Source organism: Cibotium barometz, chromosome 31 (assembly GCF_041138505.1).
Source record: "Cibotium barometz isolate CiBa-2024 chromosome 31, ASM4113850v1, whole genome shotgun sequence".
Lineage (NCBI taxonomy): Eukaryota > Viridiplantae > Streptophyta > Polypodiopsida > Cyatheales > Cibotiaceae > Cibotium > Cibotium barometz.
The window spans coordinates 25,931,861-26,003,949 of NC_141076.1; the positions used below are offsets into that span (position 1 = coordinate 25,931,861).

Consider the following 72,089-nt stretch of genomic DNA (forward strand, 5'->3'; position numbering starts at 1 on the left):
CTTTGGCTCCTAGATTCTTAAGAGTCTTATGCTCATAAAGTGAGCAAACAAATTGTGATTCGTGATCTGATTGAAGCGTTGAGTTCTCTACAATGTGGGCTATGAGAAGGTTGATAGAATGGCTCCTCCACGAAGATGCCAAAATACCATCTCAAGAAGCGTGCATAACAACGAACCTAGTGGGAATACTCTCCCCACAATCTTCTTGTACATAGTGGGATCCTCCAACACATAACATGCATCCGCACTAAGCTTGCCATTTTGATCTAATGGCACCGAGATTGGCTTACAATCAGCCATCCCATACTTATACAACATGTCCAATACATACTGTCTCTATGATAGCCAAATACCCTCAGGTGTGTGAATGACCTCAATTCCCAGAAAGTGGCACTGATCTCCCAAATCCTTCATCTCAAACTTGCTTTTAAGAAGACTTTTCACATGCTCAATCTCTTATTGTCACCCCCTAACAATAAGATCATCTACATAAATGGTGATGATCACAATACCCTTATTACTCTTGCGCACATACAAAGAGTGATCTGCATCATCTGCCATATGAAAACCAATAGTGACAAGATACTCAGCAATCTTGTCATGCCATGCTTGTGGAGCTTGCTCCATACAAGGCCTTACGAAGCTTACATTTGAGTCGATACATCCACTTTAATGAAGGTATCCAACACATGAATAAACTTCTTCATCTTCATTAAACCCTTCCTCATACATGGATAACTTTAGAAATCTTTTTATATACCCCCTTACTACCATGCCCTTTTGAGAAATCAGCACCAAAGGTGAAATAAAGATCAAATTCATCTCTCTTTTCAAATCATCCCACGAGCGTGGTACATTCCCATGCTTAACCATATATATCTGCCACCATTGGTGAGCATAATCTTCCAAGTGTAACAAGGAAAATTGTACTTTATCTTGCTCACCCTTAGGGTAGAGCTAGAAATCAGTGTCTAGCTTGGTTATCGACTACTCCAACTCATGCAAAGTGAAACCTTCACCTGTGAACTTGGAAAGGGACACCTTGCCCTTGATAGCTGTGGAAGCATTGGAAGTAGGATTCTCATGATGTGGCTTGACCTTTTGTGATTTTATATAAGAATTGGCAAATTGAGCAAAGTCTTTACACTCCTTTTTAATAAAAGAAGGAAATTCCATCGAACTATCATGTGCTCCCAATCATGATTACCCCCATCCTTATCCCAAAGCATCTCCTCATCTAACATGGACTGATTTGCTTTTGAATAAGATAGTATCCTCTTGGCATCTCCATATCATGAATACATAGGCTTGAATGAATCTTATGGTGGTTTTCTATTCACTTGAGAATTACCAAGCTGAAATGAAGAAGACGTCAAATCCTTTATGAGAGGTTTCCTAGCATCCATCATAAATCCAAATGAAGGAGCCTTCATAGAAGCCTCTTTCATAGCTTGTTTACCTCCCTTGTGACCACAATAAACAACTTCATGCAAAGGTTGCTTACCCTCATGATTCCCACCAATTCTATCCACATTGGCTTCTTCATGGTGTTGATTCATAGATTGATCTAATTTGATCTTCAATGGCTCCCATTTTGGTAGTCATAGACTCAAAAATTGAATTCCAGGTTTGGTCAATGATATCCAATCTATCCATGAGTGGCTAAAAATCAAGTTTATTCACAAGAACTTCCGAGAGAGTATCATTTGAAATGGCTTGCAAACTTTGAGAGGTGTGCTTATGAGCACTTCCCAATCAGCATCCACTTCAACTCCCTTAGTCTAAGTTTGACCTATGGATTGAGAGACATTTTTATTAGTACTTCCCCCAACCATTTTCTCTTCAATCTCTTCCATTGTGTCCATAGTGCAGTGTTTCATCAATTCCTCCCCTCCCATATCATCCCTTACCAAAGATAGCTTTCTAGGTCTACCTCCTCGACTTACCGCCATAGTAGGACTGTTTTGGTAAGTTTGCAATAGAATGATATATGAGTTTCATATCTGGGTGTTCTAGGGCTCTATAGGAAGTTATTAGGATAAGGAGTAAGCCTATGATGACACTTTTGGTTCAGTCAACTCTCTATATGCCTCTGTTTTAACTTTTTCTGGCAAGTCAAATAGTGATAGCTTGGTCCACCGCTTGGACTTGAATTCTCCAAATAAGTTGAAACTGGTTGGTTAAGGTATTTGGAAAGTGGAGAACAAAATGGTGAAGCTAAATTTATGATCCGAGACTTGGTTCAAATTCTATCCAAACAGCGTCGGTAGAGAAATGGGTGTAGCTCCTTAACCACCCAGAAACCAAACGGAGTGATTGAGGGCTCTATAGGAAGCCCTAATGATATGGAATAACCCCCAATATTCAATTTAGGTTTAGTTCAAAACCCTTTGGACTCAATCACACTTTTTTAAAAATTATAGATTATGTCAAATTGTCAACTACAAGCAACCAACTTGAAAATCAATGTATGTTTGCATCCCGACATATCCAAAGCATCAATATGAATCCAATTAGCATCCAGTAAAGGGAATTCGACTAGATTTTAGCATGACCTTGGTGCATTTATGAACCAATCTCAATCACTATATCAATACCAATGTGCCTAATAATGCCAACTATGCATTCTTATAAAATCCCATTGATTGTCAATTGCATTTCAAAACACATGTATGTTTAAACCATTGCCCATTTGATTCAATGTAGCAAGTCGATGGAGATATTTTACTTGCCGATCTCTCGACCAAGCCTTCTCACCCCCCTCACGTCACCCTCTTACTAAAGTTTGAAATCTAATGGTAAGAGTTGAGGCCATGTCTAGAACACCATGTCCCTAATCCCCCTCCTTTTCTCTTTTCCAAAAGCACTCACAATAAGGAGAGTTCAAGCCATGCTCCACGTTGGCCTCTCCACCAATGCCAAGGGTACCCTCTCACATGCTAGATTCTAGTACTTGATTGAATTGAACTTGTACAATTTGATTGAGAATCTAATAATGTAAAGAGAGTAAAGTGTTTGATGGCTTACAATTCCAAACATGTACTCATGCTCATCAACATTACAACTTTAACATTTGATCATGCTTGCATTATGATGTACTCATGCTCATGAGCATTACAACTTTAGCATGTGATCATGCATGCATTATTCTCCTTGTACACTTTCTTCCTCAAAATCCTTTGCTCCAAGGCTTGCAATAGTCATCCAATCAAAGAGAAACCAACAATTCCCTCACCATGGCATAACAAATGCAATAAGCATTAATGATTGCATACTCTTCTTTTATTTCAATGCAATTGTTGACTTCTTTGCATGTATAAGGTAAAATGACTGAGAAAATATGTGGGAATGATAAAGAGCAAGTAGAGGTTCAAAGCAATGCAAGCTATATTCAAGGGAATGATAAAAATCCCATCATAAAAATCCCATAATATGAAAGAATTTTACACTAAATCCTATTTTCTCCCAAAACCCTAATGCCCTTGGCCAAATTAATCAAGTAGTGCTACATGACTATATAGAGAAGATCAAGGGAAGAAGGATTGTAGATTGAAAACTCAAGAAATCCCACCACAAACTGCAATCTTGAAGGCAATTTCCAAAACCCTATTTCTTGCGAGACCCTAAAATTGTGATCATTATTGAAAATTAATGATATGAAAGGGTAGAGGAGAGATAGGAGAAGAGAACTAACACCTTGGATCTCAAAAATTTTAAGTGGAAACCCTGATTTTCAAGAAAATCCCAAATCATTCAAGTGGGCCAAGAAACCCTAAATCTTGATTGAAATCAAACATTGAACACATGTATAGGTAGAGGAAGGTTGGGATGGTCTCATTATGCAAATATTTCATGAAAAAGTTGATCCCAAACTCTATTTTTTCTAAGAAAATGAAAATTCCCATGAAATCCCCTATTCATAGCCAAGCATGAAAAGGAGGATTGATGAAGAATTTTTTCCAAAATTTGATGAAGAACCCTAATTTTTTCATAAAATCCCTAATATGCGCAAGAGAAGAAGAAATTGAAGCATTGATGAGATTAGGGACTTCCTTACTCTTAGTATTTGCATTACCAAGCATTTTTTGCATTTGTTTGAGTCTCCATTTCTCAATCAAGAAAAAACGTGGATAGCTTCATGGTTTCTTCATGGACAAAATCGTGCAAGAAATAGCTCCCCACAGAGTTTCAAAGAGGGCTCCAACTATGCCGTAGTCATCCACCATAGCCAAGGCAAGTATTGACTAGGCATTTTGTGTTTGATGAGTCTCCAAAACACCATGAGAAAGGCTTCATCACATGGGAAGGAAGCCAAGAAAGAGCTTGTGATGAAGCCTTCAGGGTTTTGTCAATGAAATCCTCATCTGATTCCATCGGGAATCAAGATCTTGGCTAACTAAAACGCGGTCCTTGTTAGGGACTCTTCCCGGGGATGGTTGGTCAGCCCCTATATGGGCTGAGCAGCCAGCCTCTTTGGCCTGCAATTGAACTCAGCTAATAGGGGGGCATACCTGTTGGCTGGGATATGCCAATTAGATTTGTTGTTTTTAGCCTTGGACACATGTTTCCTCTGAGGCAGGACAAAGGCCTCCTCTTTGGTTGGGGTCTTATCATTGGAAGCTGGATGAACGAGATCAGGGCAATCTCTAATGAGATGTCCTTGTTTATTGCAATTAAAGCATGCGTTCGGGAGATTCTTGTAGGTCAAAATTTGCTCAAAGATAATCTGTCCTTCTCTGTTTTAGGGGAACTTTTTCTTTGAGGTGTCAACCTCAATGAGCATTTGATGAGCCCATTGAGGATTCACTACTTGAAAAGGTTTGGCCTAGGACCTTGCCTACGGCACCTCCTATCCTCTTAGCCCAATTTGGAAAATTTGGTGGGCAATTTCCAAAATCCTATTTCTCCAGCGAGACCCTAGAATTGTGATCATTATTGCAAATTAATGATTTGAGAGGGTACAGGAGAGATAAGAGAAGAGAACTAACACCTTGGATCTCAAAGTTTTTAAGTGGAAACCCTAATTTTCAATAAAATATCAAATCATTCAAGTGGGCCGCCAAGAAACCCTCAATCTTGATTGAAATCAAACATTGAACACATGTATAGGTAGAGGAAGGTTGGGATGGTCTCATTATGAAAATATTTCATGAAAAAGATGATCCCAAACCCTATTTTTTCTAAGAAAATGAAAATTTCCATGAAATCCCCTATTCATGCAGCAACTGAGCACATATATGAATGTAGCCAAGCATGAAAAGGAGGATTGATGAAGATTTTTTTCCAAAATTTGATGAAGAACCCTAATTTTTTCATGAAATCCCTAATATGCAAGAGAAGAAGAAATTGAAGCACTGATGAGATTAGGAACTTGCTTACTCTTAGTATTTGCATTACCAAGCATTTTTTACATTTGTTTGAGTCTCCATCTTCTCAATCAAGAAAAAACGTGGATAGGTTCATGGTTTCTTCATGGACAAAATCGTGCAAGAAATAGCTCCCCATAGAGTTTCAAAGAGGGCTCCAACTATGCCTTAGTCATCCACCATAGCCAAGGTAAGTATTGACTAGGCATTATGTGTTTGATGAGTCTTCCAAGTGTAACAAGGAAAATTGTACTTTATCTTGCTCACCCTTAGGGTAGAGCTAGAAATCAGTGTCTAGCTTGGTTATCGACTACTCCAACTCATGCAAAGTGAAACCTTCACCTGTGAACTTGGAAAGGGACACCTTGCCCTTGATAGCTGTGGAAGCATTGGAAGTAGGATTCTCATGATGTGGCTTGACCTTTTGTGATTTTATATAAGAATTGGCAAATTGAGCAAAGTCTTTACACTCCTTTTTAATAAAAGAAGGAAATTCCATCGAACTATCATGTGCTCCCAATCATGATTACCCCCATCCTTATCCCAAAGCATCTCCTCATCTAACATGGACTGATTTGCTTTTGAATAAGATAGTATCCTCTTGGCATCTCCATATCATGAATACATAGGCTTGAATGAATCTTATGGTGGTTTTCTATTCACTTGAGAATTACCAAGCTGAAATGAAGAAGACGTCAAATCCTTTATGAGAGGTTTCCTAGCATCCATCATAAATCCAAATGAAGGAGCCTTCATAGAAGCCTCTTTCATAGCTTGTTTACCTCCCTTGTGACCACAATAAACAACTTCATGCAAAGGTTGCTTACCCTCATGATTCCCACCAATTCTATCCACATTGGCTTCTTCATGGTGTTGATTCATAGATTGATCTAATTTGATCTTCAATGGCTCCCATTTTGGTAGTCATAGACTCAAAAATTGAATTCCAGGTTTGGTCAATGATATCCAATCTATCCATGAGTGGCTAAAAATCAAGTTTATTCACAAGAACTTCCGAGAGAGTATCATTTGAAATGGCTTGCAAACTTTGAGAGGTGTGCTTATGAGCACTTCGCAATCAGCATCCACTTCAACTCCCTTAGTCTAAGTTTGACCTATGGATTGAGAGACATTTTTATTAGTACTTCCCCCAACCATTTTCTCTTCAATCTCATCCATTGTGTCCATAGTGCAGTGTTTCATCAATTCCTCCCCTCCCATATCATCCCTTACCAAAGATAGCTTTCTAGGTCTACCTTCTCGACTTACCGCCATAGTAGGACTGTTTTGGTAAGTTTGCAATAGAATGATATATGAGTTTCATATCTGGGTGTTCTAGGGCTCTATAGGAAGTTATTAGGATAAGGAGTAAGCCTATGATGACACTTTTGGTTCAGTCAACTCTCTATATGCCTCTGTTTTAACTTTTTCTGGCAAGTCAAATAGTGATAGCTTGGTCCACCGCTTGGACTTGAATTCTCCAAATAAGTTGAAACTGGTTGGTTAAGGTATTTGGAAAGTGGAGAACAAAGTGGTGAAGCTAAATTTATGATCCGAGACTTGGTTCAAATTCTATCCAAACAGCGTCGGTAGAGAAATGGGTGTAGCTCCTTAACCACCCAAAAACCAAACGGAGTGATTGAGGGCTCTATAGGAAGCCCTAATGATATGGAATAACCCCCAATATTCAATTTAGGTTTAGTTCAACACCCTTTGGACTCAATCACACTTTTTTAAAAATTATAGATTATGTCAAATTGTCAACTACAAGCAACCAACTTGAAAATCAATGTATGTTTGCATCCCGACATATCCAAAGCATCAATATGAATCCAATTAGCATCCAATCAAGGGAATTCGACTAGATTTTAGCATGACCTTGGTGCATTTATGAACCAATCTCAATCACTATATCAATACCAATGTGCCTAATAATGCCAACTATGCATTCTTATAAAATCCCATTGATTGTCAATTGCATTTCAAAACACATGTATGTTTAAACCATTGCCCATTTGATTCAATGTAGCAAGTCGATGGAGATATTTTACTTGCCGATCTCTCGACCAAGCCTTCTCACCCCCCTCACGTCACCCTCTTACTAAAGTTTGAAATCTAATGGTAAGAGTTGAGGCCATGTCTAGAACACCATGTCCCTAATCCCCCTCCTTTTCTCTTTTCCAAAAGCACTCACAATAAGGAGAGTTCAAGCCATGCTCCACGTTGGCCTCTCCACCAATGCCAAGGGTACCCTCTCACATGCTAGATTCTAGTACTTGATTGAATTGAACTTGTACAATTTGATTGAGAATCTAATAATGTAAAGAGAGTAAAGTGTTTGATGGCTTACAATTCCAAACATGTACTCATGCTCATCAACATTACAACTTTAACATTTGATCATGCTTGCATTATGATGTACTCATGCTCATGAGCATTACAACTTTAGCATGTGATCATGCATGCATTATTCTCCTTGTACACTTTCTTCCTCAAAATCCTTTGCTCCAAGGCTTGCAATAGTCATCCAATCAAAGAGAAACCAACAATTCCCTCACCATGGCATAACAAATGCAATAAGCATTAATGATTGCATACTCTTCTTTTATTTCAATGCAATTGTTGACTTCTTTGCATGTATAAGGTAAAATGACTGAGAAAATATGTGGGAATGATAAAGAGCAAGTAGAGGTTCAAAGCAATGCAAGCTATATTCAAGGGAATGATAAAAATCCCATCATAAAAATCCCATAATATGAAAGAATTTTACACTAAATCCTATTTTCTCCCAAAACCCTAATGCCCTTGGCCAAATTAATCAAGTAGTGCTACATGACTATATAGAGAAGATCAAGGGAAGAAGGATTGTAGATTGAAAACTCAAGAAATCCCACCACAAACTGCAATCTTGAAGGCAATTTCCAAAACCCTATTTCTTGCGAGACCCTAAAATTGTGATCATTATTGAAAATTAATGATATGAAAGGGTAGAGGAGAGATAGGAGAAGAGAACTAACACCTTGGATCTCAAAAATTTTAAGTGGAAACCCTGATTTTCAAGAAAATCCCAAATCATTCAAGTGGGCCAAGAAACCCTAAATCTTGATTGAAATCAAACATTGAACACATGTATAGGTAGAGGAAGGTTGGGATGGTCTCATTATGCAAATATTTCATGAAAAAGTTGATCCCAAACTCTATTTTTTCTAAGAAAATGAAAATTCCCATGAAATCCCCTATTCATAGCCAAGCATGAAAAGGAGGATTGATGAAGAATTTTTTCCAAAATTTGATGAAGAACCCTAATTTTTTCATAAAATCCCTAATATGCGCAAGAGAAGAAGAAATTGAAGCATTGATGAGATTAGGGACTTCCTTACTCTTAGTATTTGCATTACCAAGCATTTTTTGCATTTGTTTGAGTCTCCATTTCTCAATCAAGAAAAAACGTGGATAGCTTCATGGTTTCTTCATGGACAAAATCGTGCAAGAAATAGCTCCCCACAGAGTTTCAAAGAGGGCTCCAACTATGCCGTAGTCATCCACCATAGCCAAGGCAAGTATTGACTAGGCATTTTGTGTTTGATGAGTCTCCAAAACACCATGAGAAAGGCTTCATCACATGGGAAGGAAGCCAAGAAAGAGCTTGTGATGAAGCCTTCAGGGTTTTGTCAATGAAATCCTCATCTGATTCCATCGGGAATCAAGATCTTGGCTAACTAAAACGCGGTCCTTGTTAGGGACTCTTCCCGGGGATGGTTGGTCAGCCCCTATATGGGCTGAGCAGCCAGCCTCTTTGGCCTGCAATTGAACTCAGCTAATAGGGGGGCATACCTGTTGGCTGGGATATGCCAATTAGATTTGTTGTTTTTAGCCTTGGACACATGTTTCCTCTGAGGCAGGACAAAGGCCTCCTCTTTGGTTGGGGTCTTATCATTGGAAGCTGGATGAACGAGATCAGGGCAATCTCTAATGAGATGTCCTTGTTTATTGCAATTAAAGCATGCGTTCGGGAGATTCTTGTAGGTCAAAATTTGCTCAAAGATAATCTGTCCTTCTCTGTTTTAGGGGAACTTTTTCTTTGAGGTGTCAACCTCAATGAGCATTTGATGAGCCCATTGAGGATTCACTACTTGAAAAGGTTTGGCCTAGGACCTTGCCTACGGCACCTCCTATCCTCTTAGCCCAATTTGGAAAATTTGGTGGGCAATTTCCAAAATCCTATTTCTCCAGCGAGACCCTAGAATTGTGATCATTATTGCAAATTAATGATTTGAGAGGGTACAGGAGAGATAAGAGAAGAGAACTAACACCTTGGATCTCAAAGTTTTTAAGTGGAAACCCTAATTTTCAATAAAATATCAAATCATTCAAGTGGGCCGCCAAGAAACCCTCAATCTTGATTGAAATCAAACATTGAACACATGTATAGGTAGAGGAAGGTTGGGATGGTCTCATTATGAAAATATTTCATGAAAAAGATGATCCCAAACCCTATTTTTTCTAAGAAAATGAAAATTTCCATGAAATCCCCTATTCATGCAGCAACTGAGCACATATATGAATGTAGCCAAGCATGAAAAGGAGGATTGATGAAGATTTTTTTCCAAAATTTGATGAAGAACCCTAATTTTTTCATGAAATCCCTAATATGCAAGAGAAGAAGAAATTGAAGCACTGATGAGATTAGGAACTTGCTTACTCTTAGTATTTGCATTACCAAGCATTTTTTACATTTGTTTGAGTCTCCATCTTCTCAATCAAGAAAAAACGTGGATAGGTTCATGGTTTCTTCATGGACAAAATCGTGCAAGAAATAGCTCCCCATAGAGTTTCAAAGAGGGCTCCAACTATGCCTTAGTCATCCACCATAGCCAAGGTAAGTATTGACTAGGCATTATGTGTTTGATGAGTCTTCCAAGTGTAACAAGGAAAATTGTACTTTATCTTGCTCACCCTTAGGGTAGAGCTAGAAATCAGTGTCTAGCTTGGTTATCGACTACTCCAACTCATGCAAAGTGAAACCTTCACCTGTGAACTTGGAAAGGGACACCTTGCCCTTGATAGCTGTGGAAGCATTGGAAGTAGGATTCTCATGATGTGGCTTGACCTTTTGTGATTTTATATAAGAATTGGCAAATTGAGCAAAGTCTTTACACTCCTTTTTAACAAAAGAAGGAAATTCCATCGAACTATCATGTGCTCCCAATCATGATTACCCCCATCCTTATCCCAAAGCATCTCCTCATCTAACATGGACTGATTTGCTTTTGAATAAGATAGTATCCTCTTGGCATCTCCATATCATGAATACATAGGCTTGAATGAATCTTATGGTGGTTTTCTATTCACTTGAGAATTACCAAGCTGAAATGAAGAAGACGTCAAATCCTTTATGAGAGGTTTCCTAGCATCCATCATAAATCCAAATGAAGGAGCCTTCATAGAAGCCTCTTTCATAGCTTGTTTACCTCCCTTGTGACCACAATAAACAACTTCATGCAAAGGTTGCTTACCCTCATGATTCCCACCAATTCTATCCACATTGGCTTCTTCATGGTGTTGATTCATAGATTGATCTAATTTGATCTTCAATGGCTCCCATTTTGGTAGTCATAGACTCAAAAATTGAATTCCAGGTTTGGTCAATGATATCCAATCTATCCATGAGTGGCTAAAAATCAAGTTTATTCACAAGAACTTCCGAGAGAGTATCATTTGAAATGGCTTGCAAACTTTGAGAGGTGTGCTTATGAGCACTTCCCAATCAGCATCCACTTCAACTCCCTTAGTCTAAGTTTGACCTATGGATTGAGAGACATTTTTATTAGTACTTCCCCCAACCATTTTCTCTTCAATCTCGTCCATTGTGTCCATAGTGCAGTGTTTCATCAATTCCTCCCCTCCCATATCATCCCTTACCAAAGATAGCTTTCTAGGTCTACCTCCTCGACTTACTGCCATAGTAGGACTGTTTTGGTAAGTTTGCAATAGAATGATATATGAGTTTCATATCTGGGTGTTCTAGGGCTCTATAGGAAGTTATTAGGATAAGGAGTAAGCCTATGATGACACTTTTGGTTCAGTCAACTCTCTATATGCCTCTGTTTTAACTTTTTCTGGCAAGTCAAATAGTGATAGCTTGGTCCACCGCTTGGACTTGAATTCTCCAAATAAGTTGAAACTGGTTGGTTAAGGTATTTGGAAAGTGGAGAACAAAATGGTGAAGCTAAATTTATGATCCGAGACTTGGTTCAAATTCTATCCAAACAGCGTCGGTAGAGAAATGGGTGTAGCTCCTTAACCACCCAGAAACCAAACGGAGTGATTGAGGGCTCTATAGGAAGCCCTAATGATATGGAATAACCCCCAATATTCAATTTAGGTTTAGTTCAAAACCCTTTGGACTCAATCACACTTTTTTAAAAATTATAGATTATGTCAAATTGTCAACTACAAGCAACCAACTTGAAAATCAATGTATGTTTGCATCCCGACATATCCAAAGCATCAATATGAATCCAATTAGCATCCAATCAAGGGAATTCGACTAGATTTTAGCATGACCTTGGTGCATTTATGAACCAATCTCAATCACTATATCAATACCAATGTGCCTAATAATGCCAACTATGCATTCTTATAAAATCCCATTGATTGTCAATTGCATTTCAAAACACATGTATGTTTAAACCATTGCCCATTTGATTCAATGTAGCAAGTCGATGGAGATATTTTACTTGCCGATCTCTCGACCAAGCCTTCTCACCCCCCTCACGTCACCCTCTTACTAAAGTTTGAAATCTAATGGTAAGAGTTGAGGCCATGTCTAGAACACCATGTCCCTAATCCCCCTCCTTTTCTCTTTTCCAAAAGCACTCACAATAAGGAGAGTTCAAGCCATGCTCCACGTTGGCCTCTCCACCAATGCCAAGGGTACCCTCTCACATGCTAGATTCTAGTACTTGATTGAATTGAACTTGTACAATTTGATTGAGAATCTAATAATGTAAAGAGAGTAAAGTGTTTGATGGCTTACAATTCCAAACATGTACTCATGCTCATCAACATTACAACTTTAACATTTGATCATGCTTGCATTATGATGTACTCATGCTCATGAGCATTACAACTTTAGCATGTGATCATGCATGCATTATTCTCCTTGTACACTTTCTTCCTCAAAATCCTTTGCTCCAAGGCTTGCAATAGTCATCCAATCAAAGAGAAACCAACAATTCCCTCACCATGGCATAACAAATGCAATAAGCATTAATGATTGCATACTCTTCTTTTATTTCAATGCAATTGTTGACTTCTTTGCATGTATAAGGTAAAATGACTGAGAAAATATGTGGGAATGATAAAGAGCAAGTAGAGGTTCAAAGCAATGCAAGCTATATTCAAGGGAATGATAAAAATCCCATCATAAAAATCCCATAATATGAAAGAATTTTACACTAAATCCTATTTTCTCCCAAAACCCTAATGCCCTTGGCCAAATTAATCAAGTAGTGCTACATGACTATATAGAGAAGATCAAGGGAAGAAGGATTGTAGATTGAAAACTCAAGAAATCCCACCACAAACTGCAATCTTGAAGGCAATTTCCAAAACCCTATTTCTTGCGAGACCCTAAAATTGTGATCATTATTGAAAATTAATGATATGAAAGGGTAGAGGAGAGATAGGAGAAGAGAACTAACACCTTGGATCTCAAAAATTTTAAGTGGAAACCCTGATTTTCAAGAAAATCCCAAATCATTCAAGTGGGCCAAGAAACCCTAAATCTTGATTGAAATCAAACATTGAACACATGTATAGGTAGAGGAAGGTTGGGATGGTCTCATTATGCAAATATTTCATGAAAAAGTTGATCCCAAACTCTATTTTTTCTAAGAAAATGAAAATTCCCATGAAATCCCCTATTCATAGCCAAGCATGAAAAGGAGGATTGATGAAGAATTTTTTCCAAAATTTGATGAAGAACCCTAATTTTTTCATAAAATCCCTAATATGCGCAAGAGAAGAAGAAATTGAAGCATTGATGAGATTAGGGACTTCCTTACTCTTAGTATTTGCATTACCAAGCATTTTTTGCATTTGTTTGAGTCTCCATTTCTCAATCAAGAAAAAACGTGGATAGCTTCATGGTTTCTTCATGGACAAAATCGTGCAAGAAATAGCTCCCCACAGAGTTTCAAAGAGGGCTCCAACTATGCCGTAGTCATCCACCATAGCCAAGGCAAGTATTGACTAGGCATTTTGTGTTTGATGAGTCTCCAAAACACCATGAGAAAGGCTTCATCACATGGGAAGGAAGCCAAGAAAGAGCTTGTGATGAAGCCTTCAGGGTTTTGTCAATGAAATCCTCATCTGATTCCATCGGGAATCAAGATCTTGGCTAACTAAAACGCGGTCCTTGTTAGGGACTCTTCCCGGGGATGGTTGGTCAGCCCCTATATGGGCTGAGCAGCCAGCCTCTTTGGCCTGCAATTGAACTCAGCTAATAGGGGGGCATACCTGTTGGCTGGGATATGCCAATTAGATTTGTTGTTTTTAGCCTTGGACACATGTTTCCTCTGAGGCAGGACAAAGGCCTCCTCTTTGGTTGGGGTCTTATCATTGGAAGCTGGATGAACGAGATCAGGGCAATCTCTAATGAGATGTCCTTGTTTATTGCAATTAAAGCATGCGTTCGGGAGGTTCTTGTAGGTCAAAATTTGCTCAAAGATAATCTGTCCTTCTCTGTTTTAGGGGAACTTTTTCTTTGAGGTGTCAACCTCAATGAGCATTTGATGAGCCCATTGAGGATTCACTACTTGAAAAGGTTTGGCCTAGGACCTTGCCTACGGCACCTCCTATCCTCTTAGCCCAATTTGGAAAATTTGGTGGGCAATTTCCAAAATCCTATTTCTCCAGCGAGACCCTAGAATTGTGATCATTATTGCAAATTAATGATTTGAGAGGGTACAGGAGAGATAAGAGAAGAGAACTAACACCTTGGATCTCAAAGTTTTTAAGTGGAAACCCTAATTTTCAATAAAATATCAAATCATTCAAGTGGGCCGCCAAGAAACCCTCAATCTTGATTGAAATCAAACATTGAACACATGTATAGGTAGAGGAAGGTTGGGATGGTCTCATTATGAAAATATTTCATGAAAAAGATGATCCCAAACCCTATTTTTTCTAAGAAAATGAAAATTTCCATGAAATCCCCTATTCATGCAGCAACTGAGCACATATATGAATGTAGCCAAGCATGAAAAGGAGGATTGATGAAGATTTTTTTCCAAAATTTGATGAAGAACCCTAATTTTTTCATGAAATCCCTAATATGCAAGAGAAGAAGAAATTGAAGCACTGATGAGATTAGGAACTTGCTTACTCTTAGTATTTGCATTACCAAGCATTTTTTACATTTGTTTGAGTCTCCATCTTCTCAATCAAGAAAAAACGTGGATAGGTTCATGGTTTCTTCATGGACAAAATCGTGCAAGAAATAGCTCCCCATAGAGTTTCAAAGAGGGCTCCAACTATGCCTTAGTCATCCACCATAGCCAAGGTAAGTATTGACTAGGCATTATGTGTTTGATGAGTCTTCCAAGTGTAACAAGGAAAATTGTACTTTATCTTGCTCACCCTTAGGGTAGAGCTAGAAATCAGTGTCTAGCTTGGTTATCGACTACTCCAACTCATGCAAAGTGAAACCTTCACCTGTGAACTTGGAAAGGGACACCTTGCCCTTGATAGCTGTGGAAGCACAGTAGGATTCTCATGATGTGGCTTGACCTTTTGTGATTTTATATAAGAATTGGCAAATTGAGCAAAGTCTTTACACTCCTTTTTAACAAAAGAAGGAAATTCCATCGAACTATCATGTGCTCCCAATCATGATTACCCCCATCCTTATCCCAAAGCATCTCCTCATCTAACATGGACTGATTTGCTTTTGAATAAGATAGTATCCTCTTGGCATCTCCATATCATGAATACATAGGCTTGAATGAATCTTATGGTGGTTTTCTATTCACTTGAGAATTACCAAGCTGAAATGAAGAAGACGTCAAATCCTTTATGAGAGGTTTCCTAGCATCCATCATAAATCCAAATGAAGGAGCCTTCATAGAAGCCTCTTTCATAGCTTGTTTACCTCCCTTGTGACCACAATAAACAACTTCATGCAAAGGTTGCTTACCCTCATGATTCCCACCAATTCTATCCACATTGGCTTCTTCATGGTGTTGATTCATAGATTGATCTAATTTGATCTTCAATGGCTCCCATTTTGGTAGTCATAGACTCAAAAATTGAATTCCAGGTTTGGTCAATGATATCCAATCTATCCATGAGTGGCTAAAAATCAAGTTTATTCACAAGAACTTCCGAGAGAGTATCATTTGAAATGGCTTGCAAACTTTGAGAGGTGTGCTTATGAGCACTTCCCAATCAGCATCCACTTCAACTCCCTTAGTCTAAGTTTGACCTATGGATTGAGAGACATTTTTATTAGTACTTCCCCCAACCATTTTCTCTTCAATCTCGTCCATTGTGTCCATAGTGCAGTGTTTCATCAATTCCTCCCCTCCCATATCATCCCTTACCAAAGATAGCTTTCTAGGTCTACCTTCTCGACTTACCGCCATAGTAGGACTGTTTTGGTAAGTTTGCAATAGAATGATATATGAGTTTCATATCTGGGTGTTCTAGGGCTCTATAGGAAGTTATTAGGATAAGGAGTAAGCCTATGATGACACTTTTGGTTCAGTCAACTCTCTATATGCCTCTGTTTTAACTTTTTCTAGCAAGTCAAATAGTGATAGCTTGGTCCACCGCTTGGACTTGAATTCTCCAAATAAGTTGAAACTGGTTGGTTAAGGTATTTGGAAAGTGGAGAACAAAGTGGTGAAGCTAAATTTATGATCCGAGACTTGGTTCAAATTCTATCCAAACAGCGTCGGTAGAGAAATGGGTGTAGCTCCTTAACCACCCAGAAACCAAACGGAGTGATTGAGGGCTCTATAGGAAGCCCTAATGATATGGAATAACCCCCAATATTCAATTTAGGTTTAGTTCAACACCCTTTGGACTCAATCACACTTTTTTAAAAATTATAGATTATGTCAAATTGTCAACTACAAGCAACCAACTTGAAAATCAATGTATGTTTGCATCCCGACATATCCAAAGCATCAATATGAATCCAATTAGCATCCAATCAAGGGAATTCGACTAGATTTTAGCATGACCTTGGTGCATTTATGAACCAATCTCAATCACTATATCAATACCAATGTGCCTAATAATGCCAACTATGCATTCTTATAAAATCCCATTGATTGTCAATTGCATTTCAAAACACATGTATGTTTAAACCATTGCCCATTTGATTCAATGTAGCAAGTCGATGGAGATATTTTACTTGCCGATCTCTCGACCAAGCCTTCTCACCCCCCTCACGTCACCCTCTTACTAAAGTTTGAAATCTAATGGTAAGAGTTGAGGCCATGTCTAGGACACCATGTCCCTAATCCCCCTCCTTTTCTCTTTTCCAAAAGCACTCACAATAAGGAGAGTTCAAGCCATGCTCCACGTTGGCCTCTCCACCAATGCCAAGGGTACCCTCTCACATGCTAGATTCTAGTACTTGATTGAGTTGAACTTGTACAATTTGATTGAGAATCTAATAATGTAAAGAGAGTAAAGTGTTTGATGGCTTACAATTCCAAACATGTACTCATGCTCATCAACATTACAACTTTAACATTTGATCATGCTTGCATTATGATGTACTCATGCTCATGAGCATTACAACTTTAGCATGTGATCATGCATGCATTATTCTCCTTGTACACTTTCTTCCTCAAAATCCTTTGCTCCAAGGTTTGCAATAGTCATCCAATCAAAGAGAAACCAACAATTCCCTCACCATGGCATAACAAATGCAATAAGCATTAATGATTGCATACTCTTCTTTTATTTCAATGCAATTGTTGACTTCTTTGCATGTATAAGGTAAAATGACTGAGAAAATATGTGGGAATGATAAAGAGCAAGTAGAGGTTCAAAGCAATGCAAGCTATATTCAAGGGAATGATAAAAATCCCATCATAAAAATCCCATAATATGAAAGAATTTTACACTAAATCCTATTTTCTCCCAAAACCCTAATGCCCTTGGCCAAATTAATCAAGTAGTGCTACATGACTATATAGAGAAGATCAAGGGAAGAAGGATTGTAGATTGAAAACTCAAGAAATCCCACCACAAACTGCAATCTTGAAGGCAATTTCCAAAACCCTATTTCTTGCGAGACCCTAAAATTGTGATCATTATTGAAAATTAATGATATGAAAGGGTAGAGGAGAGATAGGAGAAGAGAACTAACACCTTGGATCTCAAAAATTTTAAGTGGAAACCCTGATTTTCAAGAAAATCCCAAATCATTCAAGTGGGCTAAGAAACCCTAAATCTTGATTGAAATCAAACATTGAACACATGTATAGGTAGAGGAAGGTTGGGATGGTCTCATTATGCAAATATTTCATGAAAAAGTTGATCCCAAACTCTATTTTTTCTAAGAAAATGAAAATTCCCATGAAATCCTCTATTCATAGCCAAGCATGAAAAGGAGGATTGATGAAGAATTTTTTCCAAAATTTGATGAAGAACCCTAATTTTTTCATAAAATCCCTAATATGCGCAAGAGAAGAAGAAATTGAAGCATTGATGAGATTATGGACTTCCTTACTCTTAGTATTTGCATTACCAAGCATTTTTTGCATTTGTTTGAGTCTCCATTTCTCAATCAAGAAAAAACGTGGATAGCTTCATGGTTTCTTCATGGACAAAATCGTGCAAGAAATAGCTCCCCACAGAGTTTCAAAGAGGGCTCCAACTATGCCGTAGTCATCCACCATAGCCAAGGCAAGTATTGACTAGGCATTTTGTGTTTGATGAGTCTCCAAAACACCATGAGAAAGGCTTCATCACATGGGAAGGAAGCCAAGAAAGAGCTTGTGATGAAGCCTTCAGGGTTTTGTCAATGAAATCCTCATCTGATTCCATCGGGAATCAAGATCTTGGCTAACTAAAACGCGGTCCTTGTTAGGGACTCTTCCCGGGGATGGTTGGTCAGCCCTTATATGGGCTGAGCAGCCAGCCTCTTTGGCCTGCAATTGAACTTAGCTAATAGGGGGGCATACCTGTTGGCTGGGATATGCCAATTAGATTTGTTGTTTTTAGCCTTGGACACATGTTTCCTCTGAGGCAGGACAAAGGCCTCCTCTTTGGTTGGGGTCTTATCATTGGAAGCTGGATGAACGAGATCAGGGCAATCTCTAATGAGATGTCCTTGTTTATTGCAATTAAAGCATGCGTTCGGGAGGTTCTTGTAGGTCAAAATTTGCTCAAAGATAATCTGTCCTTCTCTGTTTTAGGGGAACTTTTTCTTTGAGGTGTCAACCTCAATGAGCATTTGATGAGCCCATTGAGGATTCACTACTTGAAAAGGTTTGGCCTAGGACCTTGCCTACGGCACCTCCTATCCTCTTAGCCCAATTTGGAAAATTTGGTGGGCAATTTCCAAAATCCTATTTCTCCAGCGAGACCCTAGAATTGTGATCATTATTGCAAATTAATGATTTGAGAGGGTACAGGAGAGATAAGAGAAGAGAACTAACACCTTGGATCTCAAAGTTTTTAAGTGGAAACCCTAATTTTCAATAAAATATCAAATCATTCAAGTGGGCCGCCAAGAAACCCTCAATCTTGATTGAAATCAAACATTGAACACATGTATAGGTAGAGGAAGGTTGGGATGGTCTCATTATGAAAATATTTCATGAAAAAGATGATCCCAAACCCTATTTTTTCTAAGAAAATGAAAATTTCCATGAAATCCCCTATTCATGCAGCAACTGAGCACATATATGAATGTAGCCAAGCATGAAAAGGAGGATTGATGAAGATTTTTTTCCAAAATTTGATGAAGAACCCTAATTTTTTCATGAAATCCCTAATATGCAAGAGAAGAAGAAATTGAAGCACTGATGAGATTAGGAACTTGCTTACTCTTAGTATTTGCATTACCAAGCATTTTTTACATTTGTTTGAGTCTCCATCTTCTCAATCAAGAAAAAACGTGGATAGGTTCATGGTTTCTTCATGGACAAAATCGTGCAAGAAATAGCTCCCCATAGAGTTTCAAAGAGGGCTCCAACTATGCCTTAGTCATCCACCATAGCCAAGGTAAGTATTGACTAGGCATTATGTGTTTGATGAGTCTTCCAAGTGTAACAAGGAAAATTGTACTTTATCTTGCTCACCCTTAGGGTAGAGCTAGAAATCAGTGTCTAGCTTGGTTATCGACTACTCCAACTCATGCAAAGTGAAACCTTCACCTGTGAACTTGGAAAGGGAAACCTTACCCTTGATAGCTGTGGAAGCATTGGAAGTAGGATTCTCATGATGTGGCTTGACCTTTTGTGATTTTATATAAGAATTGGCAAATTGAGCAAAGTCTTTACACTCCTTTTTAATAAAAGAAGGAAATTTCATCGAACTATCATGTGCTCCCAATCATGATTACCCCCATCCTTATCCCAAAGCATCTCCTCATCTAACATGGACTGATTTGCTTTTGAATAAGATAGTATCCTCTTGGCATCTCCATATCATGAATACATAGGCTTGAATGAATCTTATGGTGGTTTTCTATTCACTTGAGAATTACCAAGCTGAAATGAAGAAGACGTCAAATCCTTTATGAGAGGTTTCCTAGCATCCATCATAAATCCAAATGAAGGAGCCTTCATAGAAGCCTCTTTCATAGCTTGTTTACCTCCCTTGTGACCACAATAAACAACTTCATGCAAAGGTTGCTTACCCTCATGATTCCCACCAATTCTATCCACATTGGCTTCTTCATGGTGTTGATTCATAGATTGATCTAATTTGATCTTCAATGGCTCCCATTTTGGTAGTCATAGACTCAAAAATTGAATTCCAGGTTTGGTCAATGATATCCAATCTATCCATGAGTGGCTAAAAATCAAGTTTATTCACAAGAACTTCCGAGAGAGTATCATTTGAAATGGCTTGCAAACTTTGAGAGGTGTGCTTATGAGCACTTCCCAATCAGCATCCACTTCAACTCCCTTAGTCTAAGTTTGACCTATGGATTGAGAGACATTTTTATTAGTACTTCCCCCAACCATTTTCTCTTCAATCTCTTCCATTGTGTCCATAGTGCAGTGTTTCATCAATTCCTCCCCTCCCATATCATCCCTTACCAAAGATAGCTTTCTAGGTCTACCTCCTCGACTTACCGCCATAGTAGGACTGTTTTGGTAAGTTTGCAATAGAATGATATATGAGTTTCATATCTGGGTGTTCTAGGGCTCTATAGGAAGTTATTAGGATAAGGAGTAAGCCTATGATGACACTTTTGGTTCAGTCAACTCTCTATATGCCTCTGTTTTAACTTTTTCTGGCAAGTCAAATAGTGATAGCTTGGTCCACCGCTTGGACTTGAATTCTCCAAATAAGTTGAAACTGGTTGGTTAAGGTATTTGGAAAGTGGAGAACAAAATGGTGAAGCTAAATTTATGATCCGAGACGTGGTTCAAATTCTATCCAAACAGCGTCGGTAGAGAAATGGGTGTAGCTCCTTAACCACCCAAAAACCAAACGGAGTGATTGAGGGCTCTATAGGAAGCCCTACTGATATGGAATAACCCCCAATATTCAATTTAGGTTTAGTTCAAAACCCTTTGGACTCAATCACACTTTTTTAAAAATTATAGATTATGTCAAATTGTCAACTACAAGCAACCAACTTGAAAATCAATGTATGTTTGCATCCCGACATATCCAAAGCATCAATATGAATCCAATTAGCATCCAATCAAGGGAATTCGACTAGATTTTAGCATGACCTTGGTGCATTTATGAACCAATCTCAATCACTATATCAATACCAATGTGCCTAATAATGCCAACTATGCATTCTTATAAAATCCCATTGATTGTCAATTGCATTTCAAAACACATGTATGTTTAAACCATTGCCCATTTGATTCAATGTAGCAAGTCGATGGAGATATTTTACTTGCCGATCTCTCGACCAAGCCTTCTCACCCCCCTCACGTCACCCTCTTACTAAAGTTTGAAATCTAATGGTAAGAGTTGAGGCCATGTCTAGGACACCATGTCCCTAATCCCCCTCCTTTTCTCTTTTCCAAAAGCACTCACAATAAGGAGAGTTCAAGCCATGCTCCACGTTGGCCTCTCCACCAATGCCAAGGGTACCCTCTCACATGCTAGATTCTAGTACTTGATTGAATTGAACTTGTACAATTTGATTGAGAATCTAATAATGTAAAGAGAGTAAAGTGTTTGATGGCTTACAATTCCAAACATGTACTCATGCTCATCAACATTACAACTTTAACATTTGATCATGCTTGCATTATGATGTACTCATGCTCATGAGCATTACAACTTTAGCATGTGATCATGCATGCATTATTCTCCTTGTACACTTTCTTCCTCAAAATCCTTTGCTCCAAGGCTTGCAATAGTCATCCAATCAAAGAGAAACCAACAATTCCCTCACCATGGCATAACAAATGCAATAAGCATTAATGATTGCATACTCTTCTTTTATTTCAATGCAATTGTTGACTTCTTTGCATGTATAAGGTAAAATGACTGAGAAAATATGTGGGAATGATAAAGAGCAAGTAGAGGTTCAAAGCAATGCAAGCTATATTCAAGGGAATGATAAAAATCCCATCATAAAAATCCCATAATATGAAAGAATTTTACACTAAATCCTATTTTCTCCCAAAACCCTAATGCCCTTGGCCAAATTAATCAAGTAGTGCTACATGACTATATAGAGAAGATCAAGGGAAGAAGGATTGTAGATTGAAAACTCAAGAAATCCCACCACAAACTGCAATCTTGAAGGCAATTTCCAAAACCCTATTTCTTGCGAGACCCTAAAATTGTGATCATTATTGAAAATTAATGATATGAAAGGGTAGAGGAGAGATAGGAGAAGAGAACTAACACCTTGGATCTCAAAAATTTTAAGTGGAAACCCTGATTTTCAAGAAAATCCCAAATCATTCAAGTGGGCCAAGAAACCCTAAATCTTGATTGAAATCAAACATTGAACACATGTATAGGTAGAGGAAGGTTGGGATGGTCTCATTATGCAAATATTTCATGGCCTCTCGTATATAATAAATTTCAGTATCTATATAGTTCTTCCTTCATCAATCTAGTAGGAAAGTTGGGTTTCAACTCCAAGAATTAAACATGTGTTCCAACTACTATAGACGATTGTTTTCTCTCAAATTGATGAAAAATGGTTCTAGTACTCCTTTGAAATTTCACTAAATAATCTCTTGGAGAGAGAGAGAGAGAGAGAGAGAGAGAGAGATGCTACGGCTATGAACAACTATGAGACCACAAACAATTAGTGCAAGTGAACGAGTCACAACACAACAAAAACTAGTCCACATGAAAGGACAAAACAATGCAACTTCTACATGGAAGGAAAAATCAATGTGGCTACTCAAAGCTAGGACCCACGTACTATGGAATCAAAGCCTTGCTTTTGATCCACTCTCTTGAATTTTCTTGGAAATCTTTTGAGTGTTCTTGATTTTCTGGATGTTTTGGATTTTCTTGATTTTCTGGATTTTCTTGATCAAGAAGATGGATATGGTGACTTTGGATTGGTTGAATTTCTTTTTCTTTGTTTGTTCCTAAGCTTTTGGGGCCATGGGCTTAATGGGGACCTAGTTTTTTGGGGGAGCCGCACCAAAGTTAAATCTCACGACCAAAATTGGGAAAAAATCTCACTAATCAAGATTAGAGAGACTAATCAAAATGCTTTTTTTCTTTTCTCTCTTTTCTATGCTTGATCTTCAGAGCTATGGAGCTTCAGTCTAGGGTTTGAAGCTAACAAAAGCTTAGGGTTATGAATGGGGTAGATGAAGGCTTCATCACAAGCTCTTTCTTGGCTTCCTTCCCATGTGATGAAGCCTTTCTCATGGTGTTTTGGAGACTCATCAAACACAAAATGCCTAGTCAATACTTGCCTTGGCTATGGTGGATGACTACGGCATAGTTGGAGCCCTCTTTGAAACTCTGTGGGGAGCTATTTCTTGCACGATTTTGTCCATGAAGAAACCATGAAGCTATCCACGTTTTTTCTTGATTGAGAAATGGAGACTCAAACAAATGCAAAAAATGCTTGGTAATGCAAATACTAAGAGTAAGGAAGTCCCTAATCTCATCAATGCTTCAATTTCTTCTTCTCTTGCGCATATTAGGGATTTTATGAAAAAATTAGGGTTCTTCATCAAATTTTGGAAAAAATTCTTCATCAATCCTCCTTTTCATGCTTGGCTATGAATAGGGGATTTCATGAGAATTTTCATTTTCTTAGAAAAAATAGAGTTTGGGATCAATATCTGATTGAGAATAGTTTTCTATATAATGATGTCTTGAAATCTCTTGAACAACGAAACAGATATAATGCGACGTACTCTATCTCTATATTATCTTAAGGAAGGATTTCACAAAGCTGCCACGTGACAAGAATGTGGAGGTTCGGGAAGAGGAGGAGGAGGTTTGAGGAAGTTTGGGTAGAATTTAAATTTGGAGTCTCAGAAGACTTGCGAAGCACAAGTTACCGACTCGTATTACTAAATAATAAAAAGCTTTGCTTTACTACGTAGCCACACAAATTAGAATATATACAAGGCTTCCGAATTTCTTCCGACAGTGGAGAGTAATACCTAAGGCATTTTCTTATTAGAGAGAGTAACATGGTTTGCCGGAAGATATGGAGAGTAATACCTAAGGCATTTTCTTAGAGGGAGTAACATGGTATGCCGGAAGATATGGCTGATGGCTTGAAGCAACTGCGATGAGAAAAGAGCACCTGCCACCCACTGCAGCGCTGGGGCGCAGTTGGTACTGAGACCGATAACCAACCTTCTTCTTTCGTGCCTATATAGCTGGGCGCACGCGGTCATGACGTCCAACGACGTCGTGGAAGCCAAAGTCCTCATTTAGTGGACTGTTGGCGCAGCCATCCACAAGCAAGCATAATTAAGCATGGCGCACCTTATCGCTTCCATCTTGCTCGTCGTTGCGGCGGTAGCATTTCTCCCTCCTCTTCATGGAGCACAGCTGCACGCGGATAAGAGCTCGAATATCAGCCGCTTTGAATTCCATGTAAGTCTGTCTGTCTGTCTCTCTCTCTCTCTCTCTCTCTCTCTCAATTTGCGTTCATCAAGCTAATTTAATGGGTAGCATGCTTATCACTTTGACAATGCGCCATGCACGTGCAGGTGAAGTACAGCAACTTTACTCGGCTTTGCCAAACCAAGCGGATGGTGACGGTGAACGACGAGTTTCCAGGGCCGACGCTGTTCGTGCGAGAGGGGGAGCGTGTGCTGATCAAAGTGAGCAACGAGATGCCCGACAAGAACATCACTATCCACTGGTAAATTATCGGTGGTCAGTAGCTGGCAAGCCAAGCTATATATATTTATAAAATATAATGGTTTTCTAATATATTCAATACTTATATTGAAGGCATGGCGTCCGTCAGCTGCGGTCTGGATGGTTCGACGGGCCTTCCTACATCACGCAGTGCCCCATCCAGCCGGGCCAGAGTTACCTCTACAACTTTACCGTAACCGGCCAGCGTGGCACGCTCTTCTGGCACGCGCACATCTCCTGGATGCGCTCCACTGTGCACGGGGCCTTCATCATCCTCCCAAAGGTGCAACAGAGTTATCCGTTCCCCCATCCTGCCAAAGAGATCCCTATCGTCCTCGGTACGCCCCCCCGCCCCCAAAAATCGAGAATTAGATAACTTTGGCCACCATCATCATCATGTGATGGACGGCAATGCTCACGTCTAATTTATTATTTTTTATAGCTGTAACACGCGGTTATATATTTTTGCAACTTACAGGTGAGTGGTGGAATTCCGACACGGAAACTGTGATAAAGCAAGCTCTACGGTCTGGAGCCGGCCCTAATGTCTCCGATGCCTACACGATCAATGGGCAGCCCGGCGCCCTCTACAATTGCTCGGCGAAGGGTAATTTCACAGATCAGTACTACATGAGCTCTCGGATCTACAAATATATATATATATATATACATTTACATTTTGATGATTGCGGCGGGGAACTGTATATTTATATACAACTTTAGTTATACATTAATTTGGTATAATTGCAGATATGTTTAAGCTTCCGGTGGCACAGAACCAGACCTACCTACTCCGGATCATCAATGCCGCCCTCAACGACGAGCTATTCCTCAGCATCGCTAACCATACTCTAACAGTGGTGGAGATCGATGCCACCTACACCAAGCCCTTCAAGACCAGCACCATCCTCATCGCGCCTGGGCAGACCACTAATGTTCTCCTCAATGCGGATCAGCCAACAGGAAGATACTTACTGGCGGTGAGAGCATACAACTCCGCGGGTCCCACAGTGCCCTTCGACAATACCACGGCCACCTCAGTGGTGGAGTATGTGGGATCCTCCTCGACCAAGCTGCGGCGGCCGGTCCTCTTGCCTGCCCTTCCTCCTTACAATGACACTGCCTTGGCCAACAACTTCAGCGCTAGTCTTAGAAGCCTCAACTCCAACGAGTTCCCGGTAACCGTGCCCCTTAAGTTAGACCGCCACTTGCTCTTCACTGTGGGCTTGGCCAGAAAACCTTGCCCTCACGGCAAGGTATGCCAGGGACCCTCCGGAGGCAAGTTTGCAGCCGCTGTTAACAACATTTCGTTTAGCCTTCCCAACACCGCCCTCCTCCAGTCCTTGTTCTTCGACAAATCAACGATCATCAAGAAGAATCGGACCACCAACACCACAAATATTGTCTTTCACACTAGCTTTCCGGACAACCCCGTGAGGTCCTTCAACTATACTGGACCACCACCCAAGAACCTCGCTCCAGAGACAGGGACACGACTCTCCTGGTTGCCATTTAACTCCAGTGTGCAGCTCGTCCTACAGGGCACCGGCATTCTCGGCACTGAGAGCCACCCCATCCACCTCCACGGCTTCAACTTCTACGTGGTAGGCCAGGGCGTGGGAAACTACAACAATACTAGTGATCCCGCCACATTCAACCTGGTCGACCCTCCCGAGCGCAACACTATAAACGTCCCCAAAGGAGGCTGGGTGGCTCTCCGCTTCCGAGCGGACAATCCAGGTAAAGTACACACTATAATTATCAATATTATAGCTCGACGTAGATGTGCCCTACAATAAACTCTGCTGCCGCTGCTGCTAAGCTTGTAGCTGTACTCTCTTGCTGACGGACCGTATGCATAATGTTGCAGGAGTGTGGTTCATGCACTGCCACTTGGAGATCCACACGAGTTGGGGTTTGGGCACTACCTTCCTTGTCACAAATGGCATTGGACCAAAGCAGACCCTTCAGCCCCCGCCCTCCGACTTGCCATCTTGCTAAGCTCTTGAATAGCAGCAGTACACACTATGATCGACGACGAGCTTCTCTTCAATCCTCCTTCGATAACTCTTTGCACTGACGTACATTTCTTCATGGCCGGGATTCTTCTTATGAGGCTGGCTCTCTAGTAAAACCATCTAGGGTCTGAAATGGAAGTCTTCGAGTTTTGCCATAATACGGAAAAACAACCGGAAGAGATCATCATTCGTGCTCCACATTATTCTTGTAAGCACTAATGAGGCCGGTTCTCTTGTAAACTGCTTTATCACTATCTAGGGTCTCAAATGGAGTTCTTCAAGTTTTTTCATAATGCGAAAACACCGGAAGCGACCATCATTCGTGCCCCATATTATTCGCATAAACACTAATGAGGCCGGCTCTCTTGTAAATTGCTTTATCACTATCTAGGGTCTCATGAAATGGAGTTCTTCAAGTTTTGCCATAATACGAAAACAAGTGGAAGGGATCATCATTCATGCCCTACATGATTCTCATAATGAGCCTGGTTCTCTTGTAAATTGCTTTATCACTATCTAGCGTCTCAAATGCAGTTCTTCAAGTTTTGCCATAATATGAAAATAACCGGAAGGGATCATCATTCGTGCCCCACATTATTCTTATAAGCACTAATAATATTAGGCAACATTACGTGTTGTTGCACCCAGCGACGTTACAAGGGCGCTGCCAAGTCAGCTCCTTGATTTCTTAGAGTACACGTAATACTTTGTTGTAGATATTTCCAATATTAGGAGAACCCGGGTTTGCTTCGTCCTCGAGCTTGCTCCAAAAATAGTAGTAAATGGATTAAACTGCTTATTCCAGAATGCCTTTTCCTCTTCAACCCATGGTGAGAAGAATTCATGCCAGGTTAGTCGAAAAGGATTATGGAACACTGAGGGATAGAGTTTCCGAATATAAAGGTAAGATGGATCTGCATGGTTTTAGATACTCGTCCCTTCTTTAATCGGAGACTTGGTGGCAACTAAAATGCCTACTCAATAGGAGGGCCACTGTTGCAATTTGCCACTGTCTCACAGTGTGATACATCGTGCACTACAACAAACCAAGAGCACAACCATATCTAGAGTCATGCAAATTTAAAAGAATCTATATATGAAAAAAAATCTTCACGCAATTATCAACACGGCTATTAGGCAGTTATGAGTACATGGCTACAGTCACGCATATGACCATGTAGATTGCCACGCCTGTGGCAACGTGTATGACTAGTCGCATGCAGCTATAGTTGCGCGAACTGTCTGAAAAAAAAACGAGGAAAGAATGCATTAGGGGACATTTAGACATATTTTGGGCTTTTTACTAATGAAAGTAATTAGCAACAACGGACCAATAGGAATAGAGGATTGTGCACATTTGGTCTCCTTTGAATATAAGGAGGGAGACGAGGCTATAGAGAGGGAGACTAGGTTTTCAGTACTAATAATTACACTTGTCCCTTTAAAAAAGTAGGGGATTTAGGGTAAGCATGGTCCCACCATTTTCGTGGCTCAAAAAATTCTTAAAATTTTAAAAATTTTGTGATCCCCCCAAAACTCACATTTTCTCCCAAAAACCCATCTCAAATTTTATTGTAATCAAAAATTTCATTTTCAAGTCCACTTTTCCTCTTGAACGTCCAAATTAAACTCTTCCTCCCTTTCTCTTCCATCTCTATCTCATTTGCCGAACCCTAATGAAACCATCAAAGCCCGAAACCCCAAACTTTCTCCTCCATCTTAACCTCCCTCCCTTCTCGGAGCTCCATCTCTTTCAAGGCTCCTGTAAAACCCTAGTCTGCACATCTCTTTCCTTTTTACTCTAAACATAATCTTTCTACTCTAGCTTCCAAGAAGATATGTCTGTACCAAGAAGACCAAAAGACGAGATTGAGGAGATATCCTTGTACAACAAGAATGACGATAATGGTGCTTGGGGGGAGAGGCATATCGTAAGAGCGCTTGCGTTTATCTATAGCCTGCTGCAGTTCGCCTCACCAAGTTTGATGGCAAAATGTACTGGAGCACCATTGGAAAGGTCATTTACAAGGCTTCAAGAAGGCAAGCAATGGAAAACTAGTGGCCACGGTACAACATGTTTACACAACATGAGATATCCATCTTCGAACAAACTTGATTTCCATACAATTGTAAGTATCGCAGGTAGAAAGGGGCATGTGAGATTTATGATAGAGATGTTTCAATCTAAGTCAACTTATTTCTTGTTTGAAGATATTTCTCCTTTAAACATGGTAGAGGAGTAGCCATTGGACAGCCTTACCAAAATATTTCAAGCATTGCATGACATTGGTCAGGCAATGTTTTCTTGTAAAACAAGTGCAGAACTTCGTAAAGGAAAAGGTATTCTTTTACCGGCACTCTTATTTGGTACCAAAGTAGAACGATGGGTTTGGTAAGCTACACATAATCACATCTCCATCCCTATCTTCTATAGAATGGCCAATTCGTAAAAAAAAAGGTATTCTTTTACCGGCACTCCTATTTGGTACCAAAGTAGGACGATGGGTTTGGTAAGCTCACATAATCACATCTCCATTCCTATCTTCTATAGAATGGCCAATTCCAGCTGCTTGGACTGTAATGGTCATGAAATCAAAGATGCTTTGTGATATACAAGGGTCTGGACTGTACTGGTCATGAAATCAAAGATGCTTTGTGATATACAAGGGTCTTTGAAGTTTGCAAAGCCCTCTTGATCTGTGAGTCTTAGTTGGGTATACCCAATATATCTTTTTTGTCAAGATGTTCAATCAATTTTGTTTCTCACAATCACCTACCATGTTTGTGTGCAAGAAGGTATTAGGTAATGACATGGTAGTCTTGCATGCTTGGACAACAGTGGAGGACTGTAGAAGGGATACATAAGGATGACACATTCAAGTGTAATATAGTAGAATCTAGTGTCTCATTTCGATATCTCAAAGCTCATGCCACACTACACATACACTTCTATTATGAGCGGTGGATGAAAAAGAATAGCTGTTGGGTCCCAATGCAAGCAGATGAACAAGTTGTTTTGCCTCTCAATATATGCGTTCGGTTACCCAGTGGTGCAGTGGAAGTTGTAGGTGCAAGTAGACATTGGAGCCTCCTAAATATTAGAGAGTACCTCAATATCGTGGGAGGTGAGGATATTAACAGAGCACAAGAGTAATGAATTTTTATCTTGTAACAACTATGAATTTAGATTTTTATATTAAAGTTATAACTCAACAAATTTACTCTAAAGCTGTCTTGTATGTGCACAATAATGGTTAGCTGAGTGTAGGTACTAGGGTTCCTATTTCAAAATGGTTTAGTGGCACACAGATTTACAGCACATGATTTTTTTATATTGATGGTTTTGGAGTCCATCCAAAACAGTATAAAAGACCAGTCCATAAGGGAATTGAGAACATAATATCTTACAACTTATAAGCTCTATACAAAAGCCGTCCATGGATGCAAATTCTTCTAATGAGAAGACAATTCCTAGCAAGGTTGCTAGGCCAGCTATTTTAGCTGTTTCTTTTGATGATGACTCCTATTCCTCTCTGTTGGAGATACAGATGACCAGGAAAAGAAGTTCCTACTCAAACAGATGCAAACTCCCTCCTTTAAGGGAAAAGGTTCAAAAATTGAGAAGGATGTCGAGGTATGGATCAAAGCAATGGATGACTATTTCTGAAACAAGACCCTTTAATTTTCTTGAAGAGAATAATCAAAAACTCATAAAATATGTCAAATATTAAAACAACTACGTGAATTAAATTGAAAATTAAAGCATATAACAAAACATAAGACAAGAGAAAGAAAAATATCACCATCAACACAAGGCAACACAAGACTGGGTGCAATCTTCCCCCCCCCAACGTGAGTGGCTTCTTCTCGCGTGGGTATTTGTGATATATTCCAAAAGTAGGCTTTCAGCCAAAAATAAAGTACACATCCATATTTGGACTTTGCCATTTAATTAGCCTTTGTCCTCAATTAACCTTTGTCCTCAAACCTTCTAAGGTTTGCACAATTTTTCTAATACAATAATCTAACGTGTGCACATATGCACATTACAAAATAAATCAACTACTAGTGCTCACACTATATAATAAATTGATGCGTGCGCACACACACATCACACTGATGTCAAAATAATATCAAACGCCATAATACAGCCACAAAATATTGTGAATATAATAATGAGATCTGTCCACATGCCACGACTCAATCCACCATCCGTGGGACACCTAAATCGGTACCCTCGCACTGTGCAACACCTAAATCGGTACCCTTGCACACCTCATCACCTAAACTCATAAACATAAACCATGTCAGTAGTAACAACAATCAATTGACATCACATCAATCAATCCTAACGTGTTCATGAGAAATAGGCATCATAAAAAAAAATATAAATCAAATATTAAATGACCATGATTATCATTCGTCAAATAGCATGGATCATAACAGTCCCCCCTGTTGGGAATCAACTGTCCTCAGTTGCACAATCAATGAGTGGATGGCTTCATGGCACAAGTGGAGGACAAGATCATCACATCAAACAATTTCTGAAAATAAAAGCAAACAAGTGAACGGATGTAAAAGGGATCTAAGTGTCCCATACCACCAAGGTACCTTCCACATACAAACACTCGCTGGTGAAAGATAGAAGACATAGATACATCTGGTGTAACCGTGTAAAACCAATCTAATGTCCCATACCATAGATTAATTCCACACGACACTACCTTAAGAACAGAAGTTTGAGACGGAGTAGCTAATTCCCTCTGAAACTTTCATTCTGACATAACTTTTCTCTATCCTCAAAATTAGACTATAAGTCTTATTCCAAAAAGGAATTAGGTCGAAATGGAAATTCTTATCAACTTAAGATTGAAAAATAATCACTTACATTACTGTCAATAACTTGATGAATTCTGGGGATTTGTTCTTGATCTTAATCTTGTAATTGTCTAACTAAATTTCAAAAATTATAATCTTTGAATAGGTTTATAATTCTTGAATTTGTGAATCTTACTTGTAAACAATGAAATCTAAAGGGGATCTTGATCTTAAGCTTAATCTTAAATATGAAATTAGAACTTGAAGAAAGATAGTCATCTTGTGTCCTAGTTGATAGCAAGAACTTGATATACTAATAATGAATCTTGGCTTAGATTAAAAATACTTGAATGGACGAAAATTGAGAGATTAGTCTTTAATTAATCATAATTACAATTCTTAAATAAATCTTGTTCTTAAGGGGTTTAAATCTTGTGGTTGAATATATCTGTGACTTAGAGCAATTCTTGGTCTAGAAAGAATCTTGTACTTGGATAGATCTTAAACTAGAAAGAATCTTGTACTTGAATAGATCTTAAACTAGAACACTTGAAAATTTAGATAAAACTTTACTTGAATTGGTATAAACTCCGTAATTGTGATTGGTATACAACTTAAGCTTGGTTTCTAGTCACTTGAGAGCTATTTCACTACAAGACAATGCTGCCATACACGCGTTTCATACACGCGATTAATTACGAGCGCATGTATGGTCGTGCATATATTTGAATAGAATCGGGCGCATGTATTTTGGCATTTAAATTTGCGTGTATATTTGCATTTATCAGCGCGTGTATGAGCGCGTTTATATACACGCAATAATACACGCATCAATACACGCTGCCATACATGCATCAATACACGCTTGGTAAAGATAAACTGAATTCCTTTACAAAATTAAAAACTATTTTCTTTAAACCATCTCATAGTACATTACAGTATATATCATTACACAATCCCGCTACATGCATTTACAACAATGAAATATATTCAAAAATAAATCATGAGATGATAATTAAAAGACAACACATACAATAGAAATGTCATCAATTTAGAACGATACAGTGACGGATTAGTTAGGGTTCGATCTCATCTTCAATAAGATCCATCCTTGCCAAACGATCAACATCAATATCCATTTGATCAATTTGTAAGGCTACGATTAAATTTATTCCACTATCGATATTCTGTACTCCATTGATAATGGTATCGATGTCCTGATCATCCTCATCAACATCACCATCATCCTCAATGGTAGGGTCATTCTCATGATCATGAGAAATGACACGCTCATCCTCATTATCATGATCATCTCTTATTTCTTGATCATCGATCACAATATCTTCATTGGCATGTTTGACATCATCTTCATTGCGGCTTGTTACATCCTCCATATGCTCCATATCAGTGAATGTATTATACATCACTTTGGAACGTGGTGCAATAGGGATGACGTACCACCATTTAATGTCATGCACCATTGGTAGATAGATAACCTACTCAAATACACATACTACAGTAATTAATTAGCATATCAAAAGTCAAGGGGTACGCGAGCTTAGATATATATGTACATGAAACACATTAGTAAAAAAATGCATACCTACTCACATTGTTGTGGCAATACCACTACAAGACAATGCTGCCATACACGCGTTTCATACACGCGATAAATTACGAACGCATGTATGGTCGCGCCTGTATTTGAATAGAATCGGGCGTGTGTATTTTAGCATTTAAGTTCGTGTGTATATTTGCATTTATCAGCACATGTATAAACGCGTTTATATACACGCAGTAATACACGCATCTATACACGATAATATTCACAGATTAATACACGCTATTATACACTAATTAATAGACGGCACTATACACGAATTAATACACGCATGGCAGAGAAAAACTGAAGAAAAACTGAATTCCTTTACAAAATTAAAAACTATTTTCTTTAAACCATCTCATAGTACATTACAGTATACATCATTACACAATCCCACTACATGCATTTACAACAATGAAATATATTCAAAAATAAATCATGCATATGAGATGATAGAAATGTCATCAATTTAGAACGTACAGTGACGGATTGGTTAGGGTTCGATCTCATCTTCAATAAGATCCATCCTTGCCAAACGATCAACATCAATATCCATTTGATCAATTTGTAAGGCTACGATTAAATTTATTCCACTATCGATATTCTGTACTCCATTGATAATGGTATCGATGTCCTGATCATCCTCATCAACATCACCATCATCCTCAATGGTAGGGTCATTCTCATGATCATGAGAAATGGCATGCTCATCCTCATTATCATGATCATCTCTTATTTCTTGATCATCGATCACAACATCTTCAATGGCATGTTCGACATCATCTTCATTGCGGCTTGTTACATCCTCCATATGCTCCACATCAGTGAATGTATTATACATCACTTTGGAACGTGGTGCAATAGGGATGACGTACCACCATTTGATGTCATGCACCATTGGTAGATAGATAACCTACTCAAATACACATAGTACAGTAATTAATTAGCATATCAAAAGTCAAGGGGTACGCGAGCTTAGATATATATGTACATGAAACACATTAGTAAAAAAATGCATACCTGCTCACATTGTTGTGGCAATACGAGCCTATCTTTCTTTGTTTGCCAGAACTTTGTAGAGTCAATAGTTACATATCCACTTGCATGGCGTTTTATCGTTGCATCAGGCCCTTTTTCCACCACGTTCATTTGCCATTTGACATCCAAAACATACACAAAGAAGCGACGAGAGTCAAGCCTAAATATGTCTTGGATTATGCCACAATAATCATCCATTTTTTCATTAGCTCCCTCAAAGCTACTAATGACACCGCAATCTTGTGTATTTCTCTTTTCATCAATTCTTTGTGTTCGAAAATGCTTGCCTTCACACCATATAGCATTGAACATAGTGCACTGAACCAAAATAGAAGCAATATTTGTGTAAGCAATGTGAATAAATATTAAAAGCAAATCACTTACAACTAATGCAAAACATTAGTTCTATGTATCTTTGACATGCATCCTCGTGCATACTCCCATTCTTCCGCCGTGATATGCAGCCCCTCGTCGCTCTCTGCTCTCTCCATTTCCTCATGCAACCAATCAACATGGATATCATTCGGAAGTGTTGCTAGATGCTTAGGGTACGCCTTCCGAGAGCCATGTTGCCTCCGAAAGAGAGCTCTTTCTGCTTGCCTTTTTGTCTTTGCATCCTCATATCTTGTAACCCATCTGCTCATCACATCACTATTAAGGATACAAGTGAAATTGAGATCATCAATCAATGTTCTGTCAATTACTTTACTCTGTCCTTTTCCTTGAGGCACAATAGAGGTCATCCTCAAGTCCTCTTCATTGCTCCATAGTCGTGGCAAAGAGCTGTCTACCTGACCAAGAAATTCTGAAATATATACAAGAGAGACTCTTGTATCAACCAACCCTCGGCCATGCTTCCTTCAGGCCTTGCACTTTGCCTCACAAAGTCTTTTAAGGTCTTCAAGAAGCGCTCTAGGAAGAACATCCAGCGTGCATGCACAGTACCACATAAAGCAATTTCGTCCACTAAATGCACAATGAGATGTAGTTGACTTGTGAGAATGGTTCGCGAAAAAGTCTCCTCTACCAAACAAACCACCTCCACTGCCATAACACGCGCATCATCCAACGTGGCTGGATCAATTGCTTTGGAACTAACATATCTGAAAAATAAATAAATAGTACGTTATACCTCATGCACGTTCATTTTGCAAGGTATAATGAAGGGTGATCTGAGTATGGGTTTTACATACCTCACAAGCTCGCCCATCTTATAAATACATTTTTTCAAACTCTTATTTGCACAATGGTCGATGCTAGTAGGTAGTATGAACTGCGCACATAAGAGCACATGTATGTATGGTTTATGGCATTACAAAATTTAATTTCAACGTACGTATAAGACTTGGAAAACACTTACTTGAAGCATCTTGTGCCAATCGTGGGACTTCAACCCATATAGTTGCTCAACGCCTCTTTTCTTAGTGGTTGTAAAGGCTCCCTTCAATGATCTCATGCATCCAGTGGGAGTACGCAAAGTGGTGATGGCCTGCTTTACCTGCTTCTCCTCTTTCTTTGATATAATCCATGGTGCAGGCGGAAGACGAACGTGCCCACCCACCTCTCGTGGCCAAGCTTGACGCATACGTCCTATGATCCGCAAGTCCTCACGTACGCTAACATTGTCTCGTTTACCAATAATATGTTCCCAAATACCAGATCCCACATTCTTGAAGATGTGCATGGGATCAAGAAGATGGTTGATCTTAAGATGGGTCCAATATGGCAGCCGAAAAAAAATGGAGTACCTACACAAGGGATTGCTCTATGTGACCTTTAATCCAATTAGAGACTACACAAAACAAGATTGAAAAAACATCACTATACCTGTTCATGCCATCTGGAGGAAGAATAGTTGTAGACTCCCAAATACGCTTCCAATCTTTTGCACGAAGTGTTTGTGGAGGAATGTTACTCTTACTAGCAACATATTTAGGATGATCTGAGGGGAGAAATCGATGATGATTATCGAATATAGTCTTACACAAACCGTCAACATACTCATGTACTAACGAAGGGCCACAAACAGGACATGCATGTTTACCGGATGTTTTCAAACCTGTTAAAATATAAATAAAAGTTAGAATAATAAAGTCAAACCGTCTAATTAATATATATATATAGCCAATAGTAATAGAATAGGGAGGTAATTAGAATTCTTACCAGAACAATCGCTGTATCCTGGAAAGTCATGCATTGTCCACATCAACACTGCTTTTAAGTCGAAGTGTTGAGAGGAGGGAGGCCTACTAATGTCCACCACCGCAACACCTCTCCATAGTTCCTCCAACTCATCAATCAATGGTTCAAGATAAACATCCATATGCTTGACTTTATGTTTCCCTGGAATTAGAAGGGATAACATAAGATGTCCTTTCTTGATCGCCATTGATGGTGGAAGGTTGTAATTCACCAACACAACTGGCCACATGCTGTATGCGGTGCTTTTGAAACCAAATGGATTCACTCCATCCATACCCAGGCCAAGTCTCAAGTTTCTGGGCTCTTTTTTAAAGCTGGGCCACTCATCTTCAATATGCTTCCAAGCAGGAGTGTCTGTGGGAATTCTCCACATGCCATCATCCGATCGATGTGAGGAATGCCATGACATGAGCTCTGCTATGGATTTGCACTTGAACATGTGTTTGATGCGAGGAATTATAGGAAAGTGTCGCAAGACTTTACGAGGTACATCAAAACTCTTCATATCTGTTCTGTACCTTGCTTCACCACAAGTGGGACAATGTAGAGCCTCCTTATGCGTCCCACGAAAGAGAATGCAATCATTGACGTATGCATGTATTTTATCATAATCCAGTCCTCCAAGAGATGTCACATAGCATCAGCACCTCCTCTTCCACAACTTCGTGGGGTGCAGGGCTATTGTCATCCCTTTCCCACTCATCTCTGACAATAGATCCCGAAGCTCCAGCATCATCTCGTCGATGCTTTACGTGCTCTCGTCGCGCGTAGGGTACCATGTTAGGGTGTGGTACTGCATCCTACTTCAATTAGAGTTTATATATTACAACTCTATTAATTTAATTTGGATACCATGAGTCATTTGAATACCATCAATTTACATCTACTCACCTCTAAACCTGTTTGATTCCATTCTCCATACATGGAGATGTGATTCAAGGTAATTCGACGTGCTCGTACAATGCATCCTTGACATCGATTACACATACATTTGATCCATTGTCCCAACCACACATCGCGATTACGATGACGCATTGTCTCATCTTCCCCAGAACTGCTTGAAGAAGTTGATGACATCCTGTGTACAAACCAGAAAACACAAAATCATAATATGTTTTTAATGAAAGTATAAAAATTGCGTGTATTGACGCGGCTATTTCCTAAAAATTGCGTGTATTAACGCGGCTACTTCCTAAAAATCGCGTGTATTAACACGGATAATTTCTGCAAAACGCGTGTATAAACGCAGCTAAAATATCATACACGCGAATATACACGCGTTTATAAACACGACGGTATGTTTAAACTAAAAATAGCCCGCCTTCCCGAAATATAGATTTTGAACTAACATATCAACACTGCTTGCGTTTTCACCTGTTTTCGCCTCTTTCAACAGCAAGGAGGGAGCAGAGAAAGGAGCACACACGGGAGAAGGAGGGAGCAGAGAAGGAGCAGAGAAGACTCACTTTTCCAGAGGTGAGTCAGTTTGTCCTGTGCCTTGTCTCTTTCCTCAGATTTGTTTATGCTATTTGCTCTTTGCTTTTTGGGTTTGTCTCCGTCCTTTTGCTTCTGTGCACACGATTGGGTGAATGATTCTGACAGGGGCGACAATGGTCCTTTTATAAGGACACTTTGTCTTTGTCGGGGGTCGGTCTTTTTGAATTTTTTTTTCGCAGGTCGCGTGTAAAAACGCGTGTAAAAGCGCGTGTAGTCTGTCTGCAGAGTCTGTTCACGCGGATATACACGCGTTTTTTGACGGGTGTATACACGCGTTTCTGCACGAGACTGCATTTCAGAATTCATGATTTGCAGGCAACACAACTGACTTGAATGATGATATTTGTGTGAGTCAAGAGACAGCCCATGATGTACATGAAGATGTTTGTTGCAGGTTCTTTATGGATATTCTAGGTTCTTCATCCGATCCATTTGCGTACAGCAATTGGCTGATGGAGATGCTGAATCATTTTGGGCGCCATCCTGGTCCGGTTGAGCTTACAGAGTATATGTATGCCCATCCCCCTCCTTCCCTGCCTAGTGTCTATACCCCTACCGCGAGTATCCAGGGCACTCCAGTGCCGTCTATTCCTCCGAGTCCGACGAGACGGCACGCAGCTTCTCCTCTTCCACGTCCACCGAGGAGACATACCTCGTCCCAGACACACTCACGTACACCCTCACAGCCACCATCATGTGCTCCCTCAGAGCCACCGTCACGTCAGGGCTCACAACCACCGTCACGTAGACAATCCCCCAGTCGTGACTCCACCCACAGTAGTAGGAAGAGTGGGAGTGGAGGATGCGGCGGGTGCTTTGGTGGGGGAGGTGGGGGAGGTGGGGGAGGTAGTAGGGCACGCGGTGAGAGAGGAGATAGAGGGAGAAGAGTTAGAGGAGAGAGTTCGAAAGAGGAGGAGATGAGAGAGATGGAGAGAGTGGTCTGCTATGATGTGACGGATAGGGGCGGGATAGTGATGGATGCGAGGGGGAGGGAGGTAATGGAGTACATGCGTGGGGTAGTATCAAACTCATATAGAAATTGTTTTATTAAATTTAAAGATCAAAATAGCCGATTAGTTGGGGAGGTGATAGAGGCTGTACATAGTCGGTACCCCAATCCCCCATATGCTACATTCTCGGATGTATGGGGAAGGACGCAAATAAGGGAGATCTTAAGTAATAAAAGATCTCACCTTAAAAAACTCGCGTACGATGACCGGCTAAATGTAGCTGCGGGTGGCTATCCTGCCGAGAAACCTGCCACCACTGCGCACAAACGCGAGTGGAAGGAGGCAAAGAAACGAGCAGAGGGTGGCGTGAAGAGCAGGCAGCATGTGGAGGCATGACGGATCCAGATGGAGACCATTGGATCTTCGCATTTCGGATCTGGCGGCGTCGAGTCATGGGAGGCAAAGTTCGTAAGTATCTTGCCACTTTATTTGATTGTTTACTTAATTCATTGATTCTATGATGGTTTTAATCTTACAAATTGTGTTGATTATGATACAGCGATAGGTTACGGGGAGGAAGCCCACAACCCACGATACTGCGTATGCTCGCCGACATAGCAGACGTGACACGTGGGCCATCTTCAGAGCCGAGGGACGTATTACGGATGCGTAGTTTGAGATGGCCATGAGACCATACGGTCGACAGGTATTTGAAAATTCTAAACGAATGATTTTGGTTTATTGAATTACATATATATATACTTATATACTATATATTACTTGAACAGGCACAAGCTGCTGATGATCCACCGGCCGCCACTGCAGAGGGTGGACGTGAGCACTACTCATCGGACATTCCGACCGATGTGAGCGCATCTGAGCATGGAGGGAGCACCGAGTCATCATCTGGGTCTGAGTAGTACTCAGACTTATAGTATCACATTCCATATTGAGGATGTGATTGTATATATTTTTTTGTAAACTGAAGCCATGGGCTACTTCGAGATATGGACTCCCTTGTATACATGTATGAAATTTTGATAGTAATATTGAATTGATTGATCGATAGTATTACATTCATGTCTGTCTTGAATCGTGTATTGACAATGTATGCATTCATGTCGTTCTTGCCTTAATCTCCCTCGTGCATATGTTCTTCGTGGATGGTCTAATGGGATGGTCTAATGCACAAAAAAAAAAATCCAGAGAGTGCTATTGGGTGCTGGAATGCTGGAACAGTATTCAGGCACCAGATAGCACTCTCTCGATTTTTTTTTTGCTCTCTGTTCGCATGTATAAACGCGTCAGAACTGCTAAAACTCGCGTGTATCTACGCGGATACTCTGTAAAATATGCATGTATTAACGCGTCAAAACTGGCAATTACGCGTGTATAACTGCATCTAAATTAAAGAAACGCGTGTATAGACGCAGGTATCAACGCGTGTATAGACGCAGGTATCAACGCGTCTGAGACATCTGAACTGAACAGAACGCGGCTATACACCCGTGTATAAGAGCGTCTAAATTAAAAAAAAGCGTGTATAGCCGCATGTATCAACGCGTCTGTAAAAAAAACGCGGCTACACACCCGTGTATAAGCGCGTCTAAAAGGTGCTATACACGCGCTTTTACACGCATGTCTGTGGCCACGATGATACACGCGCTGATACACGGGCCCGCTACTTTTTTTCTTAAGTCATTTTTAGCGGCTAGGAGCGCGGGTATGAGCCCGATCCCTTGTAGTGTACGAGCCTATCTTTCTTTGTTTGCCAAAACTTTGTAGAGTCAATAGTTACATAGCCACTTGCATGGCATTTTATCGTTGCATCAGGCCCTTTTTCCACCACGTTCATTTGCCATTTGACATCCAAAACATACACAAAGAAGTGACGAAAGTCAAGCCTAAATATGTCTTGGATTGTGCCACAATAATCATCCATTTTTCCATTAGCTCCCTCAAAGCTACTAATGACACCGCATATCTTGTGTATTCCTCTTTTCATCAATTCTTTGTGTTCGAAAATGCTTGCCTTCACACCATATAGCATTGAACATAGTGCACTGGACCAAAATAGAAGCAATATTTGTGTAAGCAATGTGAATAAATATTAAAAGCAAATCACTTACAACTAATGCAAAACATTAGTTCTATGTACCTTTAACATGCATCCTCGTGCATACTCCCATTCTTCCGCTATGATATGCAGCCCCTCGTCGCTCTCTGCTCTCTCCATTTCCTCATGCAACCAATCAACATGGATATCATTCAGAAGTGTTGCTAGATGCTTAGGGTACGTCTTACGAGAGCCATGTTGCCTCCGAAAGAGAGCTCTTTCTGCTTGCCTTTTTGTCTTTGCATCCTCATATCTTGTAACCCATCTGCTCATCACATCACTATTAAGGATGCAAGTGAAATTGAGATCATCAATCAATGTTCTGTCAATTACTTTACTCTGTCCTTTTCCTTGAGGCACAATAGAGGTCATCCTCAAGTCCTCTTCATTGCTCCATAGTCATGGCAAAGAGCTGTTCACCTGACCAAGAAATTCTAAAATATATACAAGAGACTCTTGTATCAACCAACCCTCGGCCATGCTTCCTTCAGGCCTTGCACTTTGCCTCACAAAGTCTTTTAAGGTCTTCATGAAGCGCTCTAGGAAGAACATCCAACGTGCATGCACAGTGCCACATAAAGCGATTTCGTCCACTAAATACACAATGAGATGTAGTTGACTTGTGAGAATGGTTCGCGAAAAATTCTCCTCTACCAAACAAACCACCTCCACTGCCATAACACGCGCATCATCCAACGTGGCTGGATCAATTGCTTTGGAACTAACATATCTGAAAAATAAATAAATAGTACGTTATACCTCATGCACGTTCATTTTGCAAGGTATAATGAAGGGTGATCTGACATGGGTTTTACATACCTCACAAGCTCGCCCATCTTATAAATACATTTTTTCAAACTCTTATTTGCACAATGGTCGATGCTAGTAGGTAGTATGAACTGCGCACAAAAGAGCACATGTATGTATGGTTTATGGCATTACAAAATTTAATTTCAACGTACAAGACTTGGAAAACACTTACTTGGAGCATCTTGTGCCAATCGTGGGACTTCAACCCATATAGTTGCTCAACGTCTCTTTTCTTAGTGGTTGTAAAGGCTCCCTTCAATGATCTCATGCATCTAGTGGGAGTATGCAACTTGGTGATGGCCTGCTTTACCTGCTTCTCCTCTTTCTTTGATATAATCCATGGTGCAGATAGAAGACGAACGTACCCACCCACCTCTTGTGGCCAAGCTTGACGCATATGTCCTGTGACCCGCAAGTCCTCACGTACGCTAACATTGTCTCGTTTACCAATAATATGTTCCCAAATACCAGATCCCACATTCTTGAAGATGTGCATGGGATCAAGAAGATGGTTGATCTTAAGATGGGTCCAATATGGCAGCCGAAAAAAAATGGAGTACCTACACAAGGGATTGCTCTATGTGACCTTTAATCCAGTTAGAGACTACACAAAACAAGATTGAAAAAACATCACTATACCTGTTCATGCCATGTGGAGGAAGAATATTTGTAGACTCCCAAATACGCTTCCAATGTTTTGCACGAAGTGTTTGTGGAGGAATGTTACTCTTACTAGCAACATATTTAGGATGATCTGAGGGGAGAAATCGATGATGATTATCGAATATGGTCTTACACAAACCGTCAGCATACTCATGTACTAACGAAGGGCCACAAATAGGACATGCATGTTTACCCGATGTTTTCAAACCTGTTAAAATATAAATAAAAGTTAGAATAATAAAGTCAATATTTATAACTAATATATATAGCCAATAGTATTAGAGTAGGGAGGTAATTAAAATTCTTACCAGAACAATCGCTATATCCTGGAAAGTCATGCATTGTCCACATCAACACTACTTTTAAGTCAAAGTGTCGAGAGGAGGGAGGCCTACTAATGTCCACCACTGCAACACCTCTCCATAGTTCCTCCAACTCATCAATCAACGGTTCAAGATAAACATCCATATGCTTGACTTTATGTTTCCCTGGAATTAGAAGGGATAACATAAGATGTCCCTTCTTGATCGCCATTGATGGTGGAAGGTTGTAATTCACCAACACAACTGGCCACATGCTGTATGCGGTGCTTTTGAAACCAAATGGATTCACTCCATCCATACCTAGGCCAAGTCTCAAGTTTCTAGGCTCTGTTTTAAAGCTAGGCCACTCATCTTCAATATGCTTCCAAGCAGGAGTGTCTACGGGAATTCTCCACATGCCATCATCCGATCGATGTGAGGAATGCCATGACATGAGCTCTGCTATGGATTTGCACTTGAACTTGTGTTTGATGCGAGGAATTATAGGAAAGTGTCGCAAGACTTTACGAGGTACATCAAAACTCTTCATATCTATTCTATACCTTGCTTCACCTCAAGTGGAACAATGTCGAGCCTCCTTATGCATCCCACGAAAGAGAATGCAATCATTGACGCATGCATGTATGCGATCATAATCCAATCCTCCAAGAGATGTCACATAGCGCCCTTATGTCTCTTGAGGTGGGTAGTCTATTTCCCTTTGGAAGCATGTTTGATAATAGCCTGCATCCAATATCATCAATTATAATTAGTCTTAAATCCTAAACCTTAAACCACTAATTTAAATTTGTAAGTTAGAATGCTTACTTCAATAATGCGTCAAGACTTGCATTGCTCCATCCATAAACTGTTTGTATATTGAGTAGTTCAAGTGAAGCACGTAAAATAGAGAATGTGCACCCTTCAAAAACCGGTGTCGATGAAGCCTTGTAAAGATGCTCTTGTTCCATATCATCGTCGTCCATACCTTTGGGATCATTCTTAAAAAGATTCCGCACCATATCATCAAACACTTCCTCTTCCACAACTTCGTGGGGTGCAGGGCTATTGTCATCCCTTTCCCACTCATCTCTGACAATAGATCCCGAAGCTCTAGCATCATCTCGTCGACACTTTGCATGCTCTCGTCGCGCGTAGGGCACCATGTTAGGGTGTGGTACTGCATCTTGCTTTAATTAGAGTTTATATATTACAACTCTATTAATTTAATTTGGATACCATGAGTCATTTGAATACCATCAATTTACTTTTACTCACCTCTAAACTTGTTTGATTCCATTCTCCATACATGGAGATGTGATTCAAGGTAATTCGACGTGCTCGTACAATGCATCCTTGACATCGATTACACATACATTTGATCCGTTGTCCCAACCACACATCGCGATTACGATGACGCATTGTCTCATCTTCCCCAGAATTGCTTGAGGAGGTTGATGACATCCTATGTACAAATCAAAAAATACAAAATCATAATATGTTTTTAATGAAAGTATAAAAATCGTGTGTATTAACGCGGCTATTTCCTAAAAATTACGTATATTAACGCGGCTATTCCCTAAAAATTACGTGTATTAACGTGGTTATTCCCTAAAAATCGCGTGTATTAACGTGGCTATTTCCTAAAAATTGCGTGTATTAACGTGGGTAATTCCTGCAAAACGCGTGTATAAACGCAGCTAAATTATCATACACACGAACATACACGCACGCGTTTATAAACGCGACGATCTGTTTAAACTAAAAATAGCCCGCCTTCCCCAAATAAAGATTTTGAACTAACATATCTGTTCTCTTTCGTTTTCGCCTCTTCCAACAGAAACGAAACCTAAGTGCAAGGAGGGAGCAGAGAAGGAGCACACACGGGAGGAAACCGACCAAGAAAGAAAACTCACTTTTTCAGAGGTGAGTCAGTTTGTTCTTTGCCTTGTCTCCTTCCTCAGATTTGTTTATGCTATTTTCTCTTTGCTTTTTGGGTTTGTCTCCATCCTTTTGCTTCTGTGGTTGCGATTTTGGGTGAATGATTCTGACAGGGGCGACAGTGGGCCTTTTATAAGGACACATTGTCAGAGGTCGATCGCTTTCAAAAAAATTTTTTGCGCAGGTCGCGTGTAGAAATGCATGTATAAATGCGTGTATCCTGTCTGCACAGACTGTTCACGCGGATATACACGCGTTTCTGGACGGGTGTATACATGCGTTTTTTGACGGGTGTATACACACGTTTCTGGATGGGTGTATACACGAGACTGCGTTTCCTATTTCTATGGTTTGCAGGCTGATAGGTGACTTGAATGATGATATTTGTGTGAGTCAAGAGACAGTCCATGATGTACATTGAGAATTATTTTTGCAGATTCTTTATGGATATTCCAGGTTCGTCATCCGATCCATTTGCGTACAGCAATTGGCTGATGGAGATGCGAAATCATTTTGGGCGCCATCCTGGTCCAGTTGAGCTTACATAGTACATGTATGCCCATCCCCCTCCTTCCATGCCTGGTGTCTATACCCCTACCGCGAGTATCCAGGGCACTCCATTGCCGTCTATGCCTATACGAGTCCGACGAGATGGCATGCAGCTTCTCCTCTTCCACGCCCACCGAGGAGACATACCTCGTCCCAAACACACTCACGCACACCCTCCCAAGCACCATCACGTCAGGGCTCACAGCCACCATCACGTACTCCCTCAGAGCCAACGTCACGTCAGGGCTCATAGCCACCGTCACGTAGATAATCCCCGTCGTGACTCCACCCGCAGCAGTAGGAAGAGTGGGAGTGGAGGATGCGGCGGGTGCTTTGGTGGGGGAGGTAGTAGGGCACACGGTGAGAGAGGAGATAGAGGGAGAAGAGTTAGAGGAGACAGTTCGAAAGAGGAGGAGATGAGAGAGATGGAGGGAGTGATCTGCTATGATGTGACGGATAGGGGCGGGATAGTGATGGATGCGAGGGGGAGGGAGGTAATGGAGTACATGCGTGGGGTAGTATCAAACTTGTATAGAAATTGTTTTATTAAATTTAAAGATCAAAATAGCCGATTAGTTGGGGAGGTGATATAGGCTGTACATAGTTGGTACCGCAATCCCCCACATGCTACATTCTCGGATGTATGGGGAAGGATGCGAATAAGGGAGATCTTAAGTAATAAAAGATCTCACCTTAAAAAACTCGCATACGATGATGGGCTAAATGTAGCTGCGGGTGGCTATCCTACCGAGAAACCTGCCACCACTGCGCACAAACGTGAGTGGAAGGAGGCAAAGAAACGAGCAGAGGGTGGCGTGAAGAGCAGGCAGCATGTGGAGGAACGACGGATCCAGATGGAGACCATTGGGTCTTTGCATTTTGGATCTGGCGGCGTCGAGTCATGGGAGGCAGAGTTCATATCTTGCCAATTTATTTGATTGTTTACTTAATTCATTAATTCTATGATTGTTTTAATCTTATAAATTGTGTTGATTATGATACAGCGATGGGTTACGGGAAGGAAGTCCACAACCCACGATACTGCGTATGCTCGCTGGCATAGCAGACGTGACACGTGGGCCATCTTTAGAACCGAGGGACGTATTACGGACGTGCAGTTTGAGATGGCCATGAGACCATACGGTTGACAGGTACTTGAAAACTCTAAACGAATGATTTTGGTTTATTGAATTACATATATATATACTTATATACTATATATTACTTGAACAGGCACAAGCTGCTGATGATCCACTTGCCGCCACTGCAGAGGGTGGACGTGAGCACTACTCATCGGACATTCCGACTGATGTGAGCTCATCTGAGCATGGAGAGAGCACCGAGTCATCATCTCGGTCTGAGTAGTACTCAGACTTATAGTATCACATTCCATATTGAGGATGTGGTTGTATATATTTTTTTGTAAACTGAAGCCATGGGCTACTTCGAGATATGGACTCCCTTGTATATATGTGTGAAATTTTGATAGTAATATTGAATCGTGAATCGATAGTATTACATTCATGTCTATCTTGAATCGTGTATTGACAATGTATGCATTCATGTCGTTCTTATCTTAATCTTCCTCGTGGATATGTTCTTCGTGGATGGTCTAATGCACCAAAAAAAAAATCCAGAGAGTGTTATTGGGTGCTGGAATGCTGGAACAACATTCAGGCACCAAATAGCACTCTCTAGAAATTTTTTTTGGCTCACTGTTTGTATGTATAAACGCGTCAGAATTGTAAAAAGTCACGTGTATATACGCGAAAAATCTATAAAACACGCGTGTATAAACGCGTGTATAAACATGTTTTGTCACTTTAGATGCGCTTATACACGCATGTATAAACGCATCAAATCTGAGAAATATGCGTGTATAAGCGCATCTAAAGTGACAAAACATGTGTATAGACGCTTGTATCAACGCGTCTAAATGCATCTGAACTGACAGAACGCGTGTATATGCCCGTGTATGAGCGCGTTTGAGCAGTCCTATACACGTGCTTTTACACGCATGTGTCTGGCCGCTATGATACACGCGCTGATACACGGGCCCGCTACTTTTTTTCACAAGTCATTTTTAGCAGCTAGGAGCACGGGTATGAGCTCGATCCCTTGTAGTGTTTCTTTACTTTTCTCATCATCACTACGATGGTGAAACAATTGATAACTTGAATCAAAGACTGGAGAAACTTGCTTGGTTCTTGAATCTTCAAATTGGTCTTAATCTTCTATGAAATATCTAGCAATCATTTTTACTTGAATTTGGGCAACTAGATCTTGAAGATAACTTTTGCTAATCTTGTCTCGATCTTTCTAGTTAGGTCACGATATCTAAAATTATTTCCAGGAGCTAAAGTTTTCTAACTAGGTCTAGAAGGAAAGAATATTCCGAAAATAGATACAAAAGCAAACAAGAAATTGTATACAATAAATATTTTTTTTACACATACCTCCACCTTTGGTTAATGTGTCGAGTGCGTTAACCTCTTCGGTGTCAAGCATGTCCTTTGATGCAATTTGGTTCTTCTTTCTAGTTGGGCAAGATTTAGCATAAGATCTATGAAGCTTTTATGCTAATTAATAAGCTTAATAAAGCTTTTAGCTAACATAAGCTTTGTAATAACAAAGTTTTAAGCCTCAATAAACAAATCGAGTCTTTAAAAAATTTCCTCCCCCCCTGAATTTGCAGCGCTCACCCTCGGCCGACAGGATGGAGAGAGGAGAAAAAAAAAATTCTACGCCTCTTGGGTTTTTGCGCAAATCTGAAAATTCCTCCCCTCCCTGAATTCATAACGGTCGCGCCGGAGTATGAAGGAGGGAGAGAGAGAGAGAGAGAGAGAGAGAGAGAGAGAGAGAGAGATTGGAAATTATATATATATATATATATATATGGCTTTTACTCATTTCTCACAGAGAGATGCGCTTTTACTAATTGAAAGAAATTAAGAAAAATCCATCACCTCCCACCCTTGATTATAGAATTCAGACAGTCCTATTGGTTTAGCAATCATGCTATGACCCTCCATACTCCTTTGCTTGCTCTTTCAATCTGTACGGACAGATTAAGAAGAGGATTAGTGAAGAGGAAGGTGGTTTTATGGTTTTGGGAAACCCACTAATGGTTTTCCACCTAGTTTTACCCATTGGGCAATAGATTGATGGAGATTGATTACCCAATGGTTAAAAACAAGCTTTATTTCCTCCATACATAAACAAAAATCCCTAAACGTATTCTTCTTCAATTTAAATTCAAGAAAAGTACCAAAATCATCTCTGTTTTTGTCTCTTTCACCTCTTTTGACTGCCTTCAAGAAAATTAAATTACACCAAAGCTCTGATACCACTGAAACAGGACCCTTTAATTTTCTTGAAGAGAATAATCAAAAACTCATAAAATATGTCAAATATTAAAACAACTACTTGAATTAACTTGAAAATTAAAGCATATAACAAAACATAAGACAAGAGAAAGAAAAATATCACCCTCAACACAAGGCAACACAAGACTGGGTGTAATCTTCCCCCCCCCCAACGTGAGTGGCTTCTTCTTGCGTGGGTATTTGTGATATATTCCAAAAGTAGGCTTTCAGCCAAAAATAAAGTACACATCCATATTTGGACTTTGCCATTTAATTAGCCTTTGTCCTCAATTAACCTTTGTCCTCAAACCTTCTAAGGTTTGCATAATTTTTCTAATACAATAATCTAACGTGTGCACATATGCACATTACAAAATAAATCAACTACTAGTGCTCACACTGTACAATAAATTGACCCGTGCGCACACACACATCACACTGATGTCAAAATAATATCAAATGCCATAATACAGCCACAAAATATTGTGAATATAATAATGAGATCTGTCCACACGCTGCGACTCAATCCACCATCCGTGCGACACCTAAATCGGTACCCTCGCACTGTGCAACACCTAAATCAGTACCCTTGCACACCTCATCACCTAAACTCATAAACATAAACCACGTCAGTAGTAATAATCAATTGACATCACATCAATCAATCCTAACGTGTTCATGAGAAATAGGCATCATAAAAAATATATAAATCAAATATTAAATGACCATGATTATCATTCGTCAAATAACATGGATCATAACAATTTCTCAGCCTCCTAGTACTAGAGCGGCAAACCAGTACGATTTTGCCTCAATCGAGGATGCTAAACTCTAGTATGGAAGTAATGGTGCCATGTCAAGGGAGTCACCGAACATTCCTAAACATGGAATGACATTAAGAAAGTTGTGAAGGAGTGGTATCTCCCCCCATCTCATGAATCTATCAAGATGAATGAGTTCTTTAGCCTCAAGCATGGAATGACATTAAGAAAGTTGTGAAGGAGTGGTATCTCCCCCCATCTTATGAATCTATCAAGATGAATGAGTTCTTTAGCCTCAAGCAACTCAGTTTAACCACCTTAGAAGAATAGTACTCCAAGTTCATCATTTTTTGGAAGTATGCCCCATCCATGACTACCTCCCAGCAAAAGTAGCCCACTTTTTCAAAGGTTTGAAAATGAACCTTTGGAATCCCGCCTTGAAGCAATGAGGCAAAGCACATTGCAATATGCTCTCATATACGAGCAAAACCTATTGTGAAAGAGCTAAGGTTTGGCAAAGGTAAGCCTCGGAAGAGATTTTACCCTGAACCAAACCCTAAAGACCAGTCTTACAATATGCCCCATCAAAATACTTCCTACTAATGAGGTTAGCAAACCAACTCCTTTACTCCCCACTCGTATGTTGCTTCTTCTAGAGAGGCCCTTGTGTGTTTTAATTGTAACCAGCCCCCACGACACTTTATGTTGATGGTATATCGCTCAACTAATGGGGATTTTGAATTTTGTGAATTTTGAAGCTACTTCAAGTATGTTAATTTTGTAAAGTCCTTGCCCTCAAAAAAGTGTACTCAGTAATGAATTTTTGTCTTGTAACAACTATGAATTTAGATTTTTATATTAAAGTTATAACTCAACACATTTACTCTAAAGCTGTCTTGTATATGCACAATAATGGTCAGCTGAGTGTAGGTACTAGGGTTCCTATTCCAAAATGGTTTAGTGGCACATAGATTTACAGCACATGGTTTTTTTATGTTGATGGTTTTGGAGTCCATCCAAAACAGTATATAAAGACCAACCCATAAGGGAATTGAGAACATAATATCTTATAACTTATAAGCTCTATACAAAAGCCGTCCATGGATCCAAATTCTTCTAATGAGAAGACTATTCCTAGCAAGGTTGCTAGGCTAGCTATTTTAGTTGTTTCTTTTGATGATGACTCCTATTCCTCTGTTGTTGGGAATACAGATGACCAACCTATCCAGATATCTGAAAGCTTCAAAAAAAGACCTTGAAGATGTAGACAAACTAATAGATGAAGCCAAAGAGGTGCATCAAAGAATTCTTCAGATGAACAACCCACAGAAGAAGACGGAGGAAAAATCTATCGTGCAGAATTAGAAAGGTCTTGAATCGATGGACTTAGGCCCAATAAAGATCATTGTAAGACTTGCACTAAACTGTTATGTCTTAGCAATGACTAATGTGATGAAATATTTCTACATGGACATGTGTCTACTCTACAAAGTACTCATAACGATTTTGAAGAAAGCGTCTTTAAAATTCAATTTTAATCAAAGATAAGTTATGAGAATAAAAATTCTCAACAATCTATTTTTTTATGGCAAAACACAATATTTACTCACAAAATACAATAATGAGTCTCTAGAGCTCAATAAAAATATAGAATAATTATACAAATATGAGCCGAGCTCAATAAAAATACAAAATCTTTACAACGTTGTCTCTGGACATACAAAATGCCTTTAAGCGGTTTCGGGCTATGTAGCCTTAGCCTTGGCCTCCTCCTTTGACTTAGCCTTCGGCACCTTGGCCTTCTCCTTTGTTGGCACCTTGCCTTAGTTTTCGGCACCTTGGCACCTTGCCTACCTTGTCCTTGCCCTTGCCTTCAAATGGAAGCTTCCTCTTTGCCTTGCCCTTGCTTCCCTTCTTAGGGACTCCTTGTTTAAAGGTGAAATGCTTAATAGGGGAATGAAACGGCATCTTTTTTCTCTTCTTTAATGTGCTAGTGCCAGCAAAACTGGTGGAAGTGGTACGAGTAAGGGTCATCAGGTGTAATTGCATTATTTATTGCCTTTGCCTGCACACTCCACAGCCAGAACTCATCTGAGAGAACAGACTACACAACAAAATAAAAGTCAATTAGAATAATGTGGGATCTCTCATGAAATGAACATAGAGAAACTTACACAACTGTCAAAATTAGTGTACTTGAAAGAGAAACTTCGAGAAATTTGCAACTATGTGCTAGCCACAAGAGTGCGAATCCTTTTGCTAGGGAATGGGGGGTTGGTTGAGAAATTTTGCACTCTATATCCGTTTTCGATTCCGGACACAGAGTTTCAATCAATGCAATCGCCCTCTTACATGCCCTACAGTCAACGATATAAAGAACAACTTATAATCAACAATTAGGAAGCAAGAAGGAAACCATATAAAGTAAAACGACTTACAATTTAGATTGTCCGTGCATTCCGAGAAGGCTATTCATAAAAATTGTCCGGCATTTCACCACATTTATTAAACAAGCAGACCAGTGCCCTCTGAAATTGAGAAAGTAAACAAAAAATATAAGAAACCTTACACAGGCAATTAATAACTTAAATTCCATCAATAGCTTGAAATCGAAAGAAAATACATACTTCTCTATATATGGTAGCACAACAAAGCAGGTACCCGGACTAACTCCCTAGAAATAAGGAGCAAGGTCGTCAGACCTCGACGGGTCAATCATGATAGTTGATACCAAAGGATCACAAATATATACTTTCTTTGCCTGGTCTGGCAAAAGCTCTTTCAACACTACCCTGCAAATTGAATTAAAAACATTAGGAAAGGGAAAAAGAAATCAAAATAAGAAAGCATTAAAAAAAGGGCGAAGAGTACATGTCTTAAACAAGTAAGTACAATACTATCATTGATCTCTCTATTCTTTTCAACGAGCATATAAACATCCGTTGGAGCGATATGGAGGTACTCCTCCTGCTCGGCGCTGTATAAGACATTGCATATAATTTGACCAGGCACCACATTAAGTGTGTCGTTATTTTCTCCCTCCAACTTTAGAAGGTTTTCTGCGAAATCCTCCCTATCGACATTCTCTTCTAATGTCTCCTTTCCTTTCAGGTCCGCCCCCTTTACAAGCCTCTTAAGCCCTTGTGGACCTGCTGTTGTCACCTCTTCAATAACCACCTTGTCAGAAGCCCTGTTCCACTTCAAAGCAGGAGGAATGGAGAGGATTTCTACCGCCTTCCTATCCCTGAATGGTAGAGGTCACATAAACTTATCATACCTATACCTAACTCTGCTTACTAATGTCATGTCCTTGTCCATTAGTGTGACCCTCCTGGCATGGGCAGCGCAAATGTTACTATCATTTAATAAGTCTATAAGGAAGTCCTCGCATGACTCTTGAAGACATGCGACGGCGCTACTCTGCCATTTAAAGTAACATTTCCACTTTATTCTATCGCTTATGAATCTGACAATCCTCAAGAAAGGAGCTTTGGGGATGAGGAGACTGACAGCCACCTATGCCTTCCTTATCTCTGCAAACATTTTTCTTTGCCTCTACAAAGTGACCCTGGCCTTTGAAATGTTCCTCTTGGTGTAGGGTTTGACATCAAGAATCATAGGTTCACTTAAGACGTCCTGACAGTCTGTTTTCTCTGGAATATCTGGAACCGGAACTAGATTTGGTACTCGATCTAGATCTGGCACTGAAACTCTCTTGAGGGTTTGTTTTGTGCGCGCCATTATAGCACTAGAAAAGAGAAGGCAGAGTAATTAGCCAAGTCACACGACCACCATCCACCACGCGATAAGGGGAATCCAAATCTGGACCAACGTTCTTTTCGCACGGTGAACAAAACAAGAACTTATAAATAAAATTTTCAGACCCGTCCACCACGGAGCGATATTCCAATTCTAAAATATGGAGAATATATATATCGCATGGTGAACGAAACAAGAATTTATAACTAAAATTTTCAGACCCGTCCCACGGAGCGATATTCCAATTTGAAAATATGGAGAATAGATATATTGCACGGTGAATGAAACAAGAACTTATCAATAAAAATTTCAGACCTATCCATGGAGCGATATTTCAATTTGAAAATATGGAGAATAGATATATCGCACCATGAATAAAATCTCTTATCAATAAAATTCACCCAACCATCCACGGAGTGATATGTCGATTCGATTTCACATGGAGAATAGCCATATCGCACGGTGAACAAAATTAGTGAAAGAAAAGGGGAAGAGAGAGAAAAACTTACAAGCACTTGAAACAAGGGCTAGGATGGATCGAGCGAGCGAGCTGCACGAGCAATGTGTGGAGAAACACAATTGGAAAAATTCATGAAAAAAACCGTGGAAAAGAAAATATTCCTCCTTTTTATAGAGCAAAATGCAATCATGCATTGACTGCATCAGCCCTACATGTGGCAATCCGTGAATCGAGGATGATGTAAGCCCTTCGACACGTGGCATTCGATCCTCAATCATGTGATGTCAGCCCTATTATTTGACCTATATAAAGATGGTGCGAGTTTTTTTCTTCTTTTCTCTGCACTCAAAATTTTCTCACTTTCCATACCCCATCCACCATGGTGCATCCACGGTGCCAGTCATTCAACGCCATACCATCCACGTTATTGCGATAGGTGCATATCGACGTCATTGCTTTCCCCTTATCGCACGGCGGATGGATTCCACCTGAACATTTCATTCAAGGTTGGTCACTAAATCAAGGTTACATTGATTATTACTACAATGTATTTCTGAGTAAGCTAGTCATATTTTTTGATCAATGGTGGAATTATCAATGGAACAGGTTTTTTGAGCCTTTTTGGCGAGGAGGGTGCAAAATATGGGGGAAGTGGTAGAATATCTTATAATTCATTTGGATTATTTCTGAAATTATCCCACTACTATTACTAACAGTTGTCGCTTCTCCAGTTACTTAAGAAAGACTCCAGTTCGTGTTCATTTCTTCTGACTACTCCTATCTTCCTTGGATCAGAGAAGCGATGGAGGTTAAGGGTTCTCACTTGTACAATGCTGTAGATGATGTGGATGATTTATTGTTGGAGGAGATTAAGGATGAGCCTAGTGCCACAGAGCATCTCTTTGATCTGGTGAGGAGGGATGGGCAAGAGAAATCACTTTGCCATATAGAGCCTATGTTCAACGTTCCTTTTAGTCTGAGGAGATTATCAAGGACATGGCAAGGACATCCCTAGAGAGAGAGTGAACAGACTATTGCAGGTTGGTCGACGGAGGGACCATCTCTTATGGGTCCATTACATATGTCCACATGTCAAGCCTCATAGTCACCTCGTCTCAGAATTCAAGCATGTCGAAGAGGTGGGACACTCACTCAGATGATCAACGTATCAAGATTTGTGTTGACATGTGCCTAGTGCATGGCAAGAAATGCAGGTTGCTAGAATATCATTTTGGGTTTGTTGCCTATCTCTTTCTTCATGCTAATAAGGAGGATTACACAAAAGAGGAGTTCAAAGGAAGGACTGATAAATCAGAACAGCCCTTTATTTCAAGTCAGTCTCTGCAAAAGAAGAGGTCATGGACCTTGTGTCCGAGAAGGAGGAGGAACTTCTCAGCACAAATTTTGATATGGCAGATCTTAAGGCCTTCACCATCATTGATGAAAGAACGTCATCCGTCCATGGGGATTGATTGACGTCCAATTTTGTCATGCCTGGGCTGCCGTCCTTCCTAATTAATGGAAAGTATTACCTCCTCCTCTCCCACATTCAAAAACTCTACAATTTTAGGGAGGATTAGTGCATTGCTATAATAGCAGACGGTTGTGAAGCTTCGTCCGGTGTTCTCGATGTGTAGAGAATGACCATAAGGACATAGAAGTGACAGAAAAATTCTTAGATGCCCCAGAAGTAATGTCCTTGTGCTTTAAAAAAGCCAAGGAGAATTAAGCTTCTCTTCCTTCAGAGGAAGAATTTCAAGCCCTTCTCACAGCAGGATATGGGGCATTTCTGAGTTTGGTAAGGAACCTGTTTCCGAACTTGACCAAGAAAATGAAGAGGGCTCCATCAACCTTTGGGATGCAGCGAAGTTGGAGGAGGATGAGAACCAGAAGGTAAATTATTGCTTTTATTACCTGAATTAATTATTTCTTTAGTTTGTTTGGTTTAATTCTTATTGCTTTAGTCTATTTGAATTATTTCTTACTTTAGTTTGTTTCCTCCTGGTTCTTTGTCAATGCAAATAGAGGTTGATGAGGCCGATGGATTTCTTGGATGAGGTGGTGCTGGCTATGCAAGAGTTAGGCCAGATGCCGCTCTTGCACACTACGTCTCTTCTATCGACAAAAATATATTTATTATATATCATAGCAAGTACACTAGGGATGCAGAGATTCCACTCCTTACACTGAAGCCCTATCTAGGTATACAGGGCATGCATTTATACCTCATAATATACATAAAGTCATGCTTATAGAGAAGTAAGCTGCCATCTGTATCTTTGGATACGGCCCTGGTTTTTGGCCTTTTTCGTAAAATTAGAAAGCTCGTCTTGAAATTTTTGTTGCTCCTTTATGGTTGTCCTACTTTTGGTCAAAATTTTCACCATCTTATTGAAGTCTGACCAAACCTTCTCATGTAGAATTACAAGGCTTGAATTGGTGCAGTCAAATGTTATACATTTGCATAAATCCTTCCACAAGTTCCAAGGCTTGGTTGAGTCCTTGGCATTTTCTGGCTTCTCCAAAAAACTTCTTGCTTTATTTTCACTCATGGGGTGGACACTTGTTGTGCAACCTCATGATTCATGCTGCCAGAGGTCTTTTTGTTAACAGTAATCTGTACATTGCCACCATGGCACCCAATTGAGTTGAGTAGTTGCTCTACTTTATGAGGAGCTTCTTCTTGTCGTTCTTTGCCTTGCATGGTAAATGCATAATCTATGTGACACTTAAGCAAACGGTCAAACACACGCATGAATGCATGAAGTGTATAGAACTAGACATTTTTCAGGTCAAAATGGAATTATAGGATTCCATTTTGGGTCTCTCAAATGCCTATTTGGCATAGCTAGCATGTTGGCAGATAGGAAACCTCGAGCCTAGTTGCCAACATCGTCCATGGGGTCGTGCTCAATATCTTGATTCTCAAGCATCCTCTTCTTTCTCAACTTTTGTTTGTTTTCCCTCACCATTCTCATGCACCACAAACAAGGATTTGGGGTGTTGGCACCTTCTAGACACCAAGCAAGCACTTTATTATCTTTAGGTCACCCCCCAAATGCCAATCTACTATGAAAGTGACCTTTCCCTCTACCTCAAGTTTTTCTCCTTGAATCTGTGTTTTGAGTGGTAATCCAGGGTATCCTATCAAACATCCAAGCGAGAACTTCATGTGTCTCTTTTGGTGCCCCAAGCCACCATAGCTCTTTCTCAGATTGGACACTATATAAGGGACGGTCTAGCTTGCAAATCCTCTCCCTATCAGGAGTTTGGTTGATCTCACTATTCCCCTAAAATGTGTCTTCACTGGGAAAAGACGATCACTCTGAACTTTTTGCATATGACATAGCCTCATTCATGAGTGTGATACTCATTCGCTCTATCCTCTTTCCTTTCACAATCTGACACTCATCCATTTTCAACACAAAGCTAATTTTGTCACCTTGCATGACAAACAAAATTAAATAAGCTTTGATTTTTCATAGACTTTTTCAACTACTTTGCAAGCGATAAAAGTTACTTACAATTATTAGGTAATCCATAGAATAACATCATAACTTTCTGAAGACGTAGATCAACAAATATATTATTGAACTTGTTGTAAGGAACCACAATATTACCATTGTTGCCTCACTTTTTTTTGCCAAGCTCTAATGATTAGCACATCATTGATGCAATGATACTCTCCAATATTAGGTTGCACATCTTCATTGCATGTCCTCTTTGCTAATCTCAATCTTCTTGGGGCAGGAAAAATATTTCGTGTGATGCCTTGTTTGTGAAGTGTATCTTGCAGTAATTGATGGAGGGCCTAGTATCCTTTGTGCTTATTCCCACTTCATTGCATGCATTCTGGACTTCCTCGATGCCTAAAATGTTAGTTATATCTTTCATTATCTCATTTGCAAGTATCTATCGTACCTTCTTGTAGCGTGGATCTCGAACTATGGAAAGAATGTCATGTTTTCTCACGCAGCTACGTAACATATCTCCAATATCTTGAGGTCCATTATCACCACATGCATCTTTAAGAAAGGTCCTGTGATGAACTAAAAAAGATTACTTATAGCAGTAATATTATATAATGAATTAATAGTTAATGAAAAAAATTAAACAATAGATACACTCTAATAAGAATAACTTATAACCAAAAATCAAACAAACCTTGCTGCATGAATTCGTTGCTTGAGAGCACCACCACCAATTGCAAGTGTCTGAATGTTGTTCATTGTCCTCTTTCGCTCTCTGGCTCCCATGGGTGTGCTCTTAATATGCGAGATTGTATCTTGTAACTTGAGGATGTGGTCCTCTTTCTCTTTGCCCTCTCTCTGTAGCTGTAAAATATTATTCCGTGTTATTTTAAGAGCTTGTTGCACACTACTTAAAGTGACTTGCAAGCTATGAATTTGTGAGTTTACAAATTGAACCTTCCATGCATCACATATACTTAAGTGTTTGCAATATCCAAGGAGCCCATTCTCACCCTCTCTCTAATAAAATGAATGAATGAGGATAGGTCTGTGAAAGGTGGAGAGAAATTTAAAGATGGATCATTAGGATATAATACCCATCAACCCAAAGATCCACATAACAATGACCCTGCTGTCTTCTTTCTTGCTTCTCTTGTGTGTTTAGTCATTCTTTTCTAATATGTGCATATTCATTCAGAGATTCGAATATGCAAGTCTACCTTTCTCACTCATGATGAATTTGACGTGTTTGTTATTTCTATGAGTGTCATAGTAGACACAATGGAAGATGGTAGATAGCTTGGATCCCAAAAAGAAGCTTGAAAGAGAGACCTACTGTAAAGAGAGAAGGGCTTGGGGGAGAGAGAGAGAGAGAGAGAGAGAGAGAATCTTTTAGTTGTTGAGTAGGTCAGAGAAGAGATGTGATAGTAATCAATGAAGAAAATGGTTTTTAGGTGGGTTTGCTATAAAATATAAATTTTAAATTGCTAGCCTATCCAAAAATTTAAATTTTAATTAAACTTTTAAATAAAAAAACATAAGTTTTCCTTGTCTTTTAATGACGATTTAGAATTTGTGGAAACTTCAAAAACGCAATAAAAGTGTATTAAACGAGATTATCTTTTAATAACTTTTGATATGAAATTTAGAGAGAACTTCAAAAACGTAATGAAAGTGCATTAAATGTGATTGAAAGTTATTTTGAGATAATTATTTTGAATTGTAATAAAATTTATTTTTGGAGCCTCTATCTGGACGAGATTGATGATGTTTTGAGAGTTTTAGTGGCTAGAAAGAGAATCCTAGAGTGAAAATCCTAGAGAGGGAAAACTAGAGAGATCCCCTACTTTTAGGGCCAAAAGTAAGTGTCATTATGAGGTTTGTCTCCTTAAGCCTCAATATAAAATTAGTCTTAGTTCGTTAAAATTAGGGATTCTTATAGGGCCTTTTTTATGTTCAAATGCCCTCTAATGGGGGAAGAGATACCGCAGTCCTTGCTGCGGCTCAACCTGCTTTTACGGAGTAGAAGATCAAAGGGAAAAAACTTAAGAACCTGATGACACCAACAAAGTAGGGAACAACAAGGTTTTCATAGCCCCTATTAGCACTCGGGCCAATGGACTCATTGGCTGCTTGTAGCCTGCACACACAACTGGCTTCCAAGAGGGTTATGTTGGCTGCCGACAGGGTGCCCTAGACCCGTCATGCCCCTTGATAACTTATGTGCTACGGCGGCTGAAGCTATTGATGTTGATGATGGTGGTGTGAATGATGATGCTGATGCTGACTTTGATGACCGTGATGATGAAGATGTTGAAACTAGCCTTCAATAAAAACCAAAGTACGGTAAACTAATTGTCACTAATCGTGTGGGGACCCAGAAATAGACCAACACTTCCAATACCAGACAAACCATGGAAAAACATAGCAGAAGAACCGTAAACCATACAATAACACCACACTGAGCCATAACGGTCGGCCCCCCATATGAACTTCTTTATTCACATAGAAACTTTTACAAGATACCAAGGAGCGGGTGCATACAACACCACATTTTCCACAAAGCATCAGCACAAATCCTTCCACAAAGCATCAGCACAAATCCTTCCCAGATATACTATCTAGTGCCAAGATACAAACATCTCTAGGAGGTGTCCAAAAGTGTTCCAAAACAATCTTCAAAAATCAGCTCATACACCATCCATAATTTAACTTGGTATGAAGCCTAAAATAGCTCCAAGTTCCACATCAAATCACCCTCAAAACATAGCCAAATCAGCCCCATAAGAACTCACAAAACTATCCCAGAAATAGCTCCATAAACATTCCATAAATCAGCCCAAAAACATTGTAAGTGTGCACTCACATGCACGTGTATGATGGATGTTAGCATAGACCCTTGTTTTACAAACCCCAATGTGCACATTTTTCACCTTAGTTGTTCTTCAAATTAACTACATTTATTAATTTTTAACACATGTTACAGGGTTTCATGAATTTAGGTACAAATGGCATATACACATGTGCATATTTTGCACATAATTTGATTAATTTACCTTGTGTTTTCTATGGGGAGTGACTCTACACAAGTCAATTAACCCTTGCACACTCACTTTGGTTACACCTGCATGAATAGGGCCTAGGCATATTTTTACAAGGTTTAATTTCACAAAAAAAAAAGATTTATTTACTTATTCTAGGTCAACATTAACTTAAGTTTATGACTTATTTGAAGGGACTTAATCATATCATACATTTTCTCTCTCTAGAGTATTACTAAGAAAGAAATATTTATAAGTCCTTGAAATACCTATAAGAAGAATCTTACGAGAATGAACGAATAATGTAAATGAAAAATGTGTAGAAACAAAGTTAAATATTATTGTATTAAAATAATAAAATTATATTTTTAATATAAAGATATAAAACTTAAATATTTTCTTAATTCTATATTTCAAATAATTTTTTGATATTCATAATAATATTGTAATTATTTTGTTTGAGAGATAATATCATAATTACTCTTAATATAATATTATCATTTTTAAATATATGCTCTTTATATTATGTTTTGTTTGATATTTACCACTTTATGTACTTCCATTAATATAGTTCAATGATATTATTTCTTAAAATATAAATTAATCGCTACATAAATGTGTATAGTGCATATCATATAATACATTATAACAAAATAAAGTCATTGTGCTAGTCATACAAAATTATTTAATTTTTAAAATTTATAAATATTAATTTTTATACTGGTGCAAAATCTAAGATAAAGTCTACAAATACGCTGGAACTTGACATTTCCTAAGATAGGGAGGATAGTATGAAGATTTTGTGCCACCTTCCAATTAAGGTGAAAAATTGTATATTTGTTATCATACAAGTGACTGCAATGGTGCCTAACTATATTGATGCTATTTGTCTCTTCACTTTCTTTTCTATGCAAGACATAAGAAACTCTATTCTACACATTTAATTCATTCAATGTTTTAATATGAAATCCCATAGTGCATGTGTTGTATGACCATCTTTCAGGCCAAATCATGCCAATAAAAAAAATGCTCTAGCTTTTTTTTAAAGGAAAATCCCCATTCACACCTTGGTGTGTGAAACACTGGTCAAGACTGGTGAAGGGACCAAATGGTGACATCCCTTTCCATCCCAAAAATCCCCCTACTTTAGACACACAAGAAACTCCCATTTCCAATATATAAATTCATGATGCAAAATACTCTTTTTTCGTAGCTAATACTTTCGGGTACCTACATCCACAATCTCAACAATAAAATGGATCATATCATCAACAACTCTATTTTAATAAATGTCATCCCAATACTCCTTTTCTTATTGTGTTATCTACCACCTTACCCCTACCCCTCAAACACCAAATATCCCTAAGAAGAGGAGTAATTTCTTATGTACTGAGGTAGACATGGTAAGTTCCATAGCTTCCCATAACAAAGGCAAGCCTATAAGAAAGTGCTTGAGTGCTCGAGGCAATTGAACGTGAGTTGGTCTACCTTGTCCGCTTTGGATTTAGGATCGCACCACCAAGAAGAAGCATAAGGGCTAATCTCGAGTAAAGAGTAGCAAGATCTTGTGGAATGGGCCTTCCAAATGCATGGTGTAGGTCAAGGGATATCCTTGAAGTCCTTAAGGTTTAAAGTGGTTGGAATGTGTCAACTCGATTCACTTTGTTCACAAATGGAGTGCTAGGTAAAAGTTGGTAGGATTACTTGTGCAAAAGGCACTCCCCCTGAGATTTCCTTTAGAGTGAAGGGGAGAGTGGACAAGTCTAGGGGGGAATTGTTGTTACATTCAACATGATAACACACACTAGAGAACCATTAGGAACACCACATAGAGGTTGTGGCTATTGTCGGAGCTAAACCCCATGACACAAGATTTAGGTAAACCCTTTGGATGGTAGCGAAACAATCCAAACCATCCTTACTATTTTTTAGGTATGATCAAGAGACAAGAGCCACCATGAGTACCTCCACATCCCAACAACTTACACCAATTCCTCCACCCTGGGCCCAACATGTAGGTTTGGCCACCCACTCACGTTGGGTCACATAGCAGTGCGATGGAATGAAGCAAACACAAGCTAAGATTTGGAACAAATCATTATGTGAATTAGCATGCAATTAGTAAGAAATACTCATAATGCCTATGTCATTTAGCCTTTCACCAAAGTATGGAAATTGCCTTCCATAAGACAAGTTTGGTAGCTCAAGGCTCCAATGTATGTTCCAAAAGCCATATTATAAAAAAGGTTCCAAAAGTTACAAATGAGGGTCCATGAGTGTCTGGGAAATATCTGGACGAGCAAGGCAAAGAGGACAAAACCCGACAACCCCCCCAGATATCCAACAAGGAATAATGCTACACTTTCTCAACATCCCAAAGGAGAAGGCACTAGTAGATAGGGATGCATGATATGGATTTTTTCGACAAATGCGGCACTACAATGATGGAGTGCTAATGATGTATGCACACACAAATGTTAAACAAGATTTGTGCTAAATGACAAAAGAGCGAGATGACACTACGACACAATCGGCAAGCGCGCAAAAGCTTCATCGACATCAAAGCTTTGTGCTAAATGACAAAAGAGTGAGATGACACTCCGCTTCCTTCTTCACATGCAAGGAAAAGAGATGAATGTGATTATGTTTTTATTTTTTTTCTTTTATTCTCTTGGTCAAGTGTAAACAGGAACGGCTTCTCTTTTAATAATATTTCCCTTTTTTTAAATATAGAAAAGCTTTTAAAAAATGTGTAATTAAAGGTTATTTTCCTGCAATAAAGTTTATTTTCCTTGCGATCCAGGTTATTTTCCTGTGATCCTATCGGTTTTCTTTTTTTGTTCTCCTTTTTTCCCTTCGCTTTCCGCTTCTGGACACCGAAACGAGCATACATCTTTCTTTTTGCGTGTGTGAAGGAGCGTGCGATTCCGCCTCTGGACACCTTCACAATCTCAGCACGACAGCCTGCGGCGGTGACTAGCAAAGCCTTACTTCACTTGTTTTGCTCATAGCACAAAGGCCGGCAAAACCGGAAATGGTTGCACTCCTTCTCTCTTTAAGCGGCAGGTTTGCACTTGCTGGCGACGATTCGCTTCCATCGTGCATGGCGGCGCTTCATTTCCATCATGCTATGTGGCAGCGATTCGATTCATACGCTGGCCGCTTCTTTCTCCAGCCACTAAGGTTTAGAGCCTTTAAATTTTAAATGGGCTAAGCTCTTCAAGCTAAGGTTTAAAGCTTAAATTTTAAATGGGCCAAGCCCGGTGTCCCACACCATGACCGCTTGTGAAAACTTGTATTGCCTGCACCATTCACCCCTCCATGCCAAGACCAAGTGAGAGTGTCGAGCAGGATGCATGAATGACGGAAACACAATGTGCTAAAAAAAAAATCCAATAGTGGCATCCTGCGAGGAAAGGTAGCTGGCCAGTGTGAACCCAAAAATCTCCGGTTAGACTAGTGCCTTCTCCATTGGGCTACAGGATCATGAGCAAATGGCTAGGATCTATAGTGAGAAAGGTAACATCTGACAAGTGAATCAATATACGGGTCATGGATAGAATGAGAGAAGCAAAAGTGGAAGGATTGGATGACTTGAAAACCCTTAGAAGACTACCCAACTCCTCAACTCCCAAACACTTAAGGTCTTGCACTATTTCCCAAGGATCAATGTCAAAGCAAAGGGTATTCACCAAGGCACGATTAAATTTTGGGTAAAGGAACCAAAAAGGGCCATCAAAGCTAAGGAATCTGCAACACGATGTTCATGACGAGGCAAAAAGGTCAAGGAAGAAGAGGTGCAATGGGTGAAGTGGTCACACGCTAAAAGACTGTAGTAGTGCATCAAAGGGTGGAGGGTGCAGGCCTGCTAGCCATGAAACTGGTGGACCACGAGTTGTGAATCTCCATAGATATGAACATGAGATGCTCCCAAAAGAAGTAGTTCTCTCAAACCAATCAAAAGTGCTTGATATTCAGTAATGTTGTTGCTCAAATGATCTCCCAAAAGAACTCCCAAAAGAATAGCATTCCCTTCAGATGGATATATGACAATGCTGCAACTACCAAGTTTTTCCTTGCCCCTACATGTTCCATCAAAGTATAGACTCCAAAAAGGCGTGGTAGATTTAACATCATCTGCAACTCATAACAGAAAAGTCAATGCAATCACATCCAATAGGGCTTAATTTTATCAAAATTGGTTTTGGTAGAGAACCATGTCCCATCCATTTCTGCAAGCTGGACTTTATTGCAAGGATAAACCTCAACAATGCTATAAGGACCCGACCATAAATGGCTCAGCTTCCCAGGGAAAAGCTCATGATGTGCATCATAAAGAAGAACCAATTGCCCTTTCTCAAAAGAATAGGTTTTAGCTTTCTTATCACGTTGCTTGGTTTGACGTTTCTTAGCAACCTGTTGAAGTAGATAGGTTCTCAATCTCCACTCATTTAGATGCTCCAAAGTGCCCAATCTCTCTTGCAAACTCTCCTCCAAAGGTAGTATGTGCTCGTGCAAAAACCTCAAACTCACCAAATCATGCTCAATAGGTAACACACATCTTGCCCATAAACTAAAGAGAAAGGAGTGAATCTCGTGGCTTCCTTGAAAGTAGTGTTATAAGCCCAAACAACTGCTGGCAACTTCTCATCCCAATCCCTTTTATGAGTGTCCACGGTTTTTCTAAGGATAGTGACCAAAGTTTTGTTTGTGCTCTCAACTTGCCCATTAGTAGAAGGTTACTTCCTCAACTAGTATGTCTTCATCTTATTCTTCTTGTTGTTCAATAGGTGCTAGTGGTGTATGCTCAACCATCATATGATCTGGGGGGAGTTCCTCAGCATCTCGCAAATAGTCAACTGCTATTATCACCTCTTCAAATATTTGTTTTCCCCCATCCATATCCCAAAGCCTCTCCTCATCTACCACGATGGACCAATTTGCTTTTCAATAAGGTGGTATCCTCTTGGCATCTCCATAGCATGAATTCATAGGCTTGAATGAATCTTATGTTGGTTTTCTATTCACTTGAGAATTATTGGGCTGAAATGAAGAAGGCCTCAAATCCTTTATGGGAGGTTTCTTAGCATCCATCATAAATCCAAATGAAGGAGCCGTCATAGAAGCCTCTTGCATAGCTTATTTACCTCCCTTGTGAATACAATAATGAACTTCATGCTGCATAGGTTGCTTGCCCTCATGAATCCCACCAATTCTATCCACATTAGCTTCTTCATGGTGTTGATTCATAGATTGATCCAATTTGATCTTCAATGGCTCCCATTTTGGTAGTCATAGACTCAAATGTTGAATTCAAGGTTTGGTCTATGATATCCAATCTATTAGTGAGTGTTAAAAAATCAAGTTTATTCACAATCATTTCCAAGAGAGTATCATTTGAAATGGCTTGCAAACTTTGAGAGGTGTGCTTATGGGCACTTCCCACATTAGCAGCCGCTTCAACTCCCTTAGAAGTTTGACCCAGGATTGAGAGACATTTTTGTGAGTGCTTCCCCCAACCATTTTCTCTTCAAGCTCTTCCATTGTGTCCATAGTGCCCTATTTGGCATCTATTCCTCCCCTTCCATATCATCTCTTGTGAATTCGGCTTATCGGGGCCATAGTAGGGCTGTTTTGGCAAGTTTGCAATAGGATGATATAGGAGTTTCAGATTTGGGTGTTCTAGGGCTCTATAGGAAGTTATTAGGATAAGGAGTAAGCCTATGATGATACTTTTGGTTCAGTCAACCCTCTAGATGTCTCTGTTTTAACTTTTTCTGGCAAGTCAAATAGTGATAGTTTGGTCCACCGCTTGGACTTGAATTCTCCAAATGAGTTAAAACTGGTTGGTTAAGGTATTTAGAAAGTGGAGAACAAAATGGTGAAGCTAAATTTATGATCCGAGACTTGGTTTAAATTCTATCCAAACAACGTATGCGGTAGAGAAGTGGGTGTAACTACTTAACGTATCCGAGACTTGGTTTAAATTCTATCCAAACAACGTATGCGGTAGAGAAGTGGGTGTAACTACTTAACCCAAAAACCAAACAGAGTGATCGAGGGCTCTATGGGAAGCCCTAATGATATGGAATAACTCCAAATATTCAATTTAGGTTTAGTTCAAAACCCTCCAGACTGAATCACACTTTTTTGAAAATTATAGATTATGTCAAATTGTCAACTACAAGCTTGAAAATCAATGTATGCTTGCATCTCGGCATATCCAAAGCATCAATATGCATCCAATCAAGGGAATTCAACTAGATTTTGGCATGACCTTGGTGCATTTATGAACCAATCTCAATCACTATACTAATACCAATGTGCCCAATAATGCCAACTATGCATTCTTGTAAAATCCCATTGATTGTCAATTGCATTGCAAATCACACGTATGTATAATAAACCATTGCCCATTTGATTCGATGTAGCAAGTCGATGGAGAGATGTTACTTGCCGATCTCCCGGCCAACCCTTGTCACCCCCCTCACCCTCTTACTAAAGTTTGAAATCTAATGGTAAGAGTTCAGGCCGCCATGTCTGGAACACCATGTCCCTAATCCCCCTCCTTTTCTCTTTTCCAAAAGAACTCACACAATAAGGAGAGTTCAAGCCATGCTTCCCCTTGACCTCTCCACCAATGCCAAAGGGTACCCTCTCAAATGCTAGATTCTAGTACTTGATTGAATTGAACTTGTACAATTTGATTAAGAATCTAACAATGTAAAGAGAGTAAAGTGTTTGATGGCTTACAATTTCAAACATGTACTCATTCTCATCAACATTACAACTTTAACATGTGATCATGCTTGCAGTAGTATGATGTACTCATGCTCATGAGCATTACAACTTTAGCACGTGATCATGCTTGTATTATGCTTCTTGTACACTTTCTTCCTCAAAATCCTCTGCTCCAAGGCTTGCAATAGTCATCTAATCAAAGAGAAACCAACAATGCCCTCACCAAGGCATAACAAATGCAATAAGCATCAATGATTGCATATTTTTCTTTTATTTTAATACAATTGTTGACTTCTTTGCGTGTATAGGATAAAATGATTGGAAAAGTGTGTGGGAATGATAAAGAGCAAGTAGAGGTTCAAAGCAATGCAAGCTATATGCAAGGGAATGATGAAAATCCCATGATATGCAAGAATTTTACCCTAAATCCTGTTTTCTCCCAAAAACCTAATGCCCTTGGCCAAATTAATCAAGCACTCCTGCATGACTGTATAGAGAAGATCAAGGGAAGAAGGATTGTAGATTGAAAACTCAAGAAATCCCACGAAAAACCCTAATCTTGAAGGTAATTTCCAAAACCCTATTTGTCCAGCGAGACCCTAAAATTGTGATCATTATTGCAAATTAATGATATGAGAGCATAGAGGATAGATAGGAGAAGAGAACTAATACCTTGGATCTCAAAATTTTTAAGTGGAAATCCTAATTTTCAAGAAAATCCCAAATCATTCAAGTAGGACAAGAAACCCTAAATCTTGATTGAAATCAAAGATTGAACACATGTATAGGTAGAGGAAGGTTGGGATGGTCTCATTATGCAAATATTTCATGAAAAAGCTGATCCCAAACCCAAAAGCCCTTGGCCAAGTTAATCAAGGAGTGCTGCATGACTATACAGAGAAGATCAAGGGAAGAAGGATTGTAGATTGAAAACTCAAGAAATCCCACCACAAACCCTAATCTTGAAGGCAATTTCCAAAATCCTATTTCTCCAGCGAGACCCTAGAATTGTGATCATTATTGCAAATTAATGATATGAGAGGGTAGAGGAGAGATAAGAGAAGAGAACTAACACCTTGGATCTCAAAGTTTTTAAGTGGAAATCCTAATTTTCAATAAAATATCAAATCATTCAAGTGGGCCGCCAAGAAACCCTCAATCTTGATTGAAATCAAACATTGAACACATGTATAGGTAGAGGAAGGTTGGGATGGTCTCATTATGAAAATATTTCATGAAAAAGATGATCCCAAACCCTATTTTTTCTAAGAAAATGAAAATTTCCATGAAATCCCCTATTCATGCAGCAACTGAGCACATATATGAATGTAGCCAAGCATGAAAAGGAGGATTGATGAAGATTTTTTTCCAAAATTTGATGAAGAACCCTAATTTTTTCATGAAATCCCTAATATGCAAGAGAAGAAGAAATTGAAGCACTGATGAGATTAGGAACTTGCTTACTCTTAGTATTTGCATTACCAAGCATTTTTTACATTTGTTTGAGTCTCCATCTTCTCAATCAAGAAAAAACGTGGATAGGTTCATGGTTTCTTCATGGACAAAATCGTGCAAGAAATAGCTCCCCATAGAGTTTCAAAGAGGGCTCCAACTATGCCTTAGTCATCCACCATAGCCAAGGTAAGTATTGACTAGGCATTATGTGTTTGATGAGTCTTCCAAGTGTAACAAGGAAAATTGTACTTTATCTTGCTCACCCTTAGGGTAGAGCTAGAAATCAGTGTCTAGCTTGGTTATCGACTACTCCAACTCATGCAAAGTGAAACCTTCACCTGTGAACTTGGAAAGGGACACCTTGCCCTTGATAGCTGTGGAAGCATTGGAAGTAGGATTCTCATGATGTAGCTTGACCTTTTGTGATTTTATATAAGAATTGGCAAATTGAGCAAAGTCTTTACACTCCTTTTTAATAAAAGAAGGAAATTCCATCGAACTATCATGTGCTCCCAATCATGATTACCCCCATCCTTATCCCAAAGCATCTCCTCATCTAACATGGACGGATTTGCTTTTGAATAAGATAGTATCCTCTTGGCATCTCCATATCATGAATACATAGGCTTGAATGAATCTTATGGTGGTTTTCTATTCACTTGAGAATTACCAAGCTGAAATGAAGAAGACGTCAAATCCTTTATGAGAGGTTTCCTAGCATCCATCATAAATCCAAATGAAGGAGCCTTCATAGAAGCCTCTTTCATAGCTTGTTTACCTCCCTTGTGACCACAATAAACAACTTCATGCAAAGGTTGCTTACCCTCATGATTCCCACCAATTCTATCCACATTGGCTTCTTCATGGTGTTGATTCATAGATTGATCTAATTTGATCTTCAATGGCTCCCATTTTGGTAGTCATAGACTCAAAAATTGAATTCCAGGTTTGGTCAATGATATCCAATCTATCCATGAGTGGCTAAAAATCAAGTTTATTCACAAGAACTTCCAAGAGAGTATCATTTGAAATGGCTTGCAAACTTTGAGAGGTGTGCTTATGAGCACTTCCCAATCAGCATCCACTTCAACTCCCTTAGTCTAAGTTTGACCTATGGATTGAGAGACATTTTTATTAGAACTTCCCCCAACCATTTTCTCTTCAATCTCTTCCATTGTGTCCATAGTGCAGTGTTTCATCAATTCCTCCCCTCCCATATCATCCCTTACCAAAGATAGCTTTCTAGGTCTACCTCCTCGACTTACCGCCATAGTAGGACTGTTTTGGTAAGTTTGCAATAGAATGATATATGAGTTTCATATCTGGGTGTTCTAGGGCTCTATAGGAAGTTATTAGGATAAGGAGTAAGCCTATGATGACACTTTTGGTTCAGTCAACTCTCTATATGCCTCTGTTTTAACTTTTTCTGGCAAGTCAAATAGTGATAGCTTGGTCCACCGCTTGGACTTGAATTCTCCAAATAAGTTGAAACTGGTTGGTTAAGGTATTTGGAAAGTGGAGAACAAAATGGTGAAGCTAAATTTATGATCCGAGACTTGGTTCAAATTCTATCCAAACAGCGTCGATAGAGAAATGGGTGTAGCTCCTTAACCACCCAGAAACCAAACGGAGTGATTGAGGGCTCTATAGGAAGCCCTAATGATATGGAATAACCCCCAATATTCAATTTAGGTTTAGTTCAAAACCCTTTGGACTCAATCACACTTTTTTAAAAATTATAGATTATGTCAAATTGTCAACTACAAGCAACCAACTTGAAAATCAATGTATGTTTGCATCCCGACATATCCAAAGCATCAATATGAATCCAATTAGCATCCAATCAAGGGAATTCGACTAGATTTTAGCATGACCTTGGTGCATTTATGAACCAATCTCAATCACTATATCAATACCAATGTGCCTAATAATGCCAACTATGCATTCTTATAAAATCCCATTGATTGTCAATTGCATTTCAAAACACATGTATGTTTAAACCATTGCCCATTTGATTCAATGTAGCAAGTCGATGGAGATATTTTACTTGCCGATCTCTCGACCAAGCCTTCTCACCCCCCTCACGTCACCCTCTTACTAAAGTTTGAAATCTAATGGTAAGAGTTGAGGCCATGTCTAGAACACCATGTCCCTAATCCCCCTCCTTTTCTCTTTTCCAAAAGCACTCACAATAAGGAGAGTTCAAGCCATGCTCCACGTTGGCCTCTCCACCAATGCCAAGGGTACCCTCTCACATGCTAGATTCTAGTACTTGATTGAATTGAACTTGTACAATTTGATTGAGAATCTAATAATGTAAAGAGAGTAAAGTGTTTGATGGCTTACAATTCCAAACATGTACTCATGCTCATCAACATTACAACTTTAACATTTGATCATGCTTGCATTATGATGTACTCATGCTCATGAGCATTACAACTTTAGCATGTGATCATGCATGCATTATTCTCCTTGTACACTTTCTTCCTCAAAATCCTTTGCTCCAAGGCTTGCAATAGTCATCCAATCAAAGAGAAACCAACAATTCCCTCACCATGGCATAACAAATGCAATAAGCATTAATGATTGCATACTCTTCTTTTATTTCAATGCAATTGTTGACTTCTTTGCATGTATAAGGTAAAATGACTGAGAAAATATGTGGGAATGATAAAGAGCAAGTAGAGGTTCAAAGCAATGCAAGCTATATTCAAGGGAATGATAAAAATCCCATCATAAAAATCCCATAATATGAAAGAATTTTACACTAAATCCTATTTTCTCCCAAAACCCTAATGCCCTTGGCCAAATTCATCAAGTAGTGCTACATGACTATATAGAGAAGATCAAGGGAAGAAGGATTGTAGATTGAAAACTCAAGAAATCCCACCACAAACTGCAATCTTGAAGGCAATTTCCAAAACCCTATTTCTTACGAGACCCTAAAATTGTGATCATTATTGAAAATTAATGATATGAAAGGGTAGAGGAGAGATAGGAGAAGAGAACTAACACCTTGGATCTCAAAAATTTTAAGTGGAAAGCCTGATTTTCAAGAAAATCCCAAATCATTCAAGTGGGCCAAGAAACCCTAAATCTTGATTGAAATCAAACATTGAACACATGTATAGGTAGAGGAAGGTTGGGATGGTCTCATTATGCAAATATTTCATGAAAAAGTAGATCCCAAACTCTATTTTTTCTAAGAAAATGAAAATTCCCATGAAATCCCCTATTCATAGCCAAGCATGAAAAGGAGGATTGATGAAGAATTTTTTCCAAAATTTGATGAAGAACCCTAATTTTTTCATAAAATCCCTAATATGCGCAAGAGAAGAAGAAATTGAAGCATTGATGAGATTAGGGACTTTCTTACTCTTAGTATTTGCATTACCAAGCATTTTTTGCATTTGTTTGAGTCTCCATTTCTCAATCAAGAAAAAACGTGGATAGCTTCATGGTTTCTTCATGGACAAAATCGTGCAAGAAATAGCTCCCCACAGAGTTTCAAAGAGGGCTCCAACTATGCCGTAGTCATCCACCATAGCCAAGGCAAGTATTGACTAGGCATTTTGTGTTTGATGAGTCTCCAAAACACCATGAGAAAGGCTTCATCACATGGGAAGGAAGC

General features: G+C 39.4%; 1 protein-coding gene across 1 annotated transcript; it reads left to right on the forward strand.

Annotated features, from left to right (window-relative positions):
- Nucleotides 1–24,430: 24,430 nt before the first annotated feature.
- LOC147620664 (laccase-4-like) lies at nt 24,431–27,498 on the forward strand. Its single transcript, XM_086824936.1, has 6 exons — nt 24,431–24,629; nt 24,746–24,900; nt 24,993–25,237; nt 25,378–25,506; nt 25,650–26,639; nt 26,770–27,498. Exons 1-6 carry the CDS (start codon nt 24,510–24,512, stop codon nt 26,898–26,900), a joined length of 1,770 nt encoding a protein of 589 aa, XP_086681062.1. The 5' UTR covers nt 24,431–24,509; the 3' UTR covers nt 26,901–27,498.
- Nucleotides 27,499–72,089: the final 44,591 nt, after the last annotated feature.

Excerpts from the sequence above, each read along its gene's own strand:
- LOC147620664 (XM_086824936.1), top strand. The coding sequence starts at position 24,510 with ATGGCGCACCTTATCGCTTCCATCTTGCTCGTCGTTGCGGCGGTAGCA. Across the intron at positions 24,901-24,992 it reads AAGAACATCACTATCCACTG|GCATGGCGTCCGTCAGCTGC; the intron begins GTAAATTATCGG and ends CTTATATTGAAG. Across the intron at positions 26,640-26,769 it reads CTTCCGAGCGGACAATCCAG|GAGTGTGGTTCATGCACTGC; the intron begins GTAAAGTACACA and ends ATAATGTTGCAG.